Source organism: Lithobates pipiens, unplaced genomic scaffold (genome assembly GCF_037356315.1).
Source record: "Lithobates pipiens isolate NorthernLeopardFrog02 unplaced genomic scaffold, aLitPip1_a1.2 Scaffold_13, whole genome shotgun sequence".
Lineage (NCBI taxonomy): Eukaryota > Metazoa > Chordata > Amphibia > Anura > Ranidae > Lithobates > Lithobates pipiens.
In genome coordinates, this window is record NW_027507718.1 from 179610288 (window position 1) to 179682376 (window position 72089).

The window sequence follows — 72089 nt, forward strand, 5'->3', positions numbered from 1 at the left end:
AAGAGATAACAGGGAAATGGCAACTTTCAGTATTCTTATACTGTATTCTTATACTGTATTATAGTCTGCTTTAATAGCAGAAACAAGACATCAGCAGCAACTCAAACCATACTTATCCAACGTTAACTGTCAAACTTTTTTTAAGCATCCTATTATATCTATTACCTCTCTCATCCCTTAATATCACCAGCAAACAGAGTTGCAACGTGGCCAAGATAGATTTATTTAAAACTTTTTCTATTTTTCTGACCACTTGTGGCCAGTATCTCCCTATTTTACTACAATACCACATTACGTGAAGGAAGTCTGCTCCCCCCTGCCCACATCTAGTGCATTTTGATCCTCCCCATTTTATGGCCAAATATGTCTGATGTATTAGGTTTAGCTGAATTATCCTATTATTCATTGCCGGGGATACTTTCAGGTGAGAGGTGCAGATTTCGAACCATTCCTGATTGCTTATGTCTGGGATAGCTGCCTGCCATTTATCCCTTATTCTCAATGGTTCACCTCCTATTTTTTCTGTAGTAAATGTGAGTAGAGCTTAGATGTTAATCCCTTTGGTCCCCGTGATCTCAAGATACCTATAAGGGGATATTTAGATATTTTTAATTCCTTCCTTCTAAACTGTACCTGAAGCACCTGTCTAAGCTGAAGGTATCTATAAAACTGTTTGCTCGGTAAGTTATATTGTTTACATAAGTTTTCATAAGCTAATATTATATTTTTATATAGAGCTGACCAATAGTTGTAATCTTATTCTGCTTCCAGAATTTACTATCCTTAAATGTTTCCAGATGCTCAAATGTTGGGTTATTCCACAAAGAGGTTTCTCTTGGAATATCAGTAAAGCCCGTCAGTTTTTTTGCTTCTTTCCATACTGTCCTGGCCACCTTTAGAAGAGGAATGTTTACTGCCACCCTCCTCAAATCCTTTATTTCTAATCCTACCAAGAGGTCACCTACTTGCATTTTACTCAATAGATATTCCTCTATCCTTGTTGTTTTTTTTCCTGTCCTACCCAAGACCTTAAGTGCTTTAATTGCCCTGCGAGGTAATATAGGTATAAGTCCGGGAGAGCCAACCCAGCTTCTATTTTTGGTCTTTGTAGCTTACTAAGTTTTAATTTACATCTACCATGAGCCCAGATTAACCTAGTCATCTGTGAATTAAATTTTTTGAATACCGTATATACTCGAGTATAAGCCGAGATTTTCAGCCTCTTTTTTGAGGCTGAAAGTGCCCCCCTCGGCTTATACTCGAGTCATCGCTGTCTGCCTGCTCGATCAGCGTGTCGAGCAGACAGACAGCGGACATTCTACCATTCAAACGCCGCGCCTCCGCCTCCGCCTTCGCCTGTGATAGGCGGAACACTGAATTTCCCAGCAGCCTGTGTTCCGCCTATCACGGACATCGTCTCATCCTCGTACTACGGACGAAGAGCGGCGATCCTGGCAAGGCACGGGACGGAGGCAAGGCAAGGCACGGCACGGGACGGGACGGAGGCAAGGCACGACACGGGACAGAGGCAAGGCACGGCACGGGACAGAGGCAAGGAGGCAAGGCACGGGACGGAGGCAAGGAGGCAAGGCACGGGACACAGGCTCGGGACACAGGTAGGCTGGACACACACACACACACACACACACACACACACACACACACACACGGACACACACACACAGGGGTGGATGGATACACACACACACAGGGATGGATGGATGGATGGAGACACACACACACAGGGATGGATGGATGGAGACACACACACACAGGGATGGATGGATGGATGGAGACACACACACACAGGGATGGATGGATGGATGGACACACACACACACAGGGATGGATGGATGGATGGACACACACACACACAGGGATGGATGGACGGACACACAGGGATGGACGGACACACAGGGATGGACGGACACACACACAGGGATGGACGGACACACAGGGATGGACGGACACACAGGGATGGACGGACACACAGGGATGGACGGACACACACACAGGGATGGACAGGCATGTCTCACCCTCGGCTTATACACGAGTCAATAAGTTTGCCAGTTTTTTTGGGGGTAAATTGGGGGCCTCGGCTTATATTCGGGTCGGCCTATACTCGAGTATATACGGTATCTGTTTTGGTATTTTTACCAGAGAATGTGCAAACCCATATAGACACTTGGGCAGTACAATAGACTTAATCAGTTGAATTCTTCCTGCCATTGATATTGGTAACCTTATCCATATTCCCAGTTTTCTCTTAACATATTCTACCAAGGGGAGTAGATTAACTTTCATATCTTTCTCAGGGTTCAAAGTGATATTTATTCCTAAATATTTAAACACGTCAACTATTTTTAATGGGGTCTGGACGCTCCTTTTATTACCTGTACATAACAACATCAATGCGGATTTCTGCCAGTTTATTTTAAGTACTGAAAATGATCCATATGTTTCTATTATTTTCATCGCTTCCTTCGGGATGCTCGCGCATCCCCCATATATACTATAATGTCATCCGCATATAAACCTATATGTTAAATTTTTTCCCCCACTTTAATCCCTTTGTACCTTTTTGATTGCCTAAATTTATTTGCCAGTGTTTCAATTGCAAGGGCAAATAATTGAGGTGACATTGGGAAACCCTGTCTTGTTCCCCTGTGTAGTTTTATTGTGGGGGATAATATTCCATTTATTAACAGATTAGAGCATGGTTGTTTATAAATTATTCTTATCCATTTTCAAATTTTTTCCCCAAACCCGTTTTTTTCAACACTGTCTGTAGGAACTCCCATTCTATAGAATCAAATGCCTTGGCCGTATCCAACAATGCCAAGACACTTGTTTCTGGAATAAACTCTCTCATCTGTATCATAAACTGCATTCTTCTAATATTAATTGAGGTGGATTTCCCTGGCATGAATCCAGTTTGGTAATCTGCTACAATGGATAAGATTACTTCATTAAGTCTTTTAGCTAGTACTTTTGCCAGTACTTTGTAATCTATATTTAGTAATGAAATTGGTCTATATGACCCACAGTCAGTTATATCTTTATCTGGTTTTGGTATCAATATAACTGTTGCTTCATACATGGAGGGGGGCATTTCTCCCTGTAGATATGTCTCTCTATAGATTTTAGTCATAGCTGGTGCCATAATCTCCACATATCGCTGGTACATTTCCAACAGTATCCCATCCGATCCTGGAGATTTACCCTTTCCCATAGAGAAGATAGCCTCTTGTACTTCATCTTCCTCTATATCTCTCGCCATCTCCTCCTTTTGTTCCTCTGTTAATTTAAGAAAACCTAGATCCTTCAGATATCCCTCTATCTCTTCTCTTGCACAGGTCAATGTTGATGTGTACATATCAATGTAGTATTTTTGAAAGCTCACAAGTATCTCCTCTAATGTTTTTACAATCTCCCCTTTCTCATTTCTCCCTTCTGAAATTGCCAATGATGGGGTCTGTTGTCTTATCAAAAAGTTCAATATCTTATTTGGTTGATGTCCTTGCTCAAAGTTTTTTTGTATTTGCTGAAATTTCTTACGTTTAGCATTAACTATTCATTGATTTTTGTATTGCCGTGCTAAAGCTGCCCATCTTATCTGGTTTATATTTGAAGGATCAGTTATGAACTCAGTCTCTGCCTGTGCACACAATTGTTCCAGCTCCTCTTCTTCTTGTCTATTGGTATGTTTTATATATGATATTGTTGAACTTGTTACCCCTCTTAAACATATCCCAAAATACTCCATCTATTTTCCTATCTCCATGTGCCTCCAGAAACATTCCCAGTTGCTCTGGCATTCTATCGTTTGATCCATTCTGGGTCAACCATTGAGCTTGAATCCTATAGCCTGGCCTTCTTCCTTTAGGGCCTATTTTTAGATCAAAGGTCAAACCAGAGTGATCAGACACCCCTCTCAGCATATAACCAACAGACTGCACCATGGGCAGAACCTTTTCATTCCCCATTGCCATGTCTATTCTAGACATGTACCCTCTCCCTGGTGCATGCCATGAATAGGATCGAGTCTCTGGGTTTCTAATCCTCCATAGCTCAGCCCATCCAACTTAATTGATACATTTTTCCAGCACCTTCAATCCTACTATTCCTTTTTTAATATTTCTCCAAAACCTATCCATCTTTGGATTTAAACACATATTAAAATCTCCCATACATACAACATGTGGCTCTGGGTATTCTGACATAAATAACATTGCTTCCTTCAATACTCCCATTGTAGCAGGTGGAGGGTTATATATCCCCATAATTACAAATGGCAATGAATGATTTAAGGCAAAAACAAAAACATATCTCCCTTCCGGGTCTCTTTTTTCTCTAATACATTCCCATGTCACCGCCTGATGCACCATAATAGAGACCCCTCTTGAATATGTTGTATGGCATGAGTGGCTTGACCATTGTATCCAAGGTTTTTTTAAATAATCCAGTCTCTCTTTAGTCAAATGTGTTTCTTGAATACAAATTATCTTAGCTTGCACTTTACTAATTTCTGTAAAAACCTGTGTTTGTTTTAATTGCATACCCATGCCTCTCACATTCCATGACAAAAAAGTATATTGATTACTCATATTTGTTGTTTTTTAATTTTAGCCTTCTTTTCACCAGGAATCCAAAATTTTATTCTTTCCCTTGTGACCGTTCTCCTTTCTACATATCCCTCCCTCCTTCCCCACTCATTCATCCATTCAACAAAATTCTTCCACAAACAATTTTTTAGGGCATTACCAATATATTGCATTTTTCTATATAGGTCATTTGTTTCGATCTCGACCCCTCTGCTCCTCAACCCCCCCTCATTTTCTTAAGTAGTATTGGAGAACAGGAGGAAAAGGGTAAGGGAGGGGGAAAAGGGAAGAGAAGAAGAGAGAAAAAAATATATATAAAAATTCTCCTTCCGATCTCCTACCCCACCTCAAAGAGGAGAAGAGGGAGGGAGAAAGCAACAGGAGACACAAAAATGAAAAAAATTGTGTCTATATCTCTATTTTCCTATTAATTCACACCCCTTTGACCCCCTTTACCCCCATCTTTCCTATCTCCCCCCCCCCCCCCCCAATCTCTTCCCTTCAATCTTGTGTTTACTTGTTTTAATGATATCATTTTTAATTTAAATTTTAATCTTTAGTGTCTATTATCTATTATTATTATAGGTAGATCTGTCTATTATCTATTTTTATCTATTTCCTATTTTTTCTGTTTACCCTTCCCCCTATTCTCTTCCCTCTCGTGTAATCACAATCTATACTATATTCAATATATATTCAAGTGCACCGTGCTTTCCCTGTACCCTAAAAGTAGACCAAAAGCACCAAAACAAACAACAAACAAACAAAAAAGGAAAAAATCCACCTTCTCCACACTATATAAAAAAAAAAAAAAAAACGCAAAATATTACTTTCCCCCTCTATCCCTCCCTCCCCCAACCCTCTCCCTCATATCAAGTAAAGTCATGAAACCTCCCAGAACAACTATACTTCGGGGGCTTCCCTCAGCTCCCTACTTTCTCTTATTGAGGTACCGATTTAATAGTCTGCAACCATTCTTTAGCTTGTTCCGGTGTGCTAAAATACATAGTCTTTTATCCTTCCTCCACTCTAAACTGTGCTGGATACACCATGGAGTATTCAATTCCTGCCTCTCTCATTTTTCGTTTTATTTCATAAAAAGTTGCCCGTTGCTTTTGTAGCTCTAAGGAAAAGTCTGGGAATATTGACACTTTACTGTTCTCGTAATGAATCTCTCCCTTTTGACTTGCCTTTCACAAAATCATATCTCTATCTATGCAATTTAATAATCGCGCTAGCAGAGGTCTAGGGGGAAGTCCTGGTTTTGGTACTACTGCCGGCACCCTGTGTGCCCTTTCAACTGCAAATGCTGCTGAGAGGTCCATATCTGGGAATACATTTCTCAGCCATTTTTCTATAAAGTTAACCCCTCTGCTTTCTCCGGCAAACCAACTATTCTTAAGTTATTATGGTGCATCCGGTTCTCAAAATCGTCAGATTTTTGATGCCATATAACAATCTGCTATAGGCAACTTTTTAGACACAGGAGTAACAGCATCCTCCTATAAATATATCCTATTTTCCACATCTACCACTCTGTCTCTCATGCTCTGCATATCATGACTGATCAGTCCTGTGTCACATTTAATGTCATCCATTTTACCTGTCAGGTCCGCGTTACTTGAGTGGATGGCCTCCATTAACTGAAAATTTATTTGTTCCAGGGTCAATTTAGGCTGTTTCTCCTGTTTCTCAACTTTCCCGGGCTGCGGCTGGGGCGTACTAGGATTCTGGATCTCCAGAGCTGCTGTTCCGCCACTCCACTACCATGGAGGACTTCGCCCGCCATCTTGCTTGTCCGTTCGGGCAAACTCCTTGAGGCGGTCCACCACCGATTGTTTGCTACTCATCATGCCAGGCATTCGTTTTGAATGTAATGGCATAAGACGGGACTAAAAAAAGGAAGTTCAATAGCCAGTAGCCAATAGCTTCCCTTGCATCGTATTTGGACCAGCATACAGATGAACGCTTTCCTGATAGGAATTGAGTCCGCTGGACAGATTTGAAACATGTTCTATTTCTAGGTCCGTCAGATTTTTATAACGGAAAATGATCGGATTAGCCCACACACGATCGAATTGTCCGACGGACTGATCCCGTGGGACCTAGTCTGCTGGAAAGTCTGGTTGTGTGTACGTGGCATTATTCTACACACGCTTACCTCACTGACTTCATGGCTGTTTAAAAACACTCATCCATTACTTGTTCCTTACTTCCTGGACAGACTATAGGTCATGACACAGGAAGAAGTTGACCAGCTGACCTCATTAGCACACACCCTGCATCATCTACCCTCCTACCTACCACCAGCTTCCACGTGCATGTTTTTTAAATTAAATGTAATCAATCAGTGATCCCTCTCTCACTAAATACACAGGCATCTTTTTTTTTTCCTACCTTAATTTAACTAAATTTTGCATAGATTGTTCATTTGACATTTTGAAGTGTAGGAGATGAGATAACTGCCTATGTAGATAGAGCTGTAGTAATGAAAACAAGAAAAGTGTGTCCTAAGTTCACCATACTCTATAAAATCTGATTGAACAATCTCCTTTAGCTCTACCATCAACTATGTAGTGTAAGAGCCTGCCTGATTGGATACAGAGTGATTGGCTAGATAGGTGTTTCTTCCTATTATATACATTTGATAAATGTAAAGGAGATTGTACCAGATGGCATAGTATATGGCCACCTTTATACACCTAAAATTACTAGTTTCAGCACTATTACTTGTTATTGGCACACCAAACACAGAAGCAAATACACATTTTGCCATGTGAAAACATGAGTGGCAAATGCTGCAAAAATATGCAACCCACGTTACGCCAAAATGTCCCATGAGCCACACGTAGCACAGCCTATTGAAATCAACGGACTGCCCTATGCGTGTCACTGAAAAATTAGGCCCCATTCACATCTGTTCATTTCCTTGCATTTCAGAAACACGCTGCACCAAAAATCACAGTAAAAAACACACAAGCTCCACTCTAAAAAAAGTTTTGAAGCTTCTCTGGGGCGATTGTTGTGTGAAGGGCAGCCCATTCAGGTTGATGGGCTGCCCTATGCGTGATGAGTAAAAATGTGGGAATGTGAGCTCCACATTCTACACAAAGATGTGAATGGGGCTTGACAGCTGAGTTTTCCGTACACTCCCTCCTTTGTACTTTTATAAAGATAGCCATAAACTATGCAATCTGATTAAACAATCTCTGCACAATCTCTGTACAACTTCCTTTAGATTTACCAGAACTATGAATTAGGAGTACCCGCCTATCTATCCATTCACTTTGTATCCAATCAGGCAGGCCCTTGCACTACATAGTTGATGGTAGATCTAAAGAAGATTGTACAATCAGATTGTATAGTGTATGTTGAGCTTTACTGAACCCAGGACACAGCTTTATCCACATAGGCTATTATCTCATCCATCATCTCCTGCACACTTCAAAATGCTAAATGAATGATCAATGCAAGATTATAGTTAAGGTAGGAAAAAAAACATGCCTGTTTATTTAGTGAGATGGGTGATCACTGACTGATTGCATTTCATTTAAAAAACATGCATCTGACAGTGGGTGATAGGCAGGCAGGCAGATGATGCAGGGTGTGTGCTAATGAGCCTAGCTGGTGAACTCCCTCCAGTGTCATGTAGGAGGAAGGAAGTAATAGATAAACATTTTTAAACAGCCATGAAAGTGAGGTGTAGAATAAATGGAAAGAGGTTTTAATTTTGCAAAAGAAGTATATTGGTGTAATGGTGTATCAATCAGACACACCGCAGCACTGATCTCAGTAAAGAGTCTCTGACAGAGACTTTTTACCATGTGATCAGTCGTGTCCAATCAAGGCTGATCACAGTGTAAACAGAAAGAGTAGTTTATCGGCTTTTCCTCACTGGCGTCTGACAGACACGAGTAGAGGAGAGCCGATCTGCGAATCTCCGGCAGCCGGAGTATGTGCTGATTGATTATGAATGTCCTCGGACCACAAGGGATGCCCACAATGGATGGCCACCCTGAACCATCAGGTATGCCACCCTGGACCACCAGTGATGACAGTCAGTGCCCATACAGATGCCAATCAGTGGCAATACAGATGCCAATCAGTGCCCATCAGCAATGCATGCCAGTGCCATCAGTGATGCCCATCAGTGCCATCTATCAGTGTCCATCATTGCCACCTATTTGTGCCCCTCAGTGGCACCCATAAGTGCCCATCAGTGCAGCCTTTCAGTGCCCATCAGTGTCACTTATCAGTGCCCATCAATGCCACCTATGAGTTCCCATCAGTGTCCATCAGTGGAGCCTTTCAGTGCCCATCAGTGTCACCTATCAATGCCCATCAGTGCCGCCCATCAGTGCCGCCTATCAGTGCCCATAAGTGCCTATCAGTGCCGCATATCAGTGCCACCTCATTGGTGCCAACTCATCGGTGCCCATCAGTGCTGCCTTATCAGTGCCCATCAGTGCCGCATCATCAGTGCCCATCGGTGAAGGAGAAAACTTTCTTATTAAAAAAAATTGGCACAGAAAGAAAGAAATTATTTTCTTTTCAACATTTTCGGTCTTTTTTTAATTTGTTCAGCAAATAACATGTCAGAAAAATAACATTTCTAAAGGAAAAATGTAATTTAAACTTGCTTGCAGCTGTAATGTATTGCTGTGTCCTGGGAATATAGATAAAGAAGAAAAAAAAAGTGTGCCGCGATGTCTTCAATCACGGTGCCGATGGACCCCAAAAAAAAGCTCCTCCTCGATGGGAGGCATCCCATCGACTGCTGTCTTTTAGCGGTGACAGCTGTTATATAAGCTATGGCGGGGCCCTGCTTTTTAAAAAAAATTTTGATTGGTACATGTTCCCTGGGGCAGGATCCCCATACACTTTTTATGGCAGTAACTTGCATATAAGCCTTTAAAATTAGCACTTTTGATTTTCCATGTTCGTGTCTCATAGACTTTAACGTGCTCGCACAAATCTTTTTGTCTGTTCGCATGTTGTGGTGCGATCCGAACCGGGGGGGGGGGGGGGGGGGGTGTGTTCATCTCATCCCTAGTTCTCAGTTAAGGGAAACAGCAAACTAATGTAGCCATTCACAGTCATAGCAACCAACTACCAAAAATACATTTCCTGGCCTTTGAACTGAGGTTGTATAGCTTAGAATGGCTGTTAAAGTGTAAGTAAACCCCCCTATAGTTTTCAGCCAAGGAAGCTGCCATCTTTGCCTCTGTTTAATCTACAACTGCCATGATGCTGCACATGTGATCACCAGCCATTGGATGGTTTGAGTTGAGAGCACAACCAATGGGAGAGCACAACCAATGGGAGTGTTACATTTCCGGAACGTGCCAGAAGTTTTATGGATGGGTTTACTTCTTCTTTAACAAAGGCTTTGTTATGTGCCTGCTCCCTAAATATAAAAGGCTAAGTTTACAACAGCCATATTGACAATGTGCTTAGTTATTCAAAGGAAAGCATAGGTAGTGCTGCTGAGGAATACACGGGGACAGATTATTGTAGGCCTTGTAGCTACTGATCTCTTAAAGTTATTGTAAACCCTTCCCGAATAGTGGAAAAATGCTGTGTATACTGTATAGAGGATTTTGGGGGTTATGAAAGATTTTTACATCTTAATGATCCTGATGTGTTTCTTGCAGATTATTTACAGCCCCTATGTCACAGATCTGCAGTTTTGATGAAAATCTGTCTCTTCTATTCCCAAAGACCAGCAGGCATGCTGGTACATGTAATTATGTAGTGTTAACTTGCAAGGTTCTGTTGTTAACTGTTATCCCACAAGACTTGTATTCAAGACCAGTTAACCACCTGTTGTTGTTTCAGTTTACTACATGCCCAGCTAGACCATCTCCCTGTCTATTTAAGCTGAGGTTAATGACCCCTCTGCCTTCTGAGTGAATGACAGCTATTGTTTCTAGTGCCAGGTCTCCCGGAGGTCCAAAAAGTTTCCTAGTGTACCCCTAGTGCATCTTCATGTCCCTGGCTTCCAATAAGATTCCTAGTGTACTCCCAGTGCTGCCTTGTATCCCTGGCTTCCCAAGAATATTTCAGTGACTTTGATGTTTCTTGTAATCCTGTAGCTGTATTCCCCTTGTTCCTAGGGTTGGTTTGCAAGCGTCTCCCCATGCCTTCCAGTTTGACCTCTGTGTGTACCCCTATTATTTCCATTGCCTTCCAGCCTGTCCCCATTGACTCTGTGTGTTCCTGCTTGCAACCTGTATTCTTGTACCTGTTGTGGCCTTGGAAGATCCCGGCGTCCCCATGCCTCTGATTCCCTTGTGTATCTTTGCCAGCTTTCAACACCTCTCTGAACTAATATCAGTTTCAGCCTGCCTTTTCATTGGAAACAGGCATCTGTGTCTACAGTCTGTTTCCTACTCAGTGTCCCTGTGCACCCGTACCTGCTCCAAGAGATTCCTGTTCATCTCTTTGCATTGCTGTTCACTCCTAACTGTCTTGTGTGTCTGTGTTCTTAGTGTCTGTTTGTTTACATGCACACCTGCCAGCTGGGACTTCATTCCTTACTATCCTGTGGTCCCTATGCATCAGAACTTCAATAGATTTTTATCTTGCTCTTTGACTCTGGTATATGTGGCTTACTCTCGTGTTGTCCTGCTGCTGGCCAAGTTTACACTGCTGTCATCTGTTTGCTTTTACCCTTGTTAATGTTCTGTGTCTTTAATACACATGTGCCTAAAATTGTTATGATTTTGGCTCCATACTACTTCCACCTCTTCATTCAACTCACCTTCTTGTAGGTAAATATAGGCATCTTTCCTTTTAAAGGGCTGATAGAACAGGCTGAGAAGTGGGGTGGGAATAGATTTAAGTATACTTAGGTTTTGACTTGCCCTTCATTTTCAATTTCCTGCTGTTGGGCATTTTCGGTTAGCTTGGGATGATTAGACAATAACAGGCAGTTGTTTCTGACAGTCTGTTCAAGAGTTGCCTCTTTTGTTGCAGCACCTCACTGTATCCTTTGAAAACAAAACAGATAAATGTAAAAACACTCTGCACCCAAAACACTGCATATTTCCACCTCAGGTTGGGCTATTAAAATGCAGCTTGTCATTTAGAAACCACTGCAAGGAAGGCCTTCTCCAACAGGACACAATGCAGCAGGGCAGGCTAGTACCCCAAGCACGTACTGGACCATGTCTACCATCATTGACACCCAGTAATCGATGGGTATGAATGCTTGTAAGCATTTTAGTTACAGCTTTAACCAGTTGCCGACCGCCGCACGCCGATGTACGTCGGTACAATGGCACGGGCAGGCATAAGGGCTTACATGTACGTCCCTTGCCTCCCGCGGGTCGGGGGCCCGATCGGGCCCCCGCCCGGTGCCTGCGGCGGTCGGTATTCGTTCGGGAGCGATCCCGGACGAGGGGACGGCCATTCATTCATGGCCACCCCCTCGCGATCGCTCCCGACGAATGAAAATGCTCGGTGACATCACTTCCTCTCCTGTAATGTAAGCACAGGAGAGGAAGTGAAGTAATCTCTCCTCGTGTCGGTCTTTTTCGTTCCGGCACGGAGGAGAGAGGATCGGTAAGTTGCACCCAACACTACACTTACAGTAGAACACGCCAGGCACACTTTTCACCCCCCTGATCACCCCCAATCACCCCCCAATCACCCCTGCCCCCCCCAGTCACAGTGACACCAAGTGCATTTTTTTTTTTTTTCTTTTTTTTTTTTTTTTTTGCATTGGTGTCATTTGTGACTGTAATAACTGTTAGGGCAATTAGGGCTAGCCCCCTTTAGCTCTAGGGTGCCCCCCTAACCCCCCCCAATAAAGGTTTAACCCCGTGATCACCCCCCGTCACCAGTGTCACTAATAAGCGATTTTTTTCTGATCGCTGTATTAGTGTCACAGGTGACCCTAGATAGGCAGGTAAGTATTTGGGTTCGCCGCAGCTTTTTATAGCGTCAGGGACCCCCATATACTACCGCATAGCCCCCTGATTGCCCCCCAGTTAACCCTTTCACCAGTGATCACCATATAACTGTTACAGGTGACGCTGGTTGGTTAGTTATTTTTTTTTTGTTTCAGGGCACCCGCCATTTATTACCTAATAAAGGTTTAACCCCCTGATCACCCGGCGGGTGATATAAGTTTTTTAGGGTCAGATAAGGCCTGCGTCGCCCCAGCGTCAGGTTAGTGCCAGTACCGCTAACACCCACGCGCAAAGCATACACCTCCCTTAGTAATATAGTATCTGATCAGATATATATTATCGTTGCCAGCATTTTAGGTTTCCCAAAACGCATTGTTAGCGGGATCAGCCCAGATACCCGCTAGCACCTGCGTTTAGCCCCTCCGCCAAGCCCAGCCCAGCCCACCCAAGTGCAGTATCGATCGATCACTGTCACTTACAAAACACAACACACATAACTGCAGCGTTCGCAGAGTCAGGCTTGATCCCTGCGATCGCTAACAGTTTTTTTTGTAGCGTTTTGAAACAGTCGCTGACAGGCTAGGTGCTTTTTTACCTGTGAGTCTCACTAGTGTACCCCTAAATTTAGAGCCCAAAATGGCAAAGCGAAGGTACACTAGTGATGAGGCCTACACGTTTCTGAGCATGACAGATAGTGAAGAGGACGTCACTCATCTGTCAGATTCAGGCTCAGAATACGATCCTGTAGAGGACAGCGGCTCCATGACAGATAGCTCTGACGACGGAGATGAGGCCGCTGCTAAGAACAGGTGTGCCCAATCCCGTATGTATTCTGTTGTTGAGGTGCAGGAACCGCAGGTCACTCGTATGGAGCAGAGACGTACTAGAGCCGCTCATCCTTCTGGTGAACTGGCAAGCACCAGCGGCCTAGTACACCCTGGACCTACATCCAGCACTGCAGTAACACGTGGTGACGTGGCGAGTCCCATAAGTGCAGTTCAAGCTGGCGAGGTGGCAAGCACAAGTAGTGTCCCGCTGCCACCAAGAAGACAAAGACAGGCCCGTCGTACCCATAGTGCCCTTCCTGCAGAATTCGCCAATCCTATTTGGGTGCCCACCACTTCTGCAGAACCCGTACTTCCCCCATTCACTGGCCAACCTGGCATTAACGTGGAAACAGTTGATTTTACGACACTTGACTTTTACTCACTGTTTTTCACCGAAGATCTCTATAGATCTATTGTGGACCAAACCAATTTGTACGCTGCTCAACACATCGCCACTATTCCCCAGTCCGCCCTTGCCAGACAATGGAAACCAGTTACGGTTTCCGAATTTAAAATCTTTCTGGGCCTCTCCCTCAACATGGGCATAACCAAAAAGAGTGAGTTGCGGTCATATTGGTCCATTGACCCAATTCACCATATGCGCATGTTCTCTGCTTCCATGTCCAGGGCACGATACGAGATGATTTTGCGGTTCATGCACTTCAGCGACAATGAACTCTGTCGTCCTCGTGGAGACCCTGAGTACGATCGGCTCTACAAAATTCGGCCCCTCATAAACCACTTCAACCAACGTTTTGCAGCCTTGTTTACTCCCGATCAAGTTGTCTGCGTTGATGAGTCCCTGATTAAATTTTCTGGTCGCTTGTCATTCAAACAATACGTCCCCAACAAGCGTTCCAGATACGGGGTCAAGATGTATAAGCTCTGTGACAGGGCCACAGGCTATACACGTAGTTTCATGGTTTATGAGGGAAGAGATAGTCACGTAGAGCCGGAGAACTGCCCTGACTACATAGGAAGCGCTGGCAAGATAGTGTGGGACTTGGTGTCACCCTTATTCGGAAAGGGGTACCACTTTTACGTGGACAATTATTACACAAGCGTGCCACTGTTTAGTCACTTGTTTGATCATCAGATTGGAGCATGTGGCACCGTGCGACCTAATCGCCGGGGCTTTCCCCAGCGGCTTGTAGAGTCCCGTCTTAGGCTGGGGGAGAGAGCCTGCTTGCGCAGTAATAATTTGCTCGCTATGAAGTGGAGGGATAATAAGAATGTTTTCGTTCTTACCTCCCTTCATGCAGACACGACGGTCCAAATTTCTACGGCGACTGGTATTGTGGAGAAACCCCTCTGTGTCCACAAATATAACCTTAACATGGGAGGGGTGGACCTCAATGACCAGTTGTTGGCGCCGTATCTAGTTGCCCGTAAGTCCAGACGCTGGTACAAAAAAGTGTCTGTTTATTTATTCCAATTGGCTATACTGAATGCTTATGTACTACACAAAGCTTCAGGACGGACTGGATCCTTCCTCAAATTCCAGGAGGATATCGTCAGAGCCCTTCTGTATCCAGGCGGTGCTCCACCTCACCTTCCCCTACCAGATGCAGTAAGCCGGCTGCATGAGAGGCATTATTCTTATGTCCTCCCGAGTACCCCTACCCAACGAGCCCCCCAAAGAAAATGTCGTGTCTGCAGAAAGCGCGGATTTAGGCGTGACACCCGTTCTTATTGTCCCCGCTGTCCTGGCCAGCCTGGTCTTTGTCAGGGTGAGTGTTTTGAACGCTACCATGAACTAGTTGAGTATTAGCGTAGGGTACAGCATTGCACAAGCTAGGCACACGTTCACAGGGTCTCCCAAGATGCCATCACATTTTGAGAGACCCAAACCGCTGGAACCGTTACAACAGAAGTGTTAAAGTTACATAAAAAAGTGTTAAAAAAAAAAAAAAAAAGTAAAAAAACCAAAAAAACCAAAAAAAATATAAAATAAAAAAACCAAAAATAGTTGTCGTTTTATTGTTCTCTCTCTCTCTATTCTCTCTCTATTGTTCTGCTCCTTTGTACTGTATTCTATTCTGCAATGTTTTATTGTTAACCATTTTTTGTTTTCAGGTACGCCATTCAGCTGTAGCGTGGATTTATTTATCTTGACAGCAACAGCGTTTGCTCCCACGATACGTAAAGCCACGACTCCAGCGCTGTCGGAGGTGATTTCACCACCACAGTTAAAAAAGAGCATATATGCCGAAGCATGGGGGCATAAGGGGTGGAGGAGCGATTTTGTTCCTAATGCCACGTACATACAGTCAAAATTCCGACGGAGGGCTTGCCCGTGGAAAAGTTTGAATGTATGTACGCGGCATAACTTTTTTGCGGGAGGATGCCCCCATGCTTCGGCATATATATATTTTAGGCACAGATTGTGTTAAATGTGTTATTTTTTGCGATTTTTTTTGTATTTGCTTTGCAGGTATGGTAAGTCCTACTGTTATACTGTAATGTTACTTTGTTTTATTGTTAACCATCATTTGCTTAGCAGGTACGCCATTCTGCTGCAGAGCGGATTTATTTATCTTGACAGCAACAGCGTTTGCTCCCATGATACATAAAGCCGCGACTCTAGCACTGTCGGGGGTGATTTCACCACCACAGTTAAAAAAGAGCATATATGCCGAAGCATGGGGGCATAAGGGGTGGAGGAGCGATCTGCTCCTACCTTTTGCGGGAGGATGCCCCCATGCTTCGGCATATATAAATGGTGCATGTATGCCCACCATTAGAAAGTGGGTGGATGAAGGGTGGTATCTAATGGTGGGCATACCCACCGATCAATATTTTTTTTTCGTTCAGCCCACAGGCTGCATGAAAAAAAAAATACAATATATGCCCAACCAGTTCCAGCAACATACTGGTATGTTGCGGGACTTTGAGTGCTTATACCAGAATGATGCCTGCAGGTTTAGGTATCATCTTGGTATCATTCTTTTCAGCCAGCGGTCGGCTTTTATGTAAAAGCAATCCTAGCGGCTAATTAGCCTCTAGACTACTTTTACAAGCAGTGGGAGGGAATGTCCCCCCCCCCCCGCACCATCTTCCATGGTTTTCTCAGGCTCTCCTGTCCCAACAGGGAACCTGAGAAGGCAGCCGGTGGTTCCGCCAGCTGACCATAGAGCTGATCAGAGACCAGAATGGCTCCAATCATCTCTATGGCCTAAGACACCGGAAGCTACGAGCATTTCATGACTTAGATTTTGCGGGATGTAAACAGCGCCATTGGGAAATTGGGAAAGCATTTTATCACACCGATCTTGGTGTGGTCAGATGCTTTGAGGACAGAGGAGAGATCTAGGGTCTGATAGACCCTAATTTTTTTTAAAAAGAGTACCTGTCACTACCTATTGCAATCATAGGGGATATTTACATTCCCTGAGATAACAATAAAAATCATAAAAAAATATATATAAATGAAAGGAACAGTTTAAAAAAAAAAAAAAAAAGCAAAAAAAATAATAAAAAAAAATAAATAAAAAAAAACACCCCTGTCCCCCCCTGCTAAGGCGCAACGCGGAACACAAGCGTTGGTCTGGTGGCATATGTAAACGGCAATTGCACCATGCATGTGAGGTATCACCACGAAGGTCAGATCGAGGGTACTAATTTTAGCAGTAGACCTCCTCCGTAAATCTAAAGTGGTCACCTGTAAAGGCATTTAAAGGCTTTTAAAAATGTACGTAGTTTGTCGCCGCTGCACGTTTCTGCGCAATTTTAAAGCATGTCGTGTTTGGTATCCATGTACTCGGCCTAAGATCATATTTTTTATTTCATCAAACATTTGGGCAATATAGTGATTTTTAGTGCATTAAAATAAAAAAAAGTGTGTTTTTTCCCCAAAAAATGCGTTTGAAAAATCGCTGCGCAAATACCGTGTGAAAAAAAAAAATGAAACACCCACCATTTTAATCGGTAGGGCTTTTGCTTTAAAAAAACACTTCATGTTTGGGGGTTCAAAGTAATTTTCTTGCAAAAAAAAATATTTTTTCATGTAAACAAAAAGTGTCAGAAAGGGCTTTTTCTTCAAGTGGTTAGAAGAGTGGGTGATGTGTGACATAAGCTTCTAAATGTTGTGCATAAAATGCCAGGACAGTTCAAAACCCCCCCAAATGACCCCATTTTAGAAAGTAGACACCCCAAGCTATTTGCTGAGAGGCAGGTCGAGTCCATGGAATATTTTATATTTTGACAAAAGTTGTGGAAAAAATACATTATTATTATTATTTTTTTTTTTTTTGCACAAAGTTGTCATTAAATGATATATTGCTCAAACATGCCATGGTTATATGTAAAATTACACCCCAAAATACATTCTGTTGCTTCTCCTGAGTACGGGGATACCACAAGTGTGAGACCTTTTGGGAGCCTAACCGCGTACGGTACCCCAAAATCCAAGCACCACCTTCAGGATTTCTAAGGGTGTAAATTTTAGATTTCATTCCTCACTGCCTATCACAGTTTCGTTTTGAGGCCATGGAATGCCCAGATAGCACAAAATCCCCCCAAGTGACCCCATTTTGGAAAGGAGACACCCCAAGCTATTTGCCGAGAGGTATGGTTAGTATTTTGCAGACCTTCATTTTTGTCACAAAGTTTTGAAAATTGAAAAAAAGAAAAAAAATATACATTATTTTTTTTTTTCTTCATTTTCAAAAACAAATGAGAGCTGCAAAATACTCACCATGCCTCTCGGCAAATAGCTTGGGGTGTCTACTTTCCAAAATGGGGTCATTTTGGGGGGTTTTGTGCTATTTTGGCATTTTATGGCCTTCAAAACTGTGATAGGTAGTGAGGTGTAAAATCAAAGATTTACGCCCTTAGAAAGCCTGAAGGCGGTTCTTGGCTTTCGGGGCCCCGTACGCACCTAGGCTCCCAAAAAATCCCACACATGTGGTATCCCTGTACTCAGGAGAAGCAGCAGAATTTATTTTGGGGTGTCATTTTACATATGCCCATGGCATGCGTGAGCAATATATCATTTAGTGACAACTTTGTGAAAAAAAAAAAAAAAAAAAAAGTTTGTAATTTTCCCGCAACTTGCGGCAAAATATAAAATATTCCATGGACTCAACATGCCTCTCAGCAAATAGCTTGGGGTGTCTACTTTCTAAAATGGGGTCATTTGTGGGGGTTTTGTGCCATCTTGGCATTTTATGGCCTTCAAAACTGTAATAGGTAGTGAGGCGTGAAATCAAAGATTTACGCCCTTAGAAAGCCTGAAGGCGGTTCTTGGCTTTTGGGGCCCCGTACGCAGCTAGGCTCCCAAAAAGTCCCACATATGTGGTATCCCCGTACTCAGGAGAAGCAGCAGAATTTATTTTGGGGTGTCATTTCACATATCCCCATGGCATGCGTGAGCAATATATCATTTAGTGACAACTTTGTGAAAAAAAAAAATAAAAAAAAAAAAGTTTGTAACATTCCCACAACTTGCGGCAAAATATAAAATATTCCATGGACTCAACATGCCTCTCAGCAAATAGCTTGGGGTGTCTACTTTCTAAAATGGGGTCATTTGTGGGGGTTTTGTGCCATCTTGGCATTTTATGGCCTTCAAAACTGTAATAGGTAGTGAGGCGTGAAATTAAAAATGTATGCCCTTAGAAAGCCTGAAGGCGGTGCTTGGTTTTCGGGGCCCCGTACGCGGCTAGGCTCCCAAAAAGTCCCACATATGTGGTATCCCCGTACTCAGGAGAAGCAGCAGAATTTATTTTGGGGTGTAATTTCACATATGCCCATAGCATGTGTGAGCAATATATCATTTAGTGACAACTTTGTGAAAAATTTATAAAGTTTGTCATTTTCCCGCAACTTGTGGCAAAATATAAAATATTCCATGGACTCAACATGCCTCTCAGCAAATAGCTTGGGGTGTCTACTTTCTAAAATGGGGTCATTTGTGGGGGTTTTGTGCCATCTTGGCATTTTATGGCCTTCAAAACTGTGATAGGTAGTGAGGAGTAAAATGACATATGTATGCCCTTAGAAATCCTGAAGGCGGTGCTTGGCTTTCGGGGCCCCGTACGCGGCTAGGCTTCCAAAAAGTCGACCACATGTGGTATCCCCGTACTCAGGAGAAGCAGCAGAATGTATTTTGGGGTACAATTCCACATATAACCATGGCATGTGTGAGCAATATATCATTTAGTGACAACTTTGTGTAAAAAAAAAAAAAATAATTTTTTTTTGTCATTATTCAATCGCTTGCGGCAAAAAAATAAAATATTCAATGGGCTCAACATGCCTCTTATCAATTTCCTTAGGGTGTCTACTTTCCAAAATGGGGTCATTTGGGGGGGTTTTGTACTGCCCTGCCATTTTAGCACCTCAAGAAATGAGATAGGCAGTCATAAAATAAAAGCTGCGTAAATTCCAGAAAATGTACCTTAGTTTGTAGATGTGACAACTTTTGCGCAAACCAATAAATATACAATTATTGACTTTTTTTTTACCAAAGACATGTGGCTGAATACATTTTGGCCTAAATGTATGACTAAAATTGAGTTTATTGGATTTTTCTAATAACAAAAAGTAGAAAATATAATTTTTTTTCAAAATTTGCGGTCTTTTTACATTTATATCGCAAAAAATAAAAATCGCAGAATCAGTCAAATACCTTTAAAAGAAAGCTCTATTTGTGGGAAGAAAAGGACGCAAATTTTGTTTGGGTACAACATTGCATGACCACGCAATTACCAGTTAAAGCAGCGCAGTGCCAAAGTGTAAAAAGACCTCTGGTCATTTACCAGCAAAATGGTCCGGTCTGAAAGTGGTTAAAACCTTAAAAATAGCAATAGCAGTGGGAAAATGATTGAGTCTGGACCAGTGCTTGGTTCTCAGCACTGCCAAAGTGTCTATTTCTGCCATTCTATCTTTTTTTTCAGACATTTGGCCATGCTACTCATTGATTAAGAAATTCTCTGGTTCTCTCTGCTATGTTTTTTTGTTTTGTTTTTTAACATTAGAGACATTCCGCTCTCATCTACAAAGTGGGATTTCTTGTAGCCAATATGTCTGCGAGGCCAGTGGCGCCATTTTTTATTTTTGTGTAGGGACAAGGTTGGATTAAAAAAATGACAAAAGTACTGTTTGAAAAAATATAAAAACTCCACTATTTTGTACCCATTACTTTAGGCCTGACTGACCTTTTTTTTCAATAAGGGGAAATTTAGAAAACATGGAAATAATAAAATTGCGTAAAAAATGTCATATACCTGCCAGTAAATTAACCTAGCTTTGCTATTTAAAACAGATGGTCTCCTAATTCTTGTAGTAACATACCAGATTGATTTACTAAAGACAAATAGGCTGTTTACTTTGAAAGAGAAGCTGCACATTGTGAGGGGATTTTCCCCAGAGCTGAAATTTTACTTTGCAAAGAATATCCATAAGGAAAAGGAAAAGTGTTTTAGGATAACTCTAAAAGAAAGTACCGTAGCTGCTTTGAACTCTTGTGGAGAAGGAAGAGGAAAATGGCGCATTAGCAGCAGTATAAAAAAAAGTTGATACACACCTTTAAGGAGAAGGAATGTGTGCCTTTTGAGGCTGCCTTGTCTCATTATGGTGCTTCACCCACCAAGCTCTGGGGTGCAGATCCATGTGTTTTCTTAAGCATATAGTACCTACATGGTTGGTACTTCTTTACCATGGCTGATATGCTGCATGTAGACGCTGCAGATTGGAAAAACTTAGTTGGCAGTAGATATGTTAAAAAGGTCCACACTGCCCAGCTCTCTCTTTTTCTAACTAATTTCTACCAAGCACATACCAGAAGTCTATATTTAGAATTTTTGAGAATACAGAGATAGGATTGGCTTCAGTGAATGTATTGTTATGGTTTTGAAGTTTTTTGTGCACTCTGTTTTGACATTTTATTAAACTTTTAAGGCAGCGGGATAAAAACGTTTACAAGCTTTACTAATGAACTGCTGTACTAACAGACAACTTGCAAGATGTTGAGGGTTTTGATTTTATTCTTCTTAGGAGTAAAGTTTACTATAACTTTTATATATGTTGTGGCTCCTACTTTCACCTGTCGATTCGGCCAAAACTAAAAAGCCTTTTCTTCAAGGTGTAATAAATGAAATTGGTGTGCTGCTACTGTATTTAAAGGCAATGTTCACATTTACCAAAATCTGTCTATACAGCCAAGGGATGTCTGTAGATAAAAACAATCTGTTCACCTTCACCAAAACAGAGGCAAGCTCTTTCTCTGATTCAAAGCCCCTCAAGTACGCTTTTTCTACCCTGCAATAGCTCTTAGCTCAGCATTTGAGAGCTTGTTCCTGTAATGATGAAGGTAACAGCTAGGCATCTTTTAGCAACACTCTGAGCAACATCCTAGAAGTTTTCCTATCGGGTTTCATGATGTATGTAAATGGCCTACAACTATAGCAATGGCATTATTCACCTTTTTAGTATACGATGTGTGTAGACAATCCATGCTAGGTTACAAAAAATATAAACATGTATTAAGCAGCTAACTATAAACTGTGATACCACTTCATGATAAGTATAAAACAAAAAGCAGCGCTACAAATATAAATGCATATGTCAGTCACTTAATAATAGTCTGCCTCACTGGTGCCAGTGGCTACAATAATAACCCCGGCATTGGTGTGAGTGACCGCACTAATAATCCCCTGCATTGGTGTGAGTGACCACAACAATAGCCCCAATGATTGATGGCCTGTGAGAGTGGTATCTAAACCCTGCCCCCATTTTGGTGGTCAGTGGCAGGCTTATTTAATCAACCTCAGTAATTACTTACCAGATTACATGCTCCCACACATCTCTCTCCCTAATGACATCAGGCCTGGCCTATACTACTTTTGTTAGGTTAAGATCACTATGCCTGACAGTATTAGCTTTATTTTAAAGATAGGTGATAGAATGAAGAGGAAGTCCCAGTACCAAGCACCCAGCTACCATTCTGCAAGGTTTCCAAAAGGTGGTAGGACTAGTCCAGGACACAAGTGTATGCAGAGGTGGCCTGTCCATTAAGGGCGCACAGGCGCTGTTCCCTCTGTCCATCGGCGCCTACCCATCTATGCGCCCAGCCCCTTTCAGGACACCGGTGCATGGATTCCAATGCGGGGGTACTGTTTTTTTGAAGCACCGATTAGAGCCAGAGGCTCTAATAGGCTTCAATATAGGGAGGGCTCGGGTCACAGAGAGTGTGCTCTGATCCCACCCAGGTGTGTTACAACAGCGAATGAATATTCACTGTTGTAACACTAATCCTCCCCCTGGCCAATCAGGAAGCTGGTTTTGAAAACGGTCAACCGTTTGGCTGAAACGACAGGCGATCCTATTGGACACTTAGGAGGAGGAGGGGAGGGGCTGGAAGCCATTATGGAGGAGAGGACACAGAAGCGCTGCACCACGCTGCCTGCCACCCGCCACCCACCGCCGCTGGGGTAAGTCCTGGACCGACTGGCAAACAGCGGGAGGGTGGGCGCCGCTCAGGGGCGTGTGTGTGTGGTTGTTTGCCTCCTCCCCAGAAAAAAACACTAGCCGCCACTGGGTGTATGTTTAATAAACAGATAATTTATGTCATTTCAGTTCTCCAAAAAAAAAAAAACATCTGCTCTGGCAGCCTGTTTGTAAAGTGGAGAAAATTTGAAGGAGAACAGAGGAGACGTTTTTCCTCAGAGAACAGCTGAGATCTGCGTAGAAGGGGGAGGGATGCCTGTGAGTTTAAAAAGTGAAACCAAAGTCAAAAAGACCGTGTAATTTCATAAAAATAATAAGCACTGGCCACCACTTTTTTAAATCCAAAGTGTTTTTTAAACACATTTTGGCACATTCTTTTAATATGTATTTGGCCCCTTTTTATTGCGTATTTTGGCCTAATTTACACGCATTTTGACATTTTTTAACATGTCATATTTTTTCTTTTCAAATATTTTATTGAGTTTTGCAATGTACAACAAAATTCATACACAGGTAACATATGAAGTAATATAATCAGAATAAGTACAGATAATTAAGCATCACCAAGAAAAATGAGTTAACAAGCTAAATCAATGAATATAGTATTGTGATACAATATAATACCAGTTGTGAACCTAATGAGCTGTGATTCCAAAAGGCGTTAACAAGGAGCATGAAAAAAATAACTATAGTAAGTATATTCAAGACATTAATTGCTGTGTGTTGAGTTATTTTGAGGGGACAGCAAATTTACACTGTTATACAAACTGTACACTCAATACTTTACATTGTAGCAAAGCAACGTTGTCACATGAAAAGGTATAATAAAATATTTTAAAAAATGTGAGGGATGTACTCACTTCTGTGAGATACTGTATATACTGTACAGTTTTTAATACACTTTAGGCGGTGTACACAGTATATAATACAGTGCAGCGTGTGTACATTTTCTAATACAGTGCAGTCGGTGTACTGCATATAATACAGTGTACTGCAGTGTTAAAAAAATCCCCATCATGTCCAGAAGGCCACCAAGGAGAGGCAGATGCTCAGAGGCTAGTAAAAGATGTGTCAACAGTGAACAGTGATGGTCCCAGAAATGGTTCTTCCTCTGCAGACAGGTCACACTTGTTCTTTTTTTTTTTTTTGCTGCTGGCCGTGTTATTGAGCCACAACATGCAGAAGTGTTGGTGGAGTGGATAACAAAGCCATCCTCATCCTCCAGTCCTCTCAAAAACCTGTACTGAGAGGAATGAAGGTATAGCAATAGGTGGAACAAGTACTTGAAATTAACTGGTGGTGTACTGCTAGCAGATTGGCTGCATCAGGCAAATTTCAGTACCCCAGTTGCTGAATCGTAAAAAAAAAATTCTGTCACAGCCATACTCATGCTCGCGTCTAAAGGCTAGCTTGGCAAAATAGCTACCACTGCAAATGCTGCCTTTTCAGCTGGTAAACTCTGCCCCCTTTTGTGAATTTGTGGAATGTTCTGTACCACAGTGGCAGGTTCCAAAATTACCTTTCTTTTAACTTAAGGCCATTCTGGCTCTCTACCGTGATGTGTTCTGGCCTTATTGGACAGGCCGGTCAGCAGTAAGGTTCATATTACCGCTGAGTTAGGGTCCAGCATGCATTGGGCAGGGATGGTACCTTTCCTTCACCGCACACTGGGTAACTCTGCTCGCAGCTGGGAAGGATGCAGTCCTCTTCTGCAGAATTGTCCTGTGAACCAGCAATGCTCCGTAAGCACTCAAGGGGCTATGCAAGCAGTCAGGCTAAAAGATGCCATGCAGTGCTTTAGTCTGCCTAGGAGACAGGAGCCACACAGGGGTAGAGATTCTGTCAGTTCTGCAGGGGCAGGCTCAGAGGTGGTTGATGCCATGACAGCTTGAGCCAGAAATGGTTGTATGCAACAATAGCACAAACCTTCTCTCCGCCCCCTGACAGGGACACTTGACCCAAGAAAAGTCTGTGGTGACTTCCAGCAGTCATACAATGACAGTGCTCAGCTGGCTCACATTCAAAAGGAATTTAACCTGCCCACCAACCACCTCATTTGTGGCATGCCCACCAGGTGGAACTTAACATTGGCAATGCTGCAGTGGCTGCACACACAGCAGAGGGCCTTTAATGAGTACCTGTATGAGTATGGCACCAGAACAGGGTCAGGGGGGCTTGGCTTTTTTTTTTGCAACGCCAGTGGCTACTGATAAGGATGCATGCACTGTCCTGTCACCATTTGAGGAGACCACAAGGATGGTGAGCAGCAAAAATGCATGCATCAGGGACACTGTCCCTCTTGTCTTCCTGCTGGAGCACACACTTTGTGGAATCATAGACAGGGCACTTGAGGCAAAACAGTGGGAGGAAGAGGAGAACTTCCTTTCCTCTCAAGGCCTCCTTTATGTAGATAGCATTTCTGCGGTGCCACCAAACACACAGGAAGAAGAGGATGAGGAGGAGGATTGTGTCAGCATGGATGTAAAGGATAACACGCAGCCGTCTTCAAGAGATGGCTTTCAGTCCCCAGAAACCCAAAGAGTTGTACATGGCTGGGAGGAGGTAGTTCCTGATGATAATGTCATCCTTAGTGACCCAGAGAACTTAGAATTGAATGTCTCTGCAAAGGTACGCTGCATGGCCTCCCTAATTCTGCAAAAGGACCCTAGGATGCATGGTATTAAGGAGAGGGATCATTACTGGCTGGCAACCCTTCTTGATCCATGTTACAAGTTGCAGAACTCATCGTGCTTTCGCAGAGGGAGCAGAGGATGAAACATCTTCAGGAGGTCTTGAAGAAAACGTTTTTGTAAAGCCTTTCCAGACCCTGGGAGCTTACCATTTCCTGGTGCTGGACAATGTGTTTCTGAGGCTTTGTTCGGTCAGGAAGAGTGATGGAAATGGTTACTGGCTGACCGATGCCTTTAAACTATTTTTCAGTCCTCAGTGCCAAGGTTCAAGCAACCATCGCCAGCATCTGCATTATATGGTGCAGGAATATCTAGGGGAAAGAGCAGACTTGGAGACCTTTCCAACAGAGCATACACAGGTTGCTGGGTCCTGAGGATGGACCACTGGCCAGAACTTGCTCAATATGCAATCAAACTACTGGCCTGTCCTGCATCCAGCGTGTTTTCTGAATGCACATTCAGTGCTGCTGGAGGGTTTGTAACAGATCAAAGAGTGTGCCTGTCCACAGACTCCATTGATAGTCTCACATTTATAAAAATTAATCACTTCTGGATCAGCAGCTATCAAGCCCCTGATGCTGATGTAACTGATTAAATTGCTATGGATTTGGGATCCCTTGAAGACTGCCCATGCTGCCTATCCTATGCCTGAATCTTGATAATGCTAGCTTCCAACAATATTTTTGGTTTAGGGCACCACCAACACCCAAGGCCCAATTTTTCTTCCCCTGTTAAACATAACAAAAAAAATTATATTTAACAGAAGGGCCCGTTCCTGCACCCAACAAGAGTAACTGTGTGGTGTTACAGTGTTCTGGCACCCCCAACACCCAAGGCACAATGTTTCTGACCCTGTTTGACTGGGGCATGTAATTACAATTTTTTAAATAATATTTAACAGCAGGGCCCATTCCTGTGCCCAACAAGAGTAACTGTGGGGTGTTACTGTGTTCTTGCATCACCAACACCCAAGGCCCAATTTTTCTGCACCTGTTTAACTGGGGAATGCAATTACAACTTTTGAATTAATATTTAACAGCAGGGCCAGTTCCTGCACCCAACGAGAGTAACTGTGAGGGGTTACAGTGTTCTGGCACCACCAACACCTAGGGCCCAATTTTTCTGTAGAGTATATAGTGCAGTCTTTATAGTATGTGTACTGCAGTTCAGAGTATATAGTGCAATCAATATAGTATACATAATACAGTGCAGGGTATATAGTGCGCTAAGCAGGCATTTCTCTTGGTGATGGTCAAATGTAGTGTGGATAACATACTGAATATTTGGAATACTTCCGTGAACTCTGACTGGGAATTCACTAGTGTGACATCTTTTTCACTACCACAAGCTCTGCACTTGTTCTTCTCTATCCCATAAGACTGTGAAATACTGGAGATATATATAATTTTTTTATTTTTCCTTTTTATGATTTATATTTTTTTCCTGAAATAAGGACTGTTTATTGCATCAATAGTTTGTTGATATTCTTATGATTGATATGTCATGTTAAACGTTATGCGCGACTCTGCTATTGGTTATATGTAATCTTAACTCACATTTTAAAAGAAATGGTTTCTTGACTAGCAAATAATCTAGCTCTGTAAATAAAATTTATTTTAACTTACGCTATTTTTCACAAAATATACTGTATATCAACAGAAAAAGCATTCCAAATGAGTCACAGCTACCATACAGTTTAATAAACAATATGGCTAGCCAAGTTCTGTGTTTGTAGTGCTGCATGGGCAAATAGGTAGATGCAATTAGTGGAACAGTGCTTACGCCTTGCAGAGTTCCAGCTGCATTTAAAGAAAGACTTGGAAATAAGCCTGACAGGATGCAAATGCTTGGGTGTATTTTTTTTTTTTTACATCACAGAGCTATTCGTTCTGCTAAATTGCATGTACATGTGTTCTGCGTAAATGCTGGCAAAATTGAATGTAACTGGGTTATTTTCTTTCCAGATCATATGTTTATCATTCATAAGAATTGCAAGGATTAGAAAAATACCATATTATGGTCACTAGTTGCAGCTGATGCCCATAAGAAATAAATCCTTTTTTACTATGATCATCAGGTCCTAATGTCCAAAATGTGGTATTTTCCCGATTCAAACTATTGTTATGAATGAAAAACATTTGACCTGGAGACAAAATAGCCTAGTAGCAATTGATTCTGCTGGCATTCTAAAGCCCCATACACACTATCAGATTTTCTGCTGATTTTTGTCTTCAGATTCACCAAAACCATGTAGTGCAAGGGCCTGCCTGATTGCATACAAAATGTAACTCCTAAGATTTGACCTCATATTATATGGCTTTGGTAAATCTGAAGACAAAAATCAGCAGAAAATCTGATAGTGTGTATGGGGCTTTACAGAACAAATCCAAATACAGATTCAGAGGATAAATAGCTTTGCATTTTTAAATTATGAACAAGTGAACTATGGATTGCCTAGACCACAGATACCTAAATAGAAATTTCAACTGTGAGCATTATCAAATGCCAACAATAAAAAACAAAGGCATAATTAAGGGCGGCACAGTGGTGTAGTGGTTAGCACTCTCGCCTAGCAGTAAGAAGGGTCGCTGGTTCAAATCCCAACCCCGCCACTACCTGCCTGGAGTTTGCATGTTCTCTCTGTGCCTGCGTGGGTTTCCTCCAGGTACTCCAGTTTCCTCCCACAATCCAAAGACATGCAGGTAGGTAAATTGGCTTCTGTTCAAAATTGGCCCTAGTATATGAATGGGGACCTTGGATTGTGGGCTCCTTGAGGGTAGGGACCAACATGAGTGTGCAATGTACAGGGATGGGGACAATTGTAGACACTCACTCAGGTTGAACTGGATGGACTGGTGTCTTTATTCAACCTAACTATGAAACTATGAATTAGCAACAGTAGGCTTACCAGGTCAAAATATGGGGAAATAAAGCTAGAACAGTTTGATGCTTAATATTAACAAAATATTGGTTGTTAAAGAAATCTGTATAGACTTACTGTTTTGTGTTTCATTTTCACAGGAAACATTCCAAAGGAAATCAAATGAAAGCTATGCAGCTTGTTAGTGTTTTGCTTTAATAATATAAAGACATGCTCCAAAAGAATAAGCAAAAATGGGATGTAATTCAATCCAGAAAATGCACATTACAAGTAAATGAAATCAAATATTTTTGGCAGCACTTGGTCATTAGAAGACCCGATCAGATAACAATTCTGCATTAATCACACAAAAAAGATCTGGACCCAGATATAGAAATTGCTAATAGCCAAGCTAAATTAATTTCAAATTTTGTTAATATGTTATCACCTCTGAGAGTACATTCAATGATGAACTTTTACATTCATTTGAAATCCCCTCAGAGTATTGCATTTGGCAAAGTTAAACCCCTTTTTCAGTTTGGTCAGTCAGGAAAAAAATGAATCACGGCACTCTGGGCTGCAGTAACTGTTTTTGTTTGTTAAACAGCAGCTGGGGTCACCCCTGAGATGCTTCAAACTGTAAAGCACTTTTTTAGTATGAACATTTTAGCGGTAACCCCTGCTGCTGTTTACTAAACAAGAAATGTTGCTGTGGCCATAATGCAGTGATTCATTTTCTTTTTTGACTGATTTGCTGGAGTGCAACCAGTCAACCTGGCATCGGGGGATTTTGCAATGTAGTCTGCGATAAGCCACTTACCTTGGGCAATATGCATATTCTTTTCTAGTCTTGGCAATTCAGATAAAAACGAATCCCATGGCAGTCTGAAAGAAATAAGTTATCATAATTATCATTATGTAGGGCCACAGTCGGCAGCATTTAGGATATCAGGATTTAAGTTGCAGGCTCCCGCTCAAAGCATTCATTGAGTGGAAAATGTCAAAGTCTCCTTCAACTGTGGTAGGTTTTTGAAACCCTTTTTTGGTTATTATGGAAGATGATGATCTTTAAAAGTTCTTTAATAAAACTAGAAAAAAAAAGTTTTTTTTAAACATTTTATTAATTTTTCAAACAACATTTTTCCTTGCAAACGCAAACAAATATAATACACATTTAACAAAAGAAGCTCATAGTCTATACTGTACTTAAATCATGTATCAAATATCAATCACAGAATATTATATTTTACATCAATATCCATATATATATATATATATATATATATTATATATATATATATATATATATATATATATATATATATATATATATATATATATATACATCTTTAAATGTCAACTTTGCTTGCAGCATCGTACTTCTAATTCCAGTTAACCTATGATCCCACATGCAATTCCCTCACAACTATAGCAAAAAGTTGCATTAGATCATTATGTGGCAGACATTTAACTGTTATTATATATATAGTTCATATATAGATATATATTTATTTGTGTATTTGTGTATTTGTGTATATGTGGTGGCACAGTGGTGTAGTGGTTAGCACTCTCGCCTAACAGTAAAAAAGGTCACTGGTTCAAATCCCAACCATGACACTACCTGCCTGGAGTTTGCATGTTCTCCCTGTGCCTGCGTGGGTTTCCTCCGGGTACTCTGGTTTCCTCCCACACTCCAAAGACATGCAGGTAGGTTAATTGGCTTCTGTCTAAAATTGGCCCTAGTATACAACTGGGGATCTTGGATTGTGGCTCCTTGAGGGTAGGGACCAATGTGAGTGTGCAATGTAAAGGGATAGGGACAATTGTAGACACTCACTCAGGTTGAACTGGATGGACTGATGTCTTTATTCAACCTTACTAACTATGTAACTATGTATAAATTCTTGATTGTTGTGAACTCCTGTTCATATATCAACCACCTCAGTGCTCCTTTGTTCTCTATAGACAATGCATAATTGTGCACACCATCATCAGCTGTTATACTGTACCTGCTCACCTCAAAATTTTGTAAAATAAACTCAGATGGTAATCTTTACTTTCACTCCACTACGGTCTCCTCCACATCAGACCAGCTGCTTAGCATCAGCTCTCTCAGCTCAGCAACCTCCAGGGTGATTCCAATGGATTAAAGTAAAGATCTCTCCTGCATAGATCTCCGCTGCTTTCTCCTTCCTCTACTCCAGTGATACCGCTCAGTGATACCCCTCTATACACGGCTCCAGTATCATGTAATCACAAAAAAAGGCTACATAGTGCTCTCCATTTCTATATTCATTAAACTTGTCCTCTACTGAGGAAGCCAAATCAGAGGGTGATACACATATAGAGGGGAGGAGCTGAGTCCGTGATGTCACGCAGCCACAGTGGTGAGCGAGTGGACTTAATAGACTATTTTGTATATGCAAGCTTTTATTGGCTCTTATGTAAGTGTATTTTTTATTGGGGAAATTTTATATGTAGCCTTTGGTTGTGATTACATGATACTGGAGCCGTGTATAGAGGGGTGTCACTGTGCGGTATCTCTGGAGTGGAGGAGGGAGAAAGCAGCGGAGATCTATGCAGGAGAGATCATTACTTTAATCCATTGGAATCACCCAGAATCAGTTAATTTCTAAGTTTATTTATAGCAGTTATTATCCAATGTTTAACAGGGATGTAACTTTTTAAATGTTGGTTCATAATGCTTATGCGATGCAAGCATATCTCCTGTCTCCAACTCTAGCACAAGAACTAACAGAAAAAAAGAAAAACACATGCACACACATACATGGCAATCCTCTTCAAAGCACCTGAAAGAGCCTTGCCCATTCCCTAAGACCCCTTTCACTCTGGCAGTTTTCAGGCATTTTATCACTCCGAAAAGCGCCTGAAAACTGCCTCCCGTTCATTGCAATGAGTGCTTTCACAGTCGGGCAGTGTACTTGTGGGAAATTAGAAAAAGTCCCGCAAGCAGCATCTGTGGGGCGGGTTGGAAGTGCTATAAATAACACTCCCAAAACGCCCCTGCCCATTGAAATGAATGGGCAGCTCTTCCAAAGCTTAAAAAACTGCCCCGATATCGCCTGAAAAGCACTGCTAAAATGCCACTAAAGCACCGCAAAAACAGCCAACGCTTTAGTGGCGCTTTAGTGTGAAGGGGGTCTTAATGTCTGAGGGGAATGTAAATGAACAGTTATCCATGCATATGATGTTAGTTTTGTTATTTATTGTTATAGGCCCTCTTTCTGCTATAATTTAGTTTCTCAACACATATCAAATCCTTTTCTGCGTTTCACACTTCTTATGTCTTCACCTTTATTTTTTTAGTTTATTCTTTCAGACGCAAGTTTTGTGTTGAGTGACAACTTTAATTAATTAATTCACTATACTTGCCTTTTTTATGTGCTGTCATGTGTTGTGTGTTTATGTTTTCTTCCAGGTCAAGTGACAGATTTAAGAATATTTGAAATTTAGGCTCCCCTGTGTCCAGTACAAGTTACTTCAGAATCACTACCTTTTAAATTCCCTTCAGGAACTGTCTTTGTAATAGAACTGCAGGTGATCAGAAAGGCTTTGTTCATTTAATGATGTGAGTAACTGCTTATTACCCAAACAAACCACTTACAGGAAATGTGGGGTAAAGTAACTGATGAATAACAGATGCAACTTTAAAAACTCTTGTGGGAGATTCTTTCCTAATAAAAACTTGGTCAAGGAGAGCCAGATGGCCCTTTGCTTAAATGTGCACTTGGCTAGTTTTACTTAGGAGAAGTTGCTTTAAACACATTTGTCGTTGTCCACTTAGAGATATAACCTATTGTAAGATTTGAAAACATTGTCAAATAAACATAGGCATGAAAGCAAACAACAAAGATATGCTAAAGTCTTATGATAGGTATATAATGTTTGCATTTTGTTTTAGAAATATGTAAATGCATCAAGCACATGCATTTCTAATTATAGATTGATTGGCAGTATACTTTTTAATTTCCAACAATGCATTTGTCAAAGGTGAATTTATATGTATTCATAAATTAATTTATATGTATATTTATGTGCATTCACAATACGTTTCAACTGAAGTTTTACTAGATGCAATTAAGAGTGTAGACTGTACATTCAGGTAAAAAGGTGCTTTTAATTCACAAAAGCATAATATTGTTTCTTTATGGTGTGATATGTGCTTTTTTTAATTACTGAAAATTGCATTTTTGATTCTGTAAAGGCATTACAAACAGATCAGCTGAATTTACCACAAATATATTATTTTATCAGTTTCAAGGTATTTTTGCAGTAAAATAAAATTTTTGGAAAATGATCACATGGTTTATTGTTCCTTAAGTTGCCGCTAGCTTCAAGCAAATGATACATTTGAATTTCAATGAGGCATCTTTTGAGAGCTAAAAGGAAGCATGTATGATTGTGATCAAATATGGCTTCATTAATTATTCATTGTGAAAAAAAAAAAATAACTGATAAATGCTCATTTCATGTGAACAAATTGTTCATCTGCATGAAGAGTGCAGCCTGCCTGAGCTGCTATTGTGTCCCTTTGCACATCTACTAAGGAGTGTGTGTGGATGACCAAAGTGGTTATGGTGGGGCGGGAGATGGAAGTGGGGGTCAGCTTGGTACGCACATTGCACTGCGCATGTGCACCTCTATCCAGCCAATCAAAGGTGGGGGGCCGGTAGAGCCACATTTATAAATGCCTGATGGTGAGGTGCAGCTGATGCCTTGCTAGAAAGCTTTTTACTGCTCCTTGCAGCATGCCACTTTTGTTGCTACCCCCCAGGTAAAACATGTTATGGCAGAATGTATACATGGTAAATCCTGTTCCACCTGCTTGATATTTACCTATAAATGGCAATCTTTATTTTTTCTTCTTGCAGGCCAACCCCCTCAAAAGACCAGAATTTGCAGATTAGGTAGGGGAGACACCAATGGCTACCTGTTGCTTATTCTTCAGTGTTTTTTCCTGACTATGATATGTGCTTCATATCTTTAAGCTCTTTAGCTTCCAGGCACTGTTCTCCTCAATGGTGTGGAGATTCCACAAGAAGCAGGTGGCGGTTGCTGTTTTCATAGTATTGTAGGCCTGATGCTTCCAGTTCTTGGTTCAGCTTACGGTATTTATGCTGTCTGTCATGATATCGAGAAGAGTTTCATCATCAACAGCCCAGGCCTGGAGGATTTCCTAACTGATTGGGCCCTCAATGGTACTGGCATCCATATCTAAGGCCATGGAAGTGTGGATACAGAAATATGAGTCAGCGGTTGCGAATGATATAAGTAAAGCTGAGATTCTATCTTCTTCTTCCAATTTGAAACTAACAGCTTCATTTGTGCCGTATCTAAATAAATGGAACGTAACTAATTAAGAATAATAAATAACAATAATGATAATAATAAAAATGTTTTATTATTATTATTTATTAATAATTTGTTTAGTTTAATTTGTTTAAATGTGGTATTCGTTATTTCGGATAATTCGTAACTTCAGATAAATTCATATTAGTTACATTACAGGCAAATTTGAAAGGACATTCCAATACCTATTATTTAATAGTTAGTTATTATTAGTTAGTTTGTTAGTTATTATTTATAATTTTTGGATTTTCATTCTTTCGAATTTTCAGATTTTCTTTCGAATTTTCAGATTTTCTTTCTTGTTTTCAGATTTTCTTTCTTGTTTTCAGATTTTTGAATTTTTGAATGGTATGAAAACTAACAAATTTTTCAGCAGTGCACATGTCTAGTGACAGGCATAGACCTTGGATGGCATTCCCCTCATTCAAACAACGATAATGCAAGATCCCTGTTTGGGAACAAGTTAGATGCTGCTATAGCAAAGGCTATGACGAAGGCCACAAGCAGGAAGGCCGAGACCTATAGGACATGAAAAGAATCTCATCTGTGGTCGAGCTCTCAAACCGGCCTTTTGAGAACTAATAGCATGATCCCCAGTCAGCACCAAGTTGCTGAGGTCTTATTCCAGGGTCCATCATCTGGATTGGCAAAGAGGCCTTGGCACCCTCCGTTCCTCCTAATAAGTGTCAAGAATGCTTTTCCTCTGCCAGTAAGGTCCATTCTTCTGCTCCAAGGTCCCATTTGTCATCCAGCACAGGACAGACCTAAGCTGATGTCTTGGGTCTTTAGAGGCAGAGGCTAACAGAGCTTGGGTGCTCTTTAAAGGTCATGAATACCCTTATGAAGGATGTAAAGGGCAGAAATAACAGTGCTTATAGTAAAGTATGGACTAAATTCACAGAATTTGCAACTGCTCAAGGCTTCCCACCAGTCTCTCCACAAGTTTTTCACTTTCTGGGTTTTCCGTAAGCTGTATGAGCTTGATTTAGGCTTATGCATAGGTACGCTAAAGGTCTATATTTTGGATATCTCCACCTACACCGGCATACAATGGGTGTTCAATATTTTAATTATGCAGGGATTGTTGTTCTAGTCTCTGGACTTTTTGGTGTCAGATACCTTTAATCAAAGTGGATCCCAGTGGTACCTCTCGCTAAAAACAGCCTTCCTGGTGTCAGTCACGCCAGCCAGAAGAGTGTTGGAATTAACAGCTTTGAGGTGTAAAGAACCCTTTAGTGTGTTCTTCCTAGACAGGGTGGTACTCATGCTGCTGCTCTGATTTGTGCTTAAAGTGGCCTCCAGACTCCCTATCATGCAAGAGATTGTCCTTCCTAAATTATTTTCGAAAGGTATTCAAGAATTTAGCCTATTGGATGTGAGCCAAGCTTTAAAATCTTATATTGAGGCAACATTTGACATCAGGAAGTAGAATCACCTGTGTCATTCTGAATAGAGCTCATAAGACTTCCAGCAAAATGATTGCCTCTTAGTTGGTCAAGCTCCCTGACCTACAAGTCAAAAGGGTTGGCTGTGCTGGAGGGAGTCACAGTGTACTCCACTAGAAGTGTCTCAATCTTATGGACACTGGCATGCTGAGTGTACTCAGAGATGACCTGCAAAGCAGCAACATGGGATTTAATACATACATGCATGACTCATTACTGTTGACGACAGCTGAATTTGGCAGAGGTATCCTTGCTTATGGTTCTAGAAAAAAATAAAGAATTTGTAACATTATCCCTCCCTTACGTGGCTAGTTATTCTCCAGGTGTGCTCATATGGAGCAATGAGGGAAAACAGAAAATTGTTCTCCATACTTATCAAAATTTTCCTTTCCTGGCAAGCTCCATGGCAGCACAGCTCCCACAGCTTGGTAGAAATAGTTACAGAAAACCAAGCTGCAGTTGGGATGCAAATTTATGAGCTATGGACCTAATAGTGCAAAGGGGGGGGGGGGGGGGTGTCTTCTAGATGTGCTGCCATGGAGTTCGTCAGGAAAGGAAAATCACTGTACGTGGTTCTAAAGGCTCAAGGTTTGTTTTTTAGCCTTGCCTGGATGGGGACTCTCCCTCCTCAGTGGCTGAGACAGCAGCGGGAGCCCATTTGGCTACCACTGCTGTCAATCACAGCCAGTGAGCCAATGAGGAGAGTGCAGGGGGTGGGGCTGAACCACGGCTCTATGTGTCCTATGGAAACATAGAGTGATGGCTCAGGAGTGAGCAAGCAGGGGTGCCCCCAGGCAAGCTGCTTTCTCTGGGGTCCCTGCATAAGTGGGAGGAGCCACAAGCCCCAGCAAGGGACACAGAAAGAGTCTGAGCTGCTGTGTGCAAAACCATTGCACAGAGCAGTAAGTATGACAAAGTTACATAGTTAGTCTGGTTAAAAAAAGACACAAGTCCATCTAGTTCAACCAATAAAAGGGAAAGAAAAAACATATAATCCTATATACACAATCCTACATAATACACACAGTTGATCCGGAGGAAGACAAAAACATCAGCAAAGCATGCACCAATTTGCTGTTGCAGGGGAAAAATTCCTTCCTGATCCCCCGAGAGCCAATCGGATTTTCCCTGGATCAACTTAACTAATAAATGTTAGTATCCAGTTATATTATGTACATTTAGAAAAGAATCCAGGCCTTTTTTAAAGCAATCTACTTAGCTGGCCAGAACCAGCTGATGAGGGAGTGTATTCCACAATTACAGCTCTTACTGTAAAGAAATCTTTCAGCATTTGGAGGTTACATCTCTTTTCCTCTAGAAATAAAGAGTGCCCCTTGTCCTCTGTTATGACCTTAAAGAGGAACTGCAGTCTGCTCACATAATTTGTAATCAAAACATCTTTGCCATTCTGAAACTTCCCTCCAAACACTTTGTATAATATTTTATATAAACTGTGATTCTGTAGTTGCCAAATATGCTGCAGAAATCTCCCTCTATTGAGTCTGGCTGCAACCATTTGAACTGTGGGCAACTTCAGCTGCTGCCTGTTCACTTTCTGGATTTACACAGATGCACACCTCCAGCTCTGCAGCTCTCATTGGCCCATTTATGACTCATCCCCCTGCCTTCCTGGCAAACGCTCACAAGAGTGAGAGTTGTGCATGATGTCATAAGCCTAGGCTTTTTACAAGAAAAGAAACAGAAAGTGGGCTGTATAAGATATTTACTGGCAGAAAAAAAAATGTCTAACTATCCAAAGTTAAAACAACAAGGGCAGAGGATTTAATAGATGAAAAGATGAAAACATGACTGAAGGTCTGCTTTAAAGTGATTGAAGGATAAGTTCACTTTTTGCAAAAAAAAATAATAAATTCACATTTTTTTGCAAGTAATTTATTAAATTTATTTTGGAGTCTGTAAAACATTGCACCAGTTATCAGCAGAGCGTTGGTGTCATTCAGGTCTCCAGCAAAGCCAGTGTATCTGCTTGCCCTTACATCCTGTACAGGCAAGCAGATACAATTTGACAGGAAACGTGAATGAACATTGAAAACTACAAGCCGACAGCTGCAAAGGCTGCCAGACCTTGTCGTTTTGCATGCCCAGAGCCTTGTCAATCAGTGATGTGGCCAGGAAGGCAGAGCCCCACTTGGTCATGTTTTTTTTTAAATGACAGCTAGCAGGGCGGGAGAAGAACCCCATTAGCTGTCACAGCGGGGATCGGGAGGTGTGGGGGCCTGAATATGGGTGTAACATTATTATTATTATAATACAGGATTTATATAGCGTCAACAGTTTGCGCAGTGCTTTACAACATTAGGGCAGATAGTACAGTTACAATACAATTCAATATAGGAGAAATCGGAGGGCCCTGCTTGTAACATGTAACGAAAAGTGATCTTACCCTTTAACTCCAAGATCACTATATGGACCCCTTAATGTATTGGTACATGTTGATCATAATCCACCCCTTAATCTCCTCTTCTCAAGAGAGAATAAAGTCAGATCCTTTAATCTTTCCTTATAGCTGAGCTCCTCCATACCTCTTTTCAGTTTGATAATTCACTAACAGTGAAATTTAAAAGGCAGTTTCAATACCTATAATTTAATAGTTAGAAATAGTTAAGTTAATATTAGTTAGTTATTATTTCAGATTTTAGAATTTTCGGGTTTTTTAATTTTTGGATTTTCGTTCTTATTTTCAGATTTTTGTTCTTTTGAAATTTTAAGATTTCCATTCTTATTTTTGGATTTCCATATTTATAATTCTTTAATTTTTGAATTTACGAATTTTCAATTTTGTGTACACTTGTTAAAAAAAACTAATTCGGAACCAAACTAATTGTACATGTCTACTTCCAAGTACACTGCTCCACAGCTGCAACCCAACATGGCAATCAAATCTGAGCCAGTGTCAGCTATGAACACCATTGCACCACCCAATGTGTCCTGAGAAATGTGATAACAAGGCCCTTAATTTCTGTGATGATCATGTCAGCGCCACAATGTTCAATGTAACAAGTACTTAGAGTTGGAAGTTGCATACAGAAGTCCAAACTTTTCAATGAGGAACGGAATCCCCTTATTGTTCAAGGTAGATATGCTGATTTGACATGTGCACATAGTGCTTGCCAAAAGTGCTAAGAACCTGGACTGAATAAAGTATACTAGATTTTTACCTCCGCTGTGTTCTGGTATACCAGTAATTCATGAGTTATTACAATAAAGCCTGTTCTCCTTGTCCTCTATGCAGGCATCAGGTTCAGAAAAAAGGTGAATGGGCACAGTCAGTGTCATGCTTCAGGGGTATTAGGCCATCCATAATAATGTTAACACAAGCCTCTAATGCAGAGGTGCATTCTGCATGCAATGCCTAATAGCCAATTTAAATAAAAGGGATAGTTATTAATGCAGAACGCCAACCAAACCAATGTCAATGGATTGCCAGCAGACAGAGGTGGGCAGTCACATGGTCCATCAAGCCACCTACAGTATCTCACAAAAGTGAGTACACCACTCAAATTTTTGTAAATATGTATTATATATTTTTATGTGACAACGCTGAAGAAATTACACTTTTCTAGAATGTAGAGTAGGGAGTATACAGCTTGTATAACAGTGTAAATTTGCTGACCCCTCAAAATAACTCAACACACTGCCATTAATGTCTAAACAGCTGGCAACAAAAGTGAGTACAAAAATGTCCAAATTGGGCCCAATTAGTCATTTTCCCTCCCCGGTGTCATGTGACTCGTTAGTGTTACAAGGTCTTAGGTGTGAATGCATTATGTGTGAGTGCATTATTAATATTTACTTTTTTGTTTTGCTGCTCATATTCACACAGACTTCTCACAAACTTCTTTCTTTATTCTTTCTCCTAATTTCATGAATATAATATTTTTATTCGTCAGATCTCCCGAATAATTTTTTATTTTTATGTTTTAATATTTTTTTTATAATTTTTTTTTTTTTTAATTTTGTGGTTGCTTTTTTAATCAAGATCTCCTTTTTTTTATTTGGGTCATCTTTGTAATTTTTTTGTGTGTCAACTTACCACAACACCATTATTATCTTTTTATTTTATTGTTTTATTTTTTAATCTCGAGGAGGTTGTTTGGTGTTGGTGTCCCTTGTTAATTTGACTTTGTATTTTTGAAATGTACCTGCCTACTCACAATGCTGGAGAAACTGGTGAAATTGGCGAAGCCTTTGGCCCCCATTGCACACATCAACTATTTAAAGGAAAAAATTGGTAGCCAGAGGAGTCCATATATAAGGAAGTACAGCCTGGTCCAGAAGTCCAAGAGATCAGGAACAGCAGCAGATGACATCTATGTCCCCAGGCTGTGGTTATACAAGAGCCTGCATCTTTTGTCAGACAAGACTGAACCCAAGCCATCACACTCTGGTCTTCCTTCCACACTTCCTTCCAGGCTGTGGCTGTGGTGTTGGAGGTGTGGCAGAAGGAGGAGGAGGAGTATGGCCCAACTCACACAGGTGGGTTTTTTAGGTTAGTTCGCCCCTCAACCCCTTGTTTAGTGTGAGGTAAATTAGTTCCTCACACATGAGGCGTTGCCCCTCCCCCATTTACTCCAGTTTGCAGCCAGCTAAGGCCTCTTGATGAGTGGGGATGGTTTTGAGGGCTGCAGAAGCCTCCCCAATCAACCTGAGCGCTGACTTCTGCACGCCCCCCCCCCTTTCTGGGCCTTTTGATTGGAAGGCAGAGCAGAGGGACCTGGGATTCTGTCAGGCTCCTAGGCCTGCCCACCTCCTGACTGTCACTAACCCCTGCCTCCTCCTGGATGCCACTAACCTCTACCTCCTCCTGGCTGCCACATTCCACAGCCACCTCCTCACTGACACATTCCACACCATCCTCCTGGCTGAGGTCTTCCTGTGTATAAAAAATGGACATACTTTTAATTTTTGGTTCATCAATCACACAATTTTCAGCTTATGACTGTTGCAAATTGAATGTTAACAAATAGAAAAGACTATCATTCTGACCCCAGCATTTTTCATTCTTGTCCCAATTATTTTTGGCTACTACTGTCTGTTGATATGTAAAATACTTAAATCAGCTATTAGTGATCAATAATCACATCTAGTTAACTTCATTAATTTTTACTCAAAAAAATATGTTGAACAATACTATACCTGGCTCAATCTGGGCTCCTCCCCTTCTTCCTGGCTTGAAGGCCCAGGGTGGACGTCGGAAGCCTCAGCAGGGGTGGAACGAAGCATGGAAGGAAGAGTGGAGAGTGATTGCCTGACCTCAGTCTGGTCTCACAGAAATGCAGTCGCTCATGTACCACAGCCTGGGGACATAAACATCATCTGCTGCAGCTCTGCTGCAGCTCCTGATCTCATGGAGTTATGGACCTTCTTGCGCTCCCTCAGATATGTACTCCTCAGGCCACCAATTTTGGCTTTTAAATAGGGGATGTCTGCTGTGGGGACCACCGGCTTCACCAACTCCAGCAGTTTCTCCAGTGCTGCCTTCCTCTTTAATTTATTGTTATAATGGGGGTGTTTCACCTTCCATAGACAGGGCAGCTCACTGTGCTTGTCTATGAAAATAGGCAGAAAACTGTGGACTTTGAACCCATCCATTTTCTCTGCAAGAGACAACACAAGACAAACCCTAATGTCAGGCCAAACTCTCCTAATCTTGACTCAATATAGGCCTCAATCTAGAAGCAGTATAGGCCAGTGATGTATCAAGTTTAAATTGTACCTTTGTTCGAACGATCGGCGCTTCCGCTACTTCTTCCTCCGCTCACAGATCGTACATATGACGCACACGTCTTACGTGTTACGTTTTATATACAGTGCGCATGCATGAAACTTTGCCCGCCCCTGACGTTCTTTCTAGTCTATTCCCCACCCGTTGTCTTTCGGCGTAGTGGGGATAGCACCTGGTGGAGACACAGCAGGTGCATGCTAATTACAGCAACGAGGAGGACGAGGAAAGCCCAGAGCCAGAAACGTCCCGATCCCGGAGCAGAGGATTTAAGGCCTCAAATATGTCTTTTGTAGAGATATTGGAGATGGCGGACATTATGAAGAGGAACGACTATGATGGGAAGTATGGACTTTACCCAAACCCGAATATCAGAAAGGCCAAGATCATGACTAAAGTTGTGAAGAGTCTGCAGAAGAATTTTGGGGTATGACGATCCAAGGATCAACTGAGGAAATGCTGGTCAGACCGGAAACTGAGGGAACACGATCAGTATAGAAAGATCAAGCGAGTACTTCAAAAAAGTAAGTAGTTGTCATGTGTTCATATTATTATTATTGCTTGCATACTGCTCCATGTGCTTTTCTTTAGTTTTGTACAGTTTAAAATGGCCAATTTCATGTTCATGGGTTCAATCGTTCGTAGTAAACATAGTTTGTTCGCCCACTTCAAATATGATGTTTTGGAAAGTTGCAGTTAACTACATTTGTTCATGCCTATTTCTAGTCAAAGGAAGTTTGTTGTCTAGATGTGTTTGTAACTAGAATTAAATGCAAACTTGATTCAGTGTAAAGCAGAGGACACTCAGCAGCTGTTTACACATCTGGACACATGAGCACCAGAACACCCTTTTTATTAGGGTGTCCCACACACGTGCTCCAGTGGATACTATAGGGGTATCTCCATCTGTGAAACTTGCACAAAATAGGTAAGTATTCGAGCTTTAGAAAGTCTCAAAAATAATATTTTGACAAAAGCCAAATTTGGAAGATGCACACAGTGTGTCAACATGTGCTATTTCCCATCAAGCGGGATCAATGTATGCGTTTTGTGAGTGCAACCCCTTCCTTGCTACTAAAGTGGCTGAGATGAAGGGAGTTTCACCCCCAAAACAGGTACATTGATCCCCCATGATGGGAGATAGCACATGTTGACATTAGGCATGGGATCAGGAGAAAAATACCCAGTTTGAATCACAATTTGTGTGCATCTTCCAAATTTGGCTTTTACAGGGGTGACACCCCATCTGATGAAGGCAATATCAACACAGTTTGGACATACTCATGTCTGATATTGTCTTCACTTTTCAAAGTTGAACTTTGTAAGTTCCTGAGTTCTGTATGTTATGCTTTGAAACATGCCTGTTTTCTAAAAAAGGGATAGTTATATTAATGTTACCAAAAATAATGTTATATACACCAAATTTGTTGGTTTGTTGTAAAATCCTTTTATAAACACACATGTATGAATGTGCTTTGAGTAAAAAGTTTATTATCATCAGCAATGTGTAGCTTCTTCTTTCAATGCTCAAAAGCAGTATTTGTAGTAAATTTTTTTTTTTTTGTGACATTGGAGGTTATTTACTAAAGGCAAAATCCACTTTGCACTCCAAGTGCAGTTTTAAGTGCACTTTTGCAGTGCACTTGTAGTGCATAGTGGATTTGCCTTTAATAAATAACACGCACAGTGCTTTTTAATTTGCCCCAATCACGCCATTTTCATGATTCCACACATTTCTGTCATGGTGCTGAATATGAGGAATGCATTACATACATTAACAACAAAAACAAGGTGTGTGTGTAGCAGACCCACAACATAATAATATTATCTGAAGAAGAGACTGACACCTTATCTCACCCAGAAATTTGGTTTGCACTGTTGAAGAAAAAGGCCCTAAAAAATTAAAAAAAAAACCCTAGGAGACACCTACCCCGCAAAGTACTCCATGTATCGGTTTCTGACCTCACGGGAGCTTTGGGGGGGGCAAACCAGGACGGCCTGCTTCAAGTGCCGTCAGGTTGGCGAGTTCAGGAAAGTTTGCCTCAGGCCCAACTGAGGCCACATAGTTTGGTGAGTATTTTTTTTTTAAATTGTGCAAAATGCAGCAGGAAAGCACTATATGGTTCAGTTTATATTCCGCCATGTGGATGGGTGTCAAAAATAGGCGGAGCCAGCTGGCCATTATCCCGAAAGTGTTCTCCACCACTCTTCTGGCTCTGACCAGCCTGTAATTAAAAGCCCTCTGGTCCGGGGTGAGGGTCCTCATTGGGAATGGCCACATAAGATGGTCCTCCAGCGCAAACGCTTCATCCGGGACGAAGACGAAGGGGAGTCCTTCCACATTCTACTCTGGAGGTGGCAAGCCCAAACTGCCACTCTGGAGACACCAGTAGAACTCCGTCTGCGCAATCACTCCACCATCCAACATCTGCCCATTTTTCCCCACATCCACATATAAGAACTCGTAGGTAGCTGACACCACTGCCAACATCACAATACTATTAACCCTTGAATTACCCCTACTATTACTATACCCCTTGTAATTATAATAGGAGGATCCCGAGTTGGGGGGGTGGGATGATGCGGACATGTTTCCCATCAATTACACCTCCACAATTGGGAAAGTCCAAGTGGGTGGCCACAGTCTGCCATTCCTGTGGTGTTGAAGGAAACTGTGGAGTCAAACAAGAAAAAAAATTGTCATTTTGCACATCAACATTGCAATCAGATTAGACACAACCTTTTATGTCTAACATAAGTATAACATTTTTTGAAATGAGTATTTAAAGCCAAAAGTATAAGGTCCCCTTATCAGATTTCTCACCCCATCTGATGGCCCATTGCAAAAAATTAGGGGGAGGGGGGATGTTTTGGACAGGTAATGAGATTTCATGGCATGAAGGACAAAAAAGGAACTTTAAAAGCTTCTAGCACGCATGAGGACAAAGGGGCACAGCATATTACAGCATATTACAATCATGGTAATTAGGGAACGATGAAAGAAATACAATACATTAGCAAACATTAAATATATAGAATGTGATGTTAAAAGGAGAAAACTTACCTTAATATAGTCCTTCTGCAGGACCTGAATGATGGCAGAACAGGTCTCTGAATAATGATCCCCAGAGCCTTGGGGGGATGCCTGTGGAGAACTTTAGGTCCTGCAGGCTTCTCCCTGTTGCCAAGTACCGAAAAGTATCCTGCCTGCTGATATAAGGGGACAGCAAAGCCAACAAATGTTAAAAAACGGCGTCCGTCATCCTGAGATAATTCCTGAAATCATGAGGATTATTCTCCCAGATCTCATGAAGCAAAGGCATGTGGGTCACTCTGGAGCAACCAATTCTTGCTCCATGAACTCCTCCTCACCCTGTTCATGGACTGGGCTTGGGTGAAAGCTAAAAGCCCAACACCAAGCCCCTGCACAGCACAAACTCTATGATGAGTATGTACACGCAACATGGCTTCAAAACAGTCAGCTGGTCAGAACAGAAAGCACTGAAAAACAGCAAGACCTGAAAGAACGAACTGAAAATCAGCAACGAACGGACAATAACGCACTTTAAATCAAAGACAGTGCTATAAATAGCATGCAATGACAAACAAATGCGAACTGACTACACGTACTGATAAGTAGATATGAACCCACAAGCACAAACTGAAGAGCGGTAACAATCTGAAGCACAAGTCTGAAAAGCGCGAATCTTCTCTAACCAAACTTCTACTAACACGCGATAAACACAAGATTAGCAGAAGGAGCCCAAAGGGTGCCGCACATGGTGCTGAACTTCCCTTTTATAGTTCTGTCATATGTGTTGTATGTTACCGCGTTCTTGACGATCTGAAATTCCGACAACTTTGTGTGACCATGTGTATGCAGACAAGTTTGAGCCAACATCCGATGAAAAAATCAGATGGATTTTATTGTTGGAATGTCCGACTGTGTGTATGGGGCATAACAGTGGCTATAACAGCCAATTGCTAGGCTTAGTACTATCTTTAATGACTGAGTGATATCATTGCCCTCCCTAGCAACCAAATCCAGCCAACAGTAGGGATTTACTATAAAGTATTTGCACACTTGGTAAACTACTCTAGGCTTAGAGAGACCACAAAAACAGTCCACTAGGAAAGAGGTGACCAAAACATATGGTTGCCTTCTATGGATAGATAACACAGAAGCTAACCCCTGCCTGTCTCCTTTTCTGGGCACCAAGGGTGATGAAGAGACTGAAGCACATCAACATCGATCACTAGTGCTTTGGGAAGATTGTCCCTGCTTTTTGGGCAAGCCCTGTCAAAGCATCCCTAAATGCATGTGAGTTAGTACATAAAATAGCAGTGTGGCTGGCTCTAAGCTTCCTTGCTGTAGGGATACCATCCCACATGCCTGACACTCCTGGTCAACATGGTCAGCTGGAAATACTCCATAAATCTTCCCAGCATTTGCAGCATAGGTAAGGTGTACACTAGCATTTTTGTAAGCTCCTAGAAGCTGTTATTAGCATGTTTTTTCTGTTCCTAGAAGCTAGTGTTATCCTATGTGTCCATGCACACTACTTTAGGCTATTAGCGTTTTTTGAGCTTCAGCGTCTAGGAGCAGAAAAAAAATAGTTTTTGCATAATTTATTGGAGTGTTTTTCCAACAGTAAGACTGCTAAACGCTCCTAATAGCATTTTTTTAGCTTCTTTTTTCCTCCTACTGCAAAAATGCTAATTAAACTCTAACGCTCCTTAACACTTTAAACGCTCCTAAAACGCTTCTTAAATGCTACTACAAATAGCTATTACCAGAGTTTTTTAGCCAGCATTTTTTTTTCCAGTGTTTTTTTTTAGCTTAAAAAAAACACTTGTGTGCCCTGTGCTGGTATATCGCGCCAATATCCTCCGACACCCTCACACGCAACCTTCTTCTCACTCCTCCCACTCACCTTTCCCCACCTATCCAACCCTTCCTTCTTCCCCTACGTTCTCACCACCCCCCTTACCACGCTCCATCCCCACCCACATACAACTAATACACCTAAATCTGGTTGTCAGCTGGCCTGCCAACCATGTAAACCACCCCAAAGGCCTAGTATACTCTCCTTGGATAACATATCACACCACAAAACTATGTTCACCCATACTTATACAGAGACTCCATCACACAACCGCTATTACCTCAAGAAATCAGCCTTACTCATGGAACTTTTGTCTCAAAAAAGTAAGCCCCTCCGGGCCTACGAACTGCATAGCTTGCTTGTATTCACTATACAATCTATGCTACCTTGTTGGCTATCCTTAAGAACACCATAACTCTTTTACATAACTTTTTGTCATTATAGCAAGATTGAATGTTAACTGTCAGGGCTGGCTTAGCCCTTCCTTCTCTGGGCTGGCTGCTCAGCTGTCAGCTAATTGCCAGCTCTCCTCTCTCCACAGTTACCAGCTGTTCCTGATCATGCCCTGGTCACATCACAAGAAACCATCTCCTGCGGTTCTGTTTAAAGACTGGCTTGCTGACATCCCTTCTGGCTCCTTATCCTGCTCGCTGTTGCTCTACTTGGATCCCTGACTTCTGGCCTGTCTGATTACCCAATCTGGTTATTGAACTCTGGCCTGGCTGACAACTCTATCCGGTTACTAGACTCTGGCTATGCTTTGATTATGCTTTTTCTATTTACCTTTTTATTTGTATTTAATAAACAAGTGTGATTTAATTGTACTTCTGTCTCGGTCTGATTCATGGTTTCTGACATTAACGCAATGTTTTGGTTTTGGTTTACCTATACTTCCGCAGGCCAATGGGCCCATGCAAAGTCTGTTATTGTACACACATCTGTCTCTGTATGTATACCTTAAACATCCTCAATAAAATATTATGGAAACGAAAAAAAAAAACACTAGTGTGTATGGAGCCTTAAGGTTTCATCATGGATGCCCTCCTTCTGTTTATACATAATGATCTTTACTAGTTGTCTAATATTTAGTTAACACCTCTCTAATTGGCAAATTATGCAAAACTGTCAAATCTTGAAAAATATCATTAGGAATGTCCTAAAGGTTAGATAGGTTAAATACATTGCATATACAAAAAACACTGCAAATTTAAATTTTCCAACTATTGTTTCAAAGTTAAATTTGATTGCTATGTGAGTGGGGCCAACTAGGAGTTCTTATATTTTTTTATATAGTTTGTATATTTTAAATTTTTATACAAGATGTTCTCAATGGAGAGACAGTTTCTCACTTTCTACCAGGGAAATTTTGTTTATAAAAGTTGCACAACACAAAAGGTTTTTGCCAAAATAAAGGTTAATCTTGGCCAAACCACAAAATTCTCCTACTGGGCCTCAACCAGAAAAAATCCACTGCAGTGTGCACATAATGTATAAATCATGAAATCAATTAGAAACCATATCATAGACAAAAGCTAAACCACATGACCATTATTAATAAGAACAGTGCTTTATGCTGAGGCAAAATATTTCTTAATAAAAAGGTCATGGCGCAGTCACCATTGATTAAGGTATCCTGAGGCATGAAATAAACTACTAAAATGAAACAATGGTATTTTGCTTTTAAATCGTATAAAAAACTAAGATACAAGCCTGAGCCCTTACACAACATATAGGGGTTGATTCAGTGAGCTGTGTCAGTTATTTTAGCTGCATTTTCTATTTTAGCTAGTCATTATAGTTTAATCAAAACACTGAAATCACTTATAAAAGAATGTGTTTGTGTGCAATTGTTATTTATTTAATTATATTTGTTTATTTTTGCATTAAACAGTTATTTAACTACCGCAAGATTCTATTTCTCATGAATCTTTAATTGATCTTTATTTATGAAGTGTTATTTTGTCACCAGCTCAGATTAATCCCTTTTCTACATCCCCTCATACAACCCCAGCATAAATGTGTGCTGCATATAGATAAGTAACACAAAAGTACAAAACTCTGCATTGCTGGGCAGTAATTTATACACTAATGCGCATGCATATATGTGTATGACACAACTTAAAAAATAATTTTTATGTCAAGTCTCCACTACAGTATTTAACTCAGATGACATCTCTTCCTTGCAATTGAATTTACAAAGGGTAAATAGCAGAGCATCTCCAATAACACACACTAATAACTAACATTGTCATCTGTCTCCCTGAGTCTGATTTAACCAAGGAGTGCTCTAGCAGAGCGCACTTGGGTTGAATTGGGACCAGCGGTAAAACCGTCAGTATGAAATGGGCTTGGAGACATGTTCTTTGTGTGTGTGGGCGTTTGCCGGTTTGTAAGTATCAGGCGCAATGCGCTGGGCTTCTTGCCTTCAAATGTCTATGCACATTAGAGAAGCAAAGTCCGCATAACGAGAGAAACATATTATATCTCTGTTGTAGCTATGCTAACCCTTTTGGATACATATCTGCTTTTATAGGAGGGCATTGATATCTGCCTTGTTGGTATACATGTACCATATATTGACAACAACAATGTCCCCGCAGATCTTCTCAAGCCTGTAAGAACAAGTAGAATGATCTTACTAGATACTGGTTACTCTGAGCAGTATTGAGTGGGCTCCATGCTGACCAAGATGGTGAATTTGGCTGAGACATGTGCACTTCTCCCTCCCACTCCTGTCCTCCCCTTTAGTGTAATTTCCTGTGTGGTCATTTTCTATGACATCACTTCATGGCTCTAAAAGGAAAGAAAGCAGCACATTTTAGTTAATTTCTTTGGCTCCATGGAACCGTTTCAGTTGGTTCGCATGAACCCATTTATCTTGGGTCTTTTTGCCCTTCTCTATTCTGATCTTACATACAGAAGGACTTAATTTGTCAATAATGGAAAATGGGCCTCTCCAAGACTGTTATCCAGGGGACGTAGCTCCAAGAACATAACTCGATCTCCTATGGCCCAAATGCATTCTGGAACCCCTTTGTCAAAATACACCTTGGCTTTCTTTTGACTTTTACCCATTTGTGCTGCTGCAAATACATGGATCTCTTTTACCACTTTTTAGAGTTTAAGGAGACATTGGTCCATTAAAAGTCTGTCTATGGTAGGGGTATGCATCTCTAGCCAGAGATGTTCAGGGAGTTTCATCTGTCTACCTGTCAGCACTTCAAAGGGCGTCAACCGGGTAGCATATGAGGTGGTTGCTCGGACGGCCATGGCCAGTAAAGGCAATAGATTATCCCAGTTCTTACTATTGATGTGTACAAATTTGTTCAGCATTGTTTTAATCTGCCGATTGGCTCTTTCAACCTCTTTCTGGATGATATGAAATGTGAAATTTTTGCGCCACCCCTAACATCTCTAGGCAAATTTTTACCACCTTTCCAGTAAAATGGGTCCCCTGATCTGACTCTATTAATGATGGGAGCCCCCATCTATTGAACACCTGTTTTGCCAAAATCTTAAGCCGCGTACACACGTAGCCGCCAGACTGTCCGTCGGACTTTCCGAACGGGCTACTTGCCCACACACGGCACTTTTTCAGCGGACTAATACGGCGTACTAAGTCCGCCGTACTATCCGCCCTACTTTTGAAATGAACGGACTTGTCCACACACGCGGAGGAAAGTCCGCTCATTTCGAGCGCGTCTCCAGGTAGGCGGGGCCCGCGAAGGATACGTCGCTGGCCCCGCCACCTGGTATGGACTTAAAGGGGAACGCCGAAACAAATCGGCGTGGGGGTTCCTCCCAAGTCCACAACAGACCCTTGTCCGAGCACGCTACCCGGCCGGCCAGGAAAGGAGGGGCGAGCGAGCGCCCCCCCTCCTGAGCCGTACCAGGCCGCGTGCCCTCAACATGGGGGGTGCCTTGGGGAAGGGGGGGCCGCGCGGCCCCCCCACCCCAAAGCACCTTATCCCCCATGTTGATGAGGACAAGGGCCTCTTCCCGACAACCCTGGCCGTTGGTTGTCGGGGTCTGCGGGCGGGGGGGCTTATCGGAATCCGGGAGCCCCCTTTAATAAGGGGGTCCCCTGATACAGGCCCCCCACCCTATGTGAATGAGTATGGGGTACAATGTACCCCTACCCATTCACCTGTAAAAAAAAAGTACAAAAAAAACACAACACACAAGATAAAATAATTTATTGCACAGCTCCGGGGGTCTTCCGTCTTCGGGGGTCTTCTCCCCGGACTCCTCCGCTATCTTCTTGTAGCTCTTTTACTAGCGGAGGAGCCCGGCATTCTTCTTCGTCGCCGTGGCCTCTTCTTCCGACTTCGGGGGTCTTGTCCCCCTCTTCGGTTCTTCTGCCGGTGTCACATGGCTTTATGTTCTTCTCCTTCTTCTGCTGGAGATGTTGACTCGACGTTCTCTCCGGCCGCAATGCCAGGGACGCGCTGCACTGCGACTTATATAGGGACAAGGGGCGGTGTCACATGGGTTGATGTCATGGCATTGGGGTTCCCCTTTAAGTCCATACCAGGTGGCGGGGCCAGCAGCGTCTCCTTCGCGGGCCCGCCTACCTGGAGACCCGCTCGAAATGAGCGGACTTTTCTCCGGGCGGGAAAAGTCCGCTCATTTCAAAAGTACGGCGGACTGGCGCACACATGGAGGGATTGTCCGCCGAAATGCGAGTCCGGCGGGAAGATTGGAGTTGTAATGGAAATTTGTAGGTTCTGTATATAATTGTATTTTATTTTATATGTATTGCACAATGCCCTCACTGTGCACACGGCACTAACAATGTTTTCAGTACATGTTTTGCATTCTTTCGAGTTCTGATTAGAATAAGCCTGCCTATGTAACGCCCCTTGTTACCATAAACGTACAATTGTAATATTAATGTGATACCTACGTAATCATGTGTATAAAAGCCTTCAAATGCGTCATAATAAAGGAGAACGGTTATTTGGAAAGATGCTGAGCGTATCTTTTGTGTCTGTTCCCTACTGCAGTAGTTATTAATTTGGAACCACTAATCAATATGAGGATAGGAGTTGCCTATCATCAAAATATACATTTCAGGTGGCGAAGCCAGAGCCAGGAGGGGTTATCAGGTGACCCTGAGTATCCGAAACGAGGAGCTTGAGACGATCCGGGAATTTCTGATAATCAGCCGGCTGAGGTAAGCCTTTTGCTTACATTTGAGTTATCAGACTTCCTTGATCGGTAAGGCATTTTCGGGACAAAGGGTACCTATTTTACTCCCCTTAATCGAACTGTATTGATTAGTGGTTATATGTTATGTTGTCACTGTCTACTGTCCATCAGAGTGTTATAGAGAAAGGGAAGAATAGAGCTGTTCACAGGTATATGTAGTACATCTGCTAGATAAAGTAGTTTAGAGGCAAAAGGGTATAGGCACAGGTAGAGAAGACTGGCCAGTCATTATGGGCATTAAATTAAGTAAGGGAATGATGGGTAAGAGACCCTCAAAAATGCCCAGCGCAAGAGGAGCGCTATATATGAACCGAAGGTGCGGTTCCGCCTATACTGAGCCCCTAGATTAATGGTTAAAGTGGACAGGGATCCACAATGGGTAACTGGGTTACCAAAGTCCACAGGGACAAAGAATCAAGCAGAGTATACAGCTAGAGAAACAGCTATTCATGTGAGCAGGATGGATCAAGAGTGACATTAACCCTAGACAGAAAGGGACTTTTTGATGTTACGTTGTGGGATGAATTTGGGGTCAGGCATTACAACTAGTAAAGTCAAGAAACAGTAATGAGAGTTAAAACAGAATGCTTTATATGTTTGTCAGAGAGGGAAGATGGGATGAGCACTATGGCTGCCCATCTGATCATAGAAGGTACAGTATGTGAAGTATGGAATTACAATACATTGGATGCAAAGGATATCAGAACAAAATAAAGAAAGCAGAAATTTAAGCAAGGAAGTATTTAAAAAGCGTTAAAATAAAGAGAGAATGAAATGCATGTGTTGTGTACAAATGGGAATAATGTAAGCGATTTTAGAGCGATACTTGTGTATGTTTGTGAATGCTGGAACCTGTAGTTCTATCGCTTGTGTCATGTACGCAGATTTGACCCCCTCCTTTGTGCTCTCCTGAAAGAATGTGGCTGACATGAGAGATTGGTGATAAGCTGGGAGGACACCATGCCAATTTCAGTTTTTTAGACAAAACATTTATAACAAAATGGGCCGAGTTAACGAATCTAATGATAAACAATGTGATCACAATTATTTTTGAATCTGTTTTCCAAACATGGTAGATTGAAGGTTACAAATTAACCATGTCTTAGGCCGCGTACACACGCGCGGACTGTTCGCCCAACTTTGTCCGTCCAACAGTTTGAGCGAACAGTCCGCTCAAACTTAGCATGGACTGACATGGCCACACACGACGGACGAACAGTTTGCTGAAACCGTGCGCGATGACGTTTCGGCACGCACGACGGATCGAAAATTTCGACGTCCAATACACTGCAATGCAACCTTCCGACGTGGAAATCCTTTCTGAGCATGCGCGAGACTTAGTTGGCCGAACAAGCCTACACACGAGCGAACAGTCCGCTGAAACCTTGTTTCAGCGGACAGTTTTTCGGAATTTCCGTAAGACCTTGTTCGTCCAACTGTCCGCTGAAACTGTCCGCTGAAGCCCCACACACGAGCGGACTGTCCGCCCAAACACTGTTCAGCGGACAAGGTTGGGCGAACAGTCCGCCCGTGTGTACGCGGCCTTACACTAATTTAATATCCTGTGATAGTGGAAAGAGATTAAAAAAAAAGAGAGAGAGAGATTGAGTAAAATTAAGTAATATGTCCCCCTTTAAGGACATTTATCTGTGCATATATATTAGTGTGTGATATTGAAATTATCATATGAGTATTAATTTCTAATATGAGTTTAACAATTTTATTAATAAATATAGATATATTGAAACTGGTTTAGACAACCTTTGGTTGGAAATGAAATCCAGGTTAATGGGGAAATTGGTAAAAATGGAATTAGTTTAGATTAAGATAAAAATTTTGTAATTTTACATTTATTGAGTGGAAAGAAAAAAAAAAGATTAAGATGAGGTTGTTAATTTGAATACAGCTGCAATAATGTTTAACAAAGCCAAGATGGATGGGATACATAAGGAAGTTTTTCTACAGAAATTAAATCTTAAAGTCTGATAATAACTTAATGTGCGGTCCATGATGTGAGAGTAATAATAACATTTAAATATAACAGACCCATCACATCAAGTCCATACATCCTGTTAGGATAGATGCTGCCTGCAGCCAGTTGGTTTATAGTTTTTGATGGCCGAGTGCTTTCTGGTCCGTCATAGATATTGTTGGTCCTTTTGTTTTTATGTATTTTTATTTTTGAAATCCAAAGCAGAATGTGTGGATTGTGAAATGGTGTGCCCCTTCTCCTTGTAAGTGCAGTGGGTATAAGTAGAAGAATATTTAGGATTTATGGACATCTCTGCATGACTGCAGGGTATTCTTATCATTTATTATAATATTGCCAGGAAAAAGTTGTCTTTTTGAAACATTAAACTGGAGTTCTTACACAAACAGCATGATAGAAAACAAGCCATTGTTATATTTATGCAAGCTGGACCCAGTAATCAAGGGTTCACTCCGATGTATCAGAGCTGTAGCTTTATGCAAAGTTGCTATTAGACAAAGTTACAGACATTATTTTGGTAGAATATTAAATTTTTAATAGTCCGACATTCTGCACAGCAAATATATAGCTAAATGTTTGTCCAATGAAAGGTTCAAAATATGAATTTGTTTTGTGTGTTTATGTACAAATCTAACAATGAAAAATGTGTACATTTAAATCCAGCCACCTTATTGCCTCTATTGGAGGAGGCTGGAGACAAAGAAAAAAGATGTGCTAAATTGATGACGTAGGAATCAGCTGCTGTGAGCCCAGTGCAGGACACACTCCCTGAAGACCAGAATATTTACTTTTTTGTGGTGTTACTCCCGGTTTTATACCGAGGATGAAGTTTATCATCCAGAAGGATTCTCTGTATTGAGAGTCATTGGATCCTTTTTCCCCAGCTCAAGAAGCAGAGCTCCATGTTTTAGAAAAGCCCGTGAGCTATAAAAAGAGTATATATTTATATAGATAGTCGAGATATAGAGAGCTTTTGGTTCCACTTGAAGGGCCAGAAGTTTGTTTTTACTTCGGCGGGTAAACCAATCAAGCATGCCAAGTTAATTTGATTGGCTGTTTTCAGCCTTCCAGGTTCTTACTGAGGTAGCCATACTAACAGTAAAACTCACATATGGAAGCAGACCAGGCACCTCTAAGGATGCTGCATTTACAGCCCCGGACACTTGCTGGGTCTGTGCAACTCACAGATTCCACCCTAGTTCTGGCCCAGTATAGCTGGGATTAATAATTCAACTTTAAGGACCCCAGAACGAGAAGCACAAGTGGTCCACAGAGGGCAACTTCTTACGAAACAAGACTTTGGAAAAGGTGATCATTTATGTCTGCCAGCGACTCTTTTCCTTTCAGTTTGACACATGGACTGTGTCATCAGTCACAAGTAGTTATGGCTGCCTTAGTAAATGAGCGTGGGATAGAGTCAGGGTTCTCCACAGTTGTTTTTATAACATACCACTTCTTGTTTTACCTGTTACCAAAGGTGTTACCAAAAGCTGAACATCCCTTCCAGAGATAACAAAAAGATATATCCAGATGCCCAAGTCAGGATCTTACGAGTATGTATTTTGTTTGTATGGACATGTTTTCTGGATGTCCAGTGGCAAATGCTACTGCAAAGGCCACAGTAAAAAAGTGTTATCAGAAGTAGTTTGTAAGTACAGAGTGCAGTATCTACAGAGAGTAAGGCCGCGTACACACGCGGGGACTGTTCGCCCAACTTTGTCCGTCAAACAGTTTCGGCAAACAGTCCGCTCAAAATTAGCATGGACGGACATGGCCACACACGATGAACGAACAGTTTGCTGAAACCGTGCACGATGACGTGAACGGCACGTACGACGGGACGAAAAATACGACGTCCTATACACTGCATTATAACTTTCGGCGTGTAAATCCTTTCTGAGCATGCGCGGAACTTAGTTTGACGAACAAGCCTACACACGAGGGGACAGTTTTTCGGAATTTCCGAAAAACCTTGTTCAGGGGACTGTTCGCTGAAACTGTCCGCTGAAAGCCCACATACGAGCGGACTGTTTGCCGAAACACTGTTCAGCGGACAAAGTTGGACGAACAGTCCCTGCGTGTGTACGCGGCCTTACAGAGGAAATTATTTTTATAAGAGAGTCCTTACTAGAAGTTTTGAGGTTTTATTTTTACACCCCCTACTGTCTACAATGTAGTGGACAAAGTAGAGTAAGACACTAGAAAACTTTTGCCTGAATGTTTTTTTATATTTTATCAAGCCCGTAGGGGGATGTTGGACTCTCTCCCTATGGGATTTGGTTGGGGAGTGTGTTGCTCACTTGCTTATATTTTGTCTCAGCAGCTGAAGTCCTCCATTCGGATCTCACAGAGAATGTTGCTGATCTTTTAAGGTTTTTGACAAACTTATTTATGTGTTTTCTCCCCAATTCCAGATCCTAAAAGTTTGGAAGGATCTAAAACTAAAGCCAGTTGACTTGTGGATTGTTAAGAGACATTTATATATAAGGAAATGTTTGGAGACTCAATACAGCATCTATTTCATGTACAGTTTTGCAAAACTTGAAGGAAAAGTCACCTGGATCCACACCAGACACTGCAAAAATGACTAAATTAAAGAAATCTCTGTGTTTGATTTGTTTCCCTCTTGCGATCACAGTCTAGGGTACTTTTTGATTCAATTACTTTAATTGTAAGGGATACATATATTTGAAAAGTAGTTTAGCCATGTTGAAGTCATATTTGTCTTTTGTACCTCTTCCATTTTATGTAGAATTGTATGTGTTTACATATGCTGATAAGTCAGCATACCAGCAATTAAGCTAGAAGGCCATTCTGGCCACAGGAGTGTACAGCCAGTACTCTGTAAATATGTCTTATCAATCATTTGTTTTTCACAGTGAAAAGTCGTTTTGTAATGAAAAAAGCTGCTCAGCTATTATTTTCTCCACAATGGAGTTTTTGCCTCTTTGGCCAGGACTACCTCCACCTAAGCGTGTGGAGGTTCCAGGTTAAAGGTGATAGCAGGTATGGTTAGTGATCAAAATATTGATCAAAAGAAAGGAGACTGTAATGGAAATTTGTAGGTTCTGTATATAATTGTATTCTATTTTATATGTATTGCACAATGCCCTCACTGTGCACACGGCACTAACAATGTTTTCAGTACATGTTTTGCATTCTTTCGAGTTCTGATTAGAATAAGCCTGCCTATGTAACGCCCCTTGTTACCATAAACGTACAATTGTAATATTAATGTGATACCTACGTAATCATGTGTATAAAAGCCTTCAAATGCGTCATAATAAAGGAGAACGGTTATTTGGAAAGATGCTGAGCGTATCTTTTGTGTCTGTTCCCTACTGCAGTAGTTATTAATTTGGAACCACTAATCAATATGAGGATGGGAGTTGCCTATCATCAAAATATCAATTTCAGAGTGTAAAAGTACATTCTAAGTCCGCCGTACTTTCGGGTCAAAAAAGTATGCCGGAGGCTACACACGGGGGGATTGTCCGGCGGACTTGAGTTTGCCAGACTTTTCCACCCGCTTGTTCGATCGTGTGTACGCGGCATTAGTGTTACTTTTGGTTGGGAAGATCTCAGACCCATTTAGAAAACAGATCTGTGACTACCAAGATGTATCTGTTGTTTCTAGAAGTGACTGACAAGGGTCCCATGTAATCCATTTGTAAGGCATTCCATGGCCTTTCTTTCAGTCGTATTCTTAAAGGAGCATTGGTCTTCCTTGGTGCCGGTTTAACCTGTGCACAGACAATACAATTGTCACAATACTGCATCAAATCTGTCATCATGGAAGGCCACCAACCTATGTTCTTGAGCCGCTCACCTGTTTTCTCACGCACTAAGTAAATAATTTCATTTAATTTCATGCGCTAACTAAATCATTTCATTTTGGTATTTTTCAGGAACCATCCAAGTTACTTCATCTCCATGATGCAACAATACCCTTTTAACTTCTGATAATGTGATGTGTTTTATGTACTTTGCCAAAGTATTCCCCTCAGATAATAGTGATTTATGGGGCGCTCTAATTAATTAATTTAAATCAGCTAATTACAATCCTAATTAGTGAACCATAATTATAACAAAAACAAATAACAAATATGATAAAAATCCAATTTCTACAGACTGATGCTTATAGTATTAATACCATTTGTGATCATGAGAATATAAAACAATGAATCCAAAATGATTAAATCAGTTATAATCTCATAATCAAAAGTCCCATTCATGTGACACAAGATTTAAAAAATTAGTGATTCCAAATCCACCAGCATATATACTCTTGCAAGATGTGACAACAAATCTTCCAATTAAGTTGCATACACCTCCACCAGAGATCTCATCAAACGACACCCAATAGTGATTGAAAATGCAGTCTGCTTACTAGATCCATTTGACCACTTTAATTAAAAAGTAAGTCAAACAACGCCTGTACAGGTTTGTGCCTGCTCACATGAATAATGGCATGGGTACACAGGAAAAATCTTCCTCTTCACAGACTCAAACAGGATATATGGAAAGAGCAAGAAACATCCATAGTGTAATACTGTTTTTATTGAAATAAAAGGTTTAAAAGATAGCCAAGTGGCTCCTTACATTGTCGTGTGCCCGACCCGACACTGGGGCTGCTCGCCTTTCAATTTGGAGATTCGCCGGCTGGAGTATTCCCACTACGTAACTGCCGATATGGCGTGCATTCCAAGCCGTCAGACTGACAACCAAGGTACCGGATATGGCGTCAGAGAAAGAGTGACCAGGTACCGCCTCGACGTACGTTTCGTCATCAACATCTTCAGGAAGCGTACCTGGTCACTGGAGTCAACGCTTTTATGTTGGCATTCACAGGCTAGAGCCAATAAAAAGTTATATTGTGCGCAGCCTCAGTCCCGCTCAAGCGATTAAGGTTACACACACTCAATTTAATGAATATAAAGGGGTGGGTCCTGCGCAAATCGTGCCACTCAAATAAAATACACAAATTCAAAATAATCTAAATATGTGCATACATACAATGCCGTGAAAAAAAATATAGTCCAAAAAACAGCACGCATAAAAATATATAAAAAATATATAAAAAAATGGAAAAAAGGTTTAATGATAGAACAATAATAAAATGTCCGCTACTCAAGGCTCCCAGAACTCTCACCTTTAAACGAAGTGAATAAGCAAATCAAACAAACTCCAGGATTCTCTTATTTCATTCATAAATAATAAATAATAGCCATCAGGAAATCCAAAGGAGGGATGCAATGATACAATTCCGCCACTAGAGGGCCAGTCCCAGCTTCCAGAACAGGTGAAATGGATCTTCACTTCTATTTCACAGTGTATGGCTCAAAATAAGAGAGAGGAGGGGGAGAGAGAGAAACAGGAGACTTCCATAGTGTAGTAGTTTAAAAAACGGCAGGTAGATTTATTAAAAAGCAGTAAAGACTCTCACATTTTAATTGCAAAAACAAGCACAATCAGGAAGAGGGTATAATGACAACTTCCTCCCGCCTTACTCTACTTCCGGTTCGTCCTCTGGCCAATCCCTACGCGTTACGTCATGTGACTTCTTCACGGGGATCCCCCTCCTCTCTCTTATTTTGAGCCATACACTGTGAAATAGAAGTGAAGATCCATCATTAGAATTTTGAGACGTCACATCCACGATCCAAGATAAGCACACCAATGGCTTGACTGGCAACTTTTGCACCAATGTTACAATGTATCTCAAAAGGGATGCATGTTTTACGAGTAACTTGTTTTTTATTCGAAAACAGTACATGTTTACAGGATATTGACATTGGAAATACAATCGATAAGCAAAATATAGTAAAGAAGAGAAGAAACACTGGAGAACTCATGTAATTCTATTGTCATCGCATAAACATGATAATCTGATCTGAAATCGTGGGTATTCCAACTCCCTAGGTATATTGTGAGAAATTGTTTAACATGTGGTATATTCAAATTAAGAAGGATTATTCTGCTATTTCATTGTATGTGGGTGCAGTGTCTAACCAGGTGTCCCAAATCTTCCCATATTTGGTCGGGCATCTTTTTTATAGGGTAGAACACTATTCACTGCAGATATCCATTCTTGAAGTGTTGGTGGTAGTGCCTTGAGCCATTTACGCGCTATGAGCAGTCTAGCTGTAAATAGGGTTTCTTGTAAAAATATGTAGTAATATGTAGTAAAATTTATCCGAGTCTGGGTCTGGGAACATTCCCAGTAAGCATTGTTTAGGGCATAATGTAAGGGGGACCCCATCTTGTCATGTATGAATTTCACAATGTGGGATTAGTAGTCTTATATTATTGGGCAGGATCAAATAATATGGAAGAAGTTGCTGGTGGAGCTACCGCATCTGTGGCTATAGTGGGTTCTATATTTAGCTAGGTGTAAGGGGGTCAGATAGGACCTGTGTATGATGTATAGTTGTGTGGGGAGGTCTGACAGCTTAGGACAGACCTTTTTACATGTATCCAACGCTTCCTCCCATTTGTCATCCTCCATCTCCCCCACGTCCCCAGTCTGTTAGGTACCTGGGTGGTGAGCCTGACTTGATGGAAGGAGACCTCTCTTACAGCTCTGGTTCAAGTCACCCTGGAGTGAGAACAGTGGGACAAGAGCACAGCGGGGTAGAAGCGTCTGGCCAGATGCAGCAGCAGATGCAGGCGAAGCGGAGGATCCTCCAGATGCATGGACCACAGGAGCAGATGGCTGCAGAAGACGGCTTGGCAGAGCTGTCAGCGGCAGCAGAGTAGACGGCCTGAAGAACCTGGAAGGCTGCAGCAGATCCAGGAAAGCCTTAGAGAAGGGTATAAGCAGGACAGGTAAACAGGCAGGAACCGGCGGGCGAATTGCAATAAGAGCAACATCAAACAGGCAGAGATTCAGCAACGGTTGGTCAGTCCGAGACAGGGTCAGGCAAGCCGGGGTCGGGACAGGAGAGAGCAACAAAGTCAGACGGGAGCCGGGTCAGATAATCAGGTAGACAACTTGACAGAAAACAGGGTGCTTCAGGTACTAGCTGCAGATGAACAGCACAGAGCATCTGCAGCTGTACCTTTAAAAAGGGGCACTGGCGCCAATCGCGGTGCCCCTAACAACTCCGGGTGCCCCTAACGACTCTCTTTTCAGGGTGTGCAGAAAAGAAGGCCCAAATTAATCTGTCAGCGTGCAGGTTAACAGCAGGTTCCCAAGAATTACTCTCAGGGCCATAGCCCTTCCACTTAATCAAGAACTGACCTTGTCCCTGCCGTCTTCTGAAGTCCAGAATGGCCTCAACCTCGTATTCTTCGTTCCCATCAACAAGAACAGGCTCAGGCGGTCTTGTTCCTCTATTAAGAAAGGGGTCAGGTACAGAAGGTTTCAGCAGATATACATGGAAAACCGGGTGTATTTTCATGGATTCAGGTAAGGACAGTTCATAAGACACTTCATTAATCCTCCTTTTAACTGAAAATGGCCCCAAAAATTTGGGTGCCAGCTTCTTGGAATGACAGGCTAATTTAAGGTTGGAAGTTGAAAGCCATACCTGATCCCCGACTTGAAGAACCAGTTCTCCTCTTCTCTTTTGATCGAAGACCTTCTTACTGTCCGCTGAGCCTTGGCTATAGCTTCCTGTAGGATCCGGTTGTTGCGGTGAAGAAAGGACACAGTGTCCTGGACTGCTGGAACAGAAGATTCTGAAAGGAGATCAGGAAGAAATCATAAATGAAAACCATAATTGGCAAAAAACGGAGACTGCCCTGTGGTGGAATGACTGGCGTTATTGTAGGCGAACTCCGCCAAGGGCAAAAGGGATACAAAAATCGTCTTGCACAAAAGACGTGAAACACCTAATATATTGTTCGAGAGTTTGATTAGTACGCTCAGTCTGTCCATTGGTCTGGGGATGGTAAGCAGAGGACAAGGCTAGTTCTATCTTCAAGGTCTCACATAGGGCTCTCCAAAATCAGGAAGTGAACTGGACCCCCCTGTCTGACACAATATTAGCGGGCACCCCGTGAAGTCTGATGATCTCCCTAATGAAGATACGGGCCGTCTCGGATGCTGAAGGAGTTCCCTTCAAGGGTAGGAAATGGACCATCTTGGACAAGCGATCACAAACCACAAAGATGGCTGTATAGTTCTCAGAGGGAGGAAGTTCGACTATAAAGTCCATGGTGATCATTCGCCAGGGTCGATCAGGTGCAGGGAGTGGTTTCAGCAGCCCCCAGGCCCGGTTTCTGGTAGCTTTACTTCGGATACACACGGGGCAGGAATTAACATATTGCTTGCAAAATTCCTTAATGCCGGGCCACCAGAAAGTACGCTGCACGAGTTCCAAAGTCTTACGGAAACCAAAGTGCCCTGCGAGGGGATGATCATGAAGAAGGGCCAGGACCCTCATCCGGACGTCCTCAGGGACAAAGATTTGATTGTCCTTCCATAGCAGACCCTCTCTGGTTGCCAATGCAGTTCCCGGAGGACAAGGAGAATTAAGAGAAGCTCCTCTTAACTGGGACAGCAGATCTGACTGAACGAGCAAAAAGGTGCTAGCAGGAAGAATGGTGTCTGGAAGTGCGGTATCCTTGGAACCATCAAACATGCGAGAAAGCGCATCCGGCTTCACATTCTTTGAACCAGGGCGGTATGTAATATGGAAGCAGAATCGAGAGAAGAAGAGGGCCCCAATGAAAACGCACATTCTGCTTAGTGACCTCGGTGATGGGGGAGATGATGGCAGAAAACCCCTTAATGAACTTCCTATAAAAGTTCGCAAAACCCACAAAGCGCTGAATCCCCTTCTTGTTTGTGGGAGCCGGCCAATCGAGAACAGCGGATACCTTTTGTGGATCCATTCTGATGCCTGCTGGGGAAATCTCAAGGCCAAGGAATTGAATGTTCTGCTGCTCGAACCTGCATTTCTCGGCCTTAGCGTATAATCCGTGTTGATGGAGCCGAAGCAGCACTCTGCCGACGTGCCCTCGATGTTGCTCTAGGGACCCGGAGAAGATCAGGATATCATCCAAGTAAACGATGACAAAAATGTCCAAAAAGTCCCAGAAAACATCATTTATCAGATGCTGGAAGGTGACAGGGGCGTTGCAGAGCCCGAAAGGCTTTACCAGATACTCGTAGTGCCCACAACGAGTTCGGAAGGCAGTCTTCCACTCATCACCAGCCCGTATACGGACCAGGTTGTATGCTCCCCTTAAGTCCAACTTGGTGAAGATAGTGGCCGATCTCAACTTCTGGAAAAGTTCAGGTATCAAGGGCAGAGGATAGCGGTTCTTGACCGTAATTTTGTTCAACTCACGGTAATCCACGCAGGGCCGAAGTGACTGATCCTTCTTGGTGATGAAGAATATCCCGGCACCTGTGGGAGATGTGGAATGGCGGATGAACCCTTTCTTAAGGTTTTCCGCAATGTAGTCCTTCAGAGCTTCCTGTTCTTTCTCGGACAGAGGAAAGATGCGTCCGAACGGAATCTCAGCCCCTGGAAGGAGCTTGATGGGACAATCATAGGGACGGTGCAGAGGAAGGGAATCAGCCCCCCACTTACTGAAAACGTCCAGGAACTCATGATACGGTTCGGGTACTGATTGACACAAGTCCTGATCGGAGTCCAGGCAGAGGAGCGTCCCAGGCTGAGCAGAAACCCCAGGAAGACAGTGGTCTAAGCAATAGGGGGACAGAAACTTCACCTCCCCGGAGGACCAATCAATGGTGGGATTATGGGCCTGGAGCCAAGGTATGCCCAGGATCACCGGGAACAGTGGTGATGAGATGACGTCAAAAGTTAGTAGTTCCGCATGCTGGCAAGAAATGGTAGCTGGCAGTGGAAGAGTCTCCTGGGTGACCTGACCTGATTTGATTTGGGAACCGTCAGCCAGGAAGATGGATAGTCCGCGGGTCTTCCTCCGAAGAGGTATGGAATGCAGGCTGGTGAAAGCAGAGTCGATAAAGCAGCTGCAGGCCCCCGGAATCAATGATGGCGTTGGTGCAGACCGTCCTTTCCTGAAGCTGTAAAGAAAGAGGAAGAGCAATGTGGGAGGTGTTGGCTGGCATGGTTACAGGGCTGTCAGACACAGAAGAAAGGCACTTACGTGTCTTAACAGGGCAGTTGTTCACATAATGTCCAGATCCACCACAATACAGGCATAGGTTCAACTGCCGACACTGGACTCGCTCTTCAGGTGACAGAGTGGGCCATAATAGTCCGAGCTGCATGGGCTCGTCAGAGGCCTGGGCAGCACTGGCAGGTCCCCCTTGTGGGGAAGAAGAGAAAAAGGGCGCCGGGCTTGGAACTCTTGCAGTCATCCAGGCTGGTCGATGAGGTTGGGAGGAGCGTTCGGCCCTTCGTTCCCGAAGCCTCCGGTCGATCTGGATGGCAAGTGCAATTAGGCCCTCCAGAGAGTCTGGGGTACCGACACGGGCCAGTTCATCTTTAAGGCCTTCGGAAAGACCCATACGGAACTGATGTCTCAAGGCTGACTCGTTCCACTGGGTGTCTGCACTCCAGCGCCTGAAGTCCGAAACATAGTCCTCGGCCATTCTGCGGCCTTGCTGGAGCGCAGATAGAGCATATTCAGCAGTGGCAGTCCGTTGAGGGTCATCATAAAGCTGGGCCATTCCTTCAAAGAAAGAAGAGAGAGTCTGGGTGAGAGTGTTGTGGTTCTCCAAGAGATGATGGGCCCAGGACTGAGGCTCTCCTTGCAGAAGGGAAATGATGAATCCCACCTTAGTTGCTTCCAGGGAAAAAGTTCTGGGCTGAAGGGCGAAGTACAACTGGCAGGCGTTGCGGAAGGCCCGAAACTTGGAACGGTCCCCTGAAAACCTCTCTGGGATAGGCACCCTTGGCTCAGGTGGAGGCATCATAACAGCAGGATGAGAGATTGGTTGAGCAGGAGGAGGCGGAGATACTGTGACTGAAGGACCGGAACTGGACAGGTGCTGGACTCGTTCCTCCAACCTGGTATATCCTTCCTGAAGAGATTTCACGGCCTGGGTGAGGGCCGCAAGATGTGAACAGATCTCCTTCATGGCAGAGGCTCCTTCCACAGGCTCAGTCATGGCTGTTCGTACTGTTAGGTACCTGGGTGGTGAGCCTGACTTGATGGAAGGAGACCTCTCTTACAGCTCTGGTTCAAGTCCCCCAGGAGTGAGAACAGTGGGACAAGAGCACAGCGGGTAGGAGCATCTGGCCAGATGCAGCAGCAGATGCAGGCAAAGCGGAGGATCCTCCAGATGCAGGGACCACAGGAGCAGCTGACTGCAGAAGACGGCTTGGCAGAGCTGTCAGCGGCGGCAGAGTAGACGGCCTGAAGAACCTGGAAGGCTGCAGCAGATCCAGGAAAGCCTTAGAGCAGGGTATAAGCAGGACAGGTAAACAGGCAGGAACCGGCAGGCGAATGGCAATAAGAGCAACGTCAAACAGGCAGAGATTCAGCAACGGTTGGTCAGTCCGAGACAGGGTCAGGCAAGCCGGGGTCAGGACAGGAGAGAGCAGCGAAGTCAGACGGGAGCCGAGTCAGATAATCAGGTAAACAACTTGGCAGAAAACAGGGTGCTTCAGGTACTAGCTGCAGACGAACAGCACAGAGCATCTGCAGCTGTACCTTTAAAAAGGGGCACTGGCGCCAATCGCATTGCACGGCGTGCACGCGCGCGCGCCTGGGGCGCACGGCGGCGTGCGCACCTGCGCCGAAGTCCGGGCCGACCCGCGGCGCGAGTGCGCATGCATGAACGGCGATCCGTTTGCAAAATGTAAGCGGAACCCTGACACAGTCCAATGGTCTTTCAATCGATATGCGAGTGTTGTAGCAGTTGGGCGAAGGAGAGAGTTGTAAAATATTGAGATACGTTTTGGAGAGTCTGGTCCAGTTATTACATTTAGAATGTCCAATTGTTCTAGGTTAGGGAGACTAAATTCACCTTTAAGCTGTTGAAACTACTTCAGGATTAGGGATGAGCTTAACACCCCCCTAGTTCGGTTCGCATCAGAACATGCAAACAGGCAATAAATTTGTTCGAATATCCGAACACCTTTAAAGTCTATAGGACTCGAACATGAAAAATCTAAAGTGCTAATTTTAAAGGCTTATATGCAAGTTATTGTCATAAAATGTGTTTGGGGGCCTGGGTCCTGCCCCAGGGAACATGTATCAATGCAAAAAAAAGTTTTAAAAACTGCCATTTTTTTGGGAGCAGTGATTTTAATAATGCTTAAAGTGCTTAGAATTTTCCCTGTACAAAGTGTCATTTCTGAAGGAAAAAAAGATATTTAAAAGCACTCTCGGCTATAATGAATTGTCGGCTCCCGGTAATACGGTAGACCAGTCATTGATAAAAAAAACTGTGTGGGGGTCCCCCCAAATTCAATTATGAGGCGCTTCAGGTATGGTATGGATATTAAGGGGAACCCCACGTCAAATTTAAAAAAAATGATGTGGGGTTCCCCTAAAATATCCATACCAGACCTGATGAGTCTACCCCCAAAAGCACCCTCCCAGTGTTGAGGGCATGGGGGCGCTCTCTCATCCCCCCTCTTTTGCCTTCCAGTTTGCTTGCTTGGTTAAAGGGTCTGGTATGGATTTTTGGGGGGAACTCCATGCCATTTTTTTTTAAATTTGGGGTGGAGTTCCCCTTAATATCCATACCAGACCTGAAGGGCCTGGTAATTGAATTTGGTGGGACCCCCACGCTTTTTTTTTAATCAATGACTTTCAATGACTGTTCTCTGTAATACTGGGAGCCGACAATTCATTATAGCCGCGAGTGCTTTTAAATGACTTTATTTCCTTCAGAAATTACACTTTGTGCAGGGACAGTTCTAAGCACGGGAAACAAGTGCTATTTTACAGGCATACTATACACATCCCCTAGGTACGAAATTTAAAGGAATATTTAATTTTTATTGTTTCACTTTAAGCATTATTAAAATCCCTGCTCCCGAAAAAACAGGCGTTTTAAAAAAAAAATTTGCATTGATACATGTCCCCTGGGGCAGGATCCAGGTCCCCAAACACTTGTTATGACAATAACTTGCATATAAGTCTTTAAAATTAGCACTTTAGATTTCTCCCATAGATTTTTACAGGGTGTTCCACGGCTTTTCGAATTTGCCGCAAACACCCCAAATTGTTCGCTGTTCGGGGAACAGGCAATGTCCATGTTCATGAGTTTGACTCAAACTCGAAGCTCATCCCTATTCAGGATATTACCAAAAAATACATCTGTTAGGTTCAGCATACCCTGATTAATCCAAAAGATTATGGTCTGGTATCGTTATTAATTCTTTTAGGTCTGGGTTGTCCCAGAGGGGTGTCTGCGAGTGCGTGGGGGGGGGGTCTTGAGCCTGCGTCTCACCACGTCCCATACTTTACAGTGGTTGTACAGTAGTCCCCTTCGGTTTCCCAAAACCCAAGGATCTGCCAGGTCCCTGAAGAGAAATTGGAAGAGGTGGGTATGTATACGGGTGTATGGGGAGCAGACAAGGGCCAAATAACGTTCCTTGTCATCTTTATCCAGATAGAAAAAGTGGGACAGTTGTGCTGCCAAGTAATATTCAACATGCTCAAGACATCTGTGACCACTGCAACTGTGGGGGGCGCAATTGTTTGTATCACTGTTCAATGTTCAGTAATTGGTTGTTAATCTCCACGAATTGTCAGAACTTTTGCGAATCAGCCATATTGGTGCATTTGTTGTGGATACACATGTCCTGATGACCCTTTGGTCAAGCACAAAGACATCATCTCCAAACATGAGTATGCCTTTTTCAATAAACCCTATTTTTCCACTCCGTATTTCTATAATATTCCTAAAATACACAAAAGTACTCATAACCCTCCAGGTCAACCAGTTGTCGCAGCTACAGACAGTATTACCAGCCCTATTTCCCAGTATATTGATCAGTTTTTACAACCTCTTGCTACAAGTCTTCCCTCTTACATCCGAGATGGTATACATCTTATGGAACAACTAGAACATTACACATGGGAGCCCACATACATATGCGCGTTCCTTGATGTAAATTCACTTTACACCTCCATTCCGCATGAGATAGGCCTCAGAGAAACTGCAAGTTTCTTTCTTCTGCCACAGAATTATGCCTGACCCATATTTACTTTGAGTTTGATGGAGAATTTTATCTTCAAGTAAAGGGCACAGCCATGGGGAAAAGTTTGCCCCCAGCTATGCCAATTTGACCATGGGGCTCTGAGAAGCCAATTTCATCTGGCTTAACAATCCCTATACCTCCCATATAGTTTTCTATGGGAGGTATATTGACGATATTATCATCATTTGGGATGGCTCAGAGCAACTCTACCTTGATTTCCTGGAACATTGTAACAACAATGTTTATGGGTTAATATTTACCTTGGAACACGATTCATTACAATGAGCTTTTTTTAGATTTAAACACTATTTCATCAAGAGGTAACATTTTGGCCAAAAATTATACCAAGCCTACAGCTGGCAATTAATTTTTAACCATCGCAGCTGTCACCATCCAAGATGGATTTCCAATATTCCAAAAAAACAATTTTGCAGGCTTCGAAGGAATTGTACTATAGAATCAGATTATATTTCCGAAGGGCTCCTCTTAAAACAAAAATTAATTGAAAAAGCATTTCCACCTAAACTTATGGACAAAGCTTTTCGATTCTATTTGTCTGAGCATCCTGTAATATTCAGACATACGGACCAGTCTACGGTACAACCAGTCAGGTTTGTGACTCAATTTCACACTCAACAAAAGCAATGGAACGTATCCTGGATAAACATTGGGCTATTCTACTCCAAGACCCACAGTTAAAATCCATCATTACACCAAAACCAAAACTTACATATAGGAGGGCAAGAACCATTAGAAATCTGGTAGCACAATGTTCTGCAAAGGTTTTAGATTCCCAAGCATACTCATTAATTGGGGGCTGTTTCCCTAATGGAGATACACCTTTGAACACATTGTCTCCTTTGTACTACACCAGTCGTTCCAAGAATGTGCGTGTGAGATACTGTTCCGTCTTGTTCTGACATGGTTACTGAATCCTGTTTAGATACTATATTATACTGTCTCATGTGACTGTTCATGGATTGTTGTACACGATACACGTTGTATTTTCAAAACTCAATAAAAACTATTGAAAAGAAAAATCTGGTAGCACCCAGTAAATACAAATCCCAACAAGGACCGCAAAGTGTATTTCCACGTCTCATCCCCTTGGTTGGGATGTATCAGTGTCGCAAAAAACTATGCTTGACATGCAAACATGTCAATCACGGTCAAAAAGAGTTTACAAATAAAGGTAAAACTGTCAGGAACCATGGAACAGACAGAGACAGAAGTACAATTAAATCACACTTGTTTATTAATAAAAATAAAAAGGTAAATAGAAAAAAGCGTAGTCAAGCATAGCCAGAGCCCAGTAGCCAGATCGGGTAGTCAGCCAGTCCAAAGTTCATAAACCAGATCTGGTAATCAGCCAGTCCAGACATCAGGGATCCAAGGACAGCAACTGCAAGCAGGATAGAAGCCAGGAGGGATGTCAGCAAGCCAGTCTTGAAACAAACATCAGGAAATGGTTCCTAGTGATGTGACCAATGCAAAGGCAAAGGAAAGAGTGAGCTGGAAGGCTTTAAATAGGCAGGTCAGACGAGCATCATCGGGAACAGCTGGTAACTGTGGAAAGAGAAAATAGAGCTGGCAATTAGCCGAAAGCTGAGTGGCCAGCCCAGAGGAGGAAGGGCTAAGCCAGCCCTGACAAAAACCTACCAGATTAGTTATGTTATGTTTTATAGAATTCGTAGTCTACTGCCTGATCTGCCCATGTGGCTTGTACTACGTGGGTAGAACTATACGCACTTTGAGGAAGAGGTCCGTCTCGTAGAGGCAGGAGAGGACACACATAGTGTTCCCCTACACTTCCTCAAAAACATGATCATTCCTTGTCAGGCCTTAGGGTCTGGGTTATAGAGTCCGTTTCCTGTGCGCTCCCACTGGCAGAGCATTTTAAATGTCTCTGTCAGAGGGAGACCTATTGGATTTACATCTTGGACTTTCTTGCCCCTGGTGGCCTGAATAAGGAAATAGAGGAGAGTAGTTTAATCTGACCACTTGTCTCTTTATCCTTTCCTTCATCCACTGTAGTCATAGCATTCCTACATTCCTATCATCATTGCTCCTTTGGGTTTGTCTATGTCTGCACAAGAGCACAACATACCAGCCAGACATTGACATTTTTTGATTAATTATTTTTTGATGGGACCCCTAGTGTCTCCTTCTTCTACAAGTAAGTAAAGTCGTCCGCATATAGCAATTTTTGCAGTATAGTTCCTTTTTCGTCAGTATTCATTTTCCAATCTCAGTTCCCTTTCTCTCTTTCCCCTGCCCTGCTTATTCATAGGGCCACAAGTTTTTAGTTAAATGTGTAATCATTATACATATATTATCTCCTACCATATTTTCATATACAACAACATCATTTCCCCCCCCTTTTTTCTTTTTTCTTTTTATTATTATCCTTTTTTATTATTATTATTTTTATTTTCATCTTTATTTTTATTTTTAAATTTATTTTTATTTTTAGTTTAATTTCCTTTCATTATTTCATTCTGGTTGTTCTTCTGTTATCTTTTTTCATTATTTTCATTAGTACACTTGTTTCATCACATCCCTTTTTTTAGCTATTATTGTTACCCCAGCCACCTGTCATTCAGGTTGAGTGATCAACATTTTACCACCACCAACACAACACACATTTTTTCTTATTTTCTTTTTTCCCCGGGGGTTTTTTCAATTGTCCACATATGCCCCTTTTTTTGGTAAAACTTGCAATGTGAGTTGAAAGCGTGTGAGAGTGTTTTTAAGGTGTTTTTAAATTAGTTTTTAATAATCAATTATTTGTTGCTATGTTATTTTAATTAATTCATTCACTTTCTAATTTGTAACATTTTGTAAGTGACGTCATCCTCATGGTTGTCGGCATATGCTCCAAGGACAGGAAGTGTCAGCAACCATCGATGCAGCCTGTTTCCCGAACACCGCCATCATCCAGCCCTTGGATCTGATTAACCTCACGGATATCCGCCAACTTATGCTTACATGTCTGTCACTTGTGTACCTTTGTGAGTACCGTGTTTATAGCTTTCATTAAAACATTATTAGATTTACTGCACTTAGAGTGGCACCTTTGTTCTATTCCTAACTTTGGTCAAGCAGTGACTCTGTAGTTTTATGTATGTAACTTCCTGTGGAAAGGGGTATTAGTTTTGGAGAATTGGGTCTGGCCCACTGATGTGTATTACCGTATTTACCTTTCCACAGTCATGTTTATGTGCTGCAAAGGATCCCTGAAGTCTTTCCATCACAGGCTGCAGAAGCTGATGTTCTGGGTGATCTTTCATGATCTCCAGTATGTCATATTTTGGATCATTGCGTTTGAAGACTGAAATTGTGTGAGAATCAGATATCACTATGGTGCTAGCCTGATCAGTTGGAACCCCTTGCCATAGTAAAAGGTTGGTCATATCTAACATACATCCATTGGGAATTAAGAAGTCTGAACCCAGGAGGCTGGTTTCATTTGGCAAACACATTAATGCTAATGGCTGTTTTAGGGATAACTCACCCATTTGGATTGTCAGTGGCTTGGAAAAGGCAGACTCAACATTATGTCCAGCAAAGCTGAAGACAGTGTTGAGTTTAAAGGATCTTTGTCACCAGTGGCGGCCATAGGGGGTGTCTGGGCACCACCCCCCTCCTGTAGAAACCAAAAAATAAAATATATTTTTTTTTTAAAACTGCCCCTTTAAGAAAAAAAAGTCCTTTAACTAGGTGCACTGTGTCTGGGCATCGGACACAGTGCACTATGGGAAGCACCACGTCAATGCAATCATGAGATTGCAGACGTGGTGCTTCATTTGCGGGCTTTTAACCCGCCTTGCGGCGCAATGCAAATCACAGATTAGCTTCTGCCCTTAGAATCACTACAGGCATTGTTGTTTAAATTTAGAGGTTAATTCCGGAATTTGTGGGCTAGATGAAAATTGGAAGTGACGTTGGCAGCTCCGTTCTTTGCATGGAGCGGAGTTGTAAGGTAGGAGAGAACGCCAGGCAGCTCTGATATTCAGTTCGTTGACTCTGCAGTGAACAAGAGATCTGTGTACAGTCACTCAGCAGCATCCTACTACTGAGCACAGCCCTGTTACAGCCATTCAGTAACAGAACCCAACATGCAGCTGACACACCCACCATCCCTCTGTCCCTGATCCCTTCCCACCATCCTTCTATCCCTGATCCCATCCCACCACCCATCCCTCTGTCCCTGGTCCCATCCCACCACCCATCCCTCTGTCCCTGAACACATCCCACCCACCATCCCTCTGTCCCTGATCCCATCCCACCATCCATTCCTCTGTCCCTGATCCCATCCCACCACCCATCCCTCTGTCCCTGATCCCATCCCACCATTCCTCTGTCCCTAATTCCATCTCACCCACCATCCCTCTGTCCCTGATCCAATCCCACCCACCATCCCTCTGTCCCTGATCCCATCCAAACCACCATCCCTCTGTCCCTGATCCTATCCCACCACCCATCCCTCTGTCCCTTATTCCATCCCACCCACCATCCCTCTGTCTCTGATCCCATCTCACCACCCACCCCTCTGTCCCTGATCTCATCCCACCCACAATCTCTCTGTCCCTGATCCCATCCACCATCCCCCTGTCCCTGATCCCATGCCACCACCCATCCCTTTGTCCTTGATCCCATCCCACCCACCATCCCTCTATCCCTGATCCCACTCCCCCACCACCATCCTTCTGTCCCTGATCCCACTCCACAACCCATCATCATCCCTCTGTCCCTGATCACCACCATCCCTCTGATCCCACCACCAAACGCAAACATGTAAGATATTGCATTATTGCAGTCCCTAAATATGATGACTGTATTTGTTTTTTTTAGGCTTTCTTGTACTTCATTTTTTGTGGTGACCTCTGCCTATTGCTGTTTCCTGAGCACCTGTTTCCTGTTTTCTTTTTTTATCTGGTGAACAAGGAGTTTGGCTGGGCTGTCAGACAGATTGATGTGTCATTAGAACCC